This window comes from Oncorhynchus keta, chromosome 32 (assembly GCF_023373465.1).
Source record: "Oncorhynchus keta strain PuntledgeMale-10-30-2019 chromosome 32, Oket_V2, whole genome shotgun sequence".
Taxonomy (NCBI): domain Eukaryota; kingdom Metazoa; phylum Chordata; class Actinopteri; order Salmoniformes; family Salmonidae; genus Oncorhynchus; species Oncorhynchus keta.
The window spans coordinates 21577847-21649935 of record NC_068452.1 but is presented as its reverse complement, the minus strand read 5'-3'; the positions used below and the strand labels follow the sequence as shown (position 1 = coordinate 21649935).

The 72089-nt window shown below is 44.3% G+C and overlaps 1 protein-coding gene across 1 annotated transcript; it reads left to right on the top strand.

Annotated features, from left to right (window-relative positions):
• The first annotated feature begins 52891 nt into the window (after positions 1-52891).
• LOC118365270 (serine/threonine-protein kinase 17A-like) lies at positions 52892-69293 on the top strand. Its single transcript, XM_052490894.1, has 7 exons — positions 52892-53289; positions 58852-59064; positions 64424-64568; positions 65985-66111; positions 66230-66278; positions 66437-66616; positions 67320-69293. The coding sequence occupies exons 1-7, from the start codon at positions 53192-53194 to the stop codon at positions 67603-67605; spliced, it is 1098 nt and encodes a 365-aa protein (XP_052346854.1). The 5' UTR covers positions 52892-53191; the 3' UTR covers positions 67606-69293.
• Positions 69294-72089: the final 2796 nt, after the last annotated feature.

The following is a 72089-nucleotide window of genomic DNA, read 5'->3' as shown; positions in this document are numbered from 1 at the left end:
TAAGGATTTGTTTTCCATATAGTCAGAGTCAGATGATGCTGTTTGTACCGTGCAATGGGGTGCACCATTAGGCCTATGTGATTCCCGAAAAGTTTATGTATTAAAGATGTGCTTTGATATGGTAATAGTGACCACATACACCACTAGGTATTTTCCTATTTTTTCTTTACAAGGCTGTGCCCTCTCTTTCTTTCTCTACGGAGAGCTGAATTCCTCTTGACCAGCCCATGGTCCCTGGCTGCATGTTTATGCAATGGCCTGATTGTGATTGAGTACATAGCAACCCAAAAGTGATAGGGATTTTACTTGTTAGGATACAAATGTCTTGCTACTGGCGTAGGGGAAGTGACATTGACTGTGTACAGTGTGTTGTCTGTGGAACATGTTAGGGTGCATGTGATTTGACAGTAGCATTGGTGAATACAGCATCCCTTTACGTACCTCATGTCCTGATTTTGTGACCCTGAGAGAAACAGTGGGGGAACCTTCATCTGCTACCCTCATCACATCCCCTGGTGCCGGTGTCTGTGTTTTCTCACACACTTTCGGCCAATTAGCTTGTCCCCATGTGTTTCTCTCAGTAGAAATGTGAGCGAGTGAATTTGGAGGATGTTATGGAGATGTACAATAAATGTCTGTCTGGTACACTGAGGAAAGAGTCCCTCTCATTGGTCTATGAGCAGTATGGATATGGGGCTAAGCCACAGAGAGTTTGGCTAATCAAACGAAGCTAAACGCATTGAATGCATAGACTAAAGAGAAAGGTCGTGACAGCAGCACACATAGGATGTCCCATGGGAGAAAGATGAGCAGAAGTGAAACAACTGCAGATTTTTTTGTGGTGACTGAGCTTGAACTGAAATGTCAAGTTACCCATACCTTTATAGATAGCAGTGAGAGTCTGATTCTCATCTGCACTCTCACAGTGAGAGGTTCCTTAAGGTGAGCCTGAACATTCTTGCACTGTAACTAATTCGAAGTGTGAGGAAGTCCTCATGCTATATCGACTCTCATTGCATCATCTCTCATCCCAATCCTTTATATCTTTAAGGTCCACATACCTTCACAGTATAAGGCTTTACATGCTGCACTGTTATATCAATACGACTTTTATAACACTCTTATAACATACAGTCTTCCCTGCTAACTTTACCAACGGCCCAACCCTCTTGCTTACATGAGTAAAACCAAAACTGTCATCAACAGCATGTTCCTCATTTCTCAGCTCATTGTGGCTGTTTATCTTGTCTGGGATTGGCTGATAGGGGCCGTGCAGGTGGCTTTGTGTCACCTGGGTAGTGTGAGAGGAAGGAGATATGGGCTTGTTTAGTGAGGGTTTCACATGGAGATAATGCCTCTGCTTGATTCCACTGTGATCGTGTGATAGGATGATTATATCCACAACTGAATCTCTTTCCTAAACAATGAAGATGCTGGTGGCACCACTGACCACAAATTCAAGAACAACAACAATTTTTAAAAAGTGTTAAATTATTTTGGTACTGAAGCTAATTGTGTGATAGTAAAAAATAAACATGCACTGTATAGGTGCAGTGAAATGTGTTTTTTTTACATTACATTTACATTTAAGTCATTTAGCAGACGCTCTTATCCAGAGCGACTTATAAATTGGTGCATTCACCTTATGACATCCAGTGGAACAGCCACTTTACAATAGTGCATCTAAATCTTTTAGGGGGGTGAGAAGGATTACTTATCCTATCCTAGGTATTCCTTAAAGAGGTGGGGTTTCAGGTGTCTCCGGAAGGTGGTGATTGACTCCGCTGTCCTGGCGTCGTGGGGAGTTTGTTCCACCATTGGGGGCCAGAGCAGCGAACAGTTTTGACTGGGCTGAGCGGGAACTGTACTTCCTCAGTGGTAGGGAGGCGAGCAGGCCAGAGGTGGATGAATGCAGTGCCCTTGTTTGGGTGTAGGGCCTGATCAGAGCCTGGAGGTACTGAGGTGCCGTTCCCCTCACAGCTCCGTAGGCAAGCATAGGCCACCGCCTTGATGTTAGTTGAGAACGACAGGGTGTTGTCCAGGATCACGCCAAGGTTCTTAGCGCTCTGGGAGGAGGACACAATGGAGTTGTCAACCGTGATGGCGAGATCATGGAACGGGCAGTCCTTCCCCGGGAGGAAGAGCAGCTCCGTCTTGCCGAGGTTCAGCTTGAGGTGGTGATCCGTCATCCACACTGATATGTCTGCCAGACATGCAGAGATGCGATTCGCCACCTGGTCATCAGAAGGGGGAAAGCAGAAGATTAATTGTGTGTCGTCTGCATAGCAATGATAGGAGAGACCATGTGAGGTTATGACAGAGCCAAGTGACTTGGTGTATAGCGAGAATAGGAGAGGGCCTAGAACAGAGCCCTGGGGGACACCAGTGGTGAGAGCGCGTGGTGAGGAGACAGATTCTCGCCACGCCACCTGGTAGGAGCGACCTGTCAGGTAGGACGCAATCCAAGCGTGGGCCGCGCCGGAGATGCCCAACTCGGAGAGGGTGGAGAGGAGGATCTGATGGTTCACAGTATCGAAGGCAGCCGATAGGTCTAGAAGGATGAGAGCAGAGGAGAGAGAATTAGCTTTAGCAGTGCGGAGCGCCTCCGTGATGCAGAGAAGAGCAGTCTCAGTTGAATGACTAGTCTTGGAACCTGACTGATTTGGATCAAGAAGGTCATTCTGAGAGAGATAGCGGTAGAGCTGGCCAAGGACGGCACGTTCAAGAGTTTTGGAGAGAAAAGAAAGAAGGGATACTGGTCTGTAGTTGTTGACATCGGAGGGATCGAGTGTAGGTTTTTTCAGAAGGGGTGCAACTCTCGCTCTCTTGAAGACTGAAGGGACGTAGCCAGCGGTCAGGGATGAGTTGATGAGCGAGGTGAGGTAAGGGAGAAGGTCTCCCGGAAATGGTCTGGAGAAGAGAGGAGGGGATAGGGTCAAGCGGGCAGGTTGTTGGGCGGCCGGCCGTCACAAGACGCGAGATTTCATCTGGAGAGAGAGGGAGAAAGAGGTCAGAGCACAGGGTAGGGCAGTGTGAGCAGAACCAGCAGTGTCGTTTGACTTAGCAAACGAGGATCGGATGTCGTCGACCTTCTTTTCAAAATGGTTGACGAAGTCATCTGCAGAGAGGGAGGGGGAGGGGGAGGAGGATTCAGGAGGGAGGAGAAGGTGGCAAAGAGCTTCCTAGGGTTAGAGGCAGATGCTTGGAATTTAGAGTGGTAGAAAGTGGCTTTAGCAGCAGAGACAGAGGAGGAAAATGTAGAGAGGAGGGAGCGAAAGGATGCCAGGTCCGCAGGGAGGCGAGTTTTCCTCCATTTCCGCTCGGCTGCCCGGAGCCCTGTTCTGTGAGCTCGCAATGAGTCGTCGAGCCACGGAGCGGGAGGGGAGGACCGAGCCGGCCTGGAGGATAGGGGACATAGAGAGTCAAAGGATGCAGAAAGGGAGGAGAGGAGGGTTGAGGAGGCAGAATCAGGAGATAGGTTGGAGAAGGTTTGAGCAGAGGGAAGAGATGATAGGATGGAAGAGGAGAGAGTAGCGGGGGAGAGAGAGCGAAGGTTGGGACGGCGCGATACCATCCGAGTAGGGGCAGTGTGGGAAGTGTTGGATGAGAGCGAGAGGGAAAAGGATACAAGGTAGTGGTCGGAGACTTGGAGGGGAGTTGCAATGGGGTTAGTGGAAGAACAGCATCTAGTAAAGATGAGGTCGAGCGTATTGCCTGCCTTGTGAGTAGGGGGAAGGTGAGAGGGTGAGGTCAAAAAGGAGAGGAGTGGAAAGAAGGAGGCAGAGAGGAATGAGTCAAAGGTAGACGTGGGGAGGTTAAAGTCGCCCAGAACTGTGAGAGGTGAGCCGTCCTCAGGAAAGGAGCTTATCAAGGCATCAAGCTCATTGATGAACTCTCTGAGGGAACCTGGAGGGCGATAAATGATAAGGATGTTAAGCTTGAAAGGGCTGGTAACTGTGACAGCATGGAATTCAAAGGAGGCGATAGACAGATGGGTAAGGGGAGAAAGAGAGAATGACCACTTGGGAGAGATGAGGATCCCGGTGCCACCACCCCGCTGACCAGAAGCTCTCGGGGTGTGCGAGAACACGTGGGCGGACGAGGAGAGAGCAGTAGGAGTAGCAGTGTTATCTGTGGTGATCCATGTTTCCGTCAGTGCCAAGAAGTCGAGGGACTGGAGGGAGGCATAGGCTGAGATGAACTCTGCCTTGTTGGCCGCAGATCGGCAGTTCCAGAGGCTACCGGAGACCTGGAACTCCACGTGGGTCGTACGCGCTGGGACCACCAGATTAGGGTGGCCGCGGCCACGCGGTGTGGAGCGTTTGTATGGTCTGTGCAGAGAGGAGAGAACAGGGATAGACAGACACATAGTTGACAGGCTACAGAAGAGGCTACGCTAATGCAAGGAGATTGAATGACAAGTGGACTACACGTCTCGAATGTTCAGAAAGTTAAGCTTACGTAGCAAGAATCTTATTGACTAAAATGATTAAAATTATACAGTACTGCTGAAGTAGGCTAGCTGGCAGTGGCTGCGTTGTTGACACTACACTAATCAAGTCGTTCCGTTGAGTGTAATAGTTTCTACAGTGCAGCTATTCGGGGCTAGCTGGCTAGCTAGCAGTGTTGATTACGTTACGTTGCGTTAAAAGAACGACAATAGCTGGCTAGCTAACCTAGAAAATCGCTCTAGACTACACAATTATCTTTGATACAAGGACGGCTATGTAACTAGCTATGTAGCTACGATCAAGCAACGATCAAGCAAATCAAACCGTTGTGCTGTAATGAAATGAAATGAAAATGTGATACTACCTGTGGAGCGAAGCGGAATGCGACCGGGTTGTTGAGTGGGAAGTTAATTCGGTAGACGTTGGCTAGTTGTTAGCTGTTAGCTAGCTAGCAGTGTCTCCTACGTTAAGGACGACAAATAGCTGGCTAGCTAACCTCGGTAAATTAAGATAATCACTCTAAGACTACACACTCTAAACTACACAATTATCTTGGATACGAAGACAGCAAAGACAACTATGTAGCTAGCTAACACTACACTAATCAAGTCGTTCAGTTGAGTGTAATAGTTTCTACGGTGCTGCTATACGGTGGACGTTAGCTATGTGGCTAGCTGCTGGGCAGTAGACTACGTTAGGACGACGAAATACGATAATTACGCAATTATCTTTGATACAAAGACGGCTATGTAGCTAGCTAAGAAGAAATTGCTAAGATTAGACAAATCAAACCGTTGTACTATAATGAAATGTAATGAAAAGTAATGAAAAGTAATACTACCTGCGGACCGAAGTGTGAATGCGACCACGAATTTTTACAGGGTCAGCCATGGCAGTACAGCACCTCTGGAGTAAATTAGGGTTAAGTGCCTCACTTAAGGGTACATCGACAGATTTTTCACCTTGTCGCATTGAATATTAAAAACAGCGACCTTTCGGTTACTGGCCGAACATTCTAACTGACATTGATTTTCCTCAGATTGTGACAAGGTAATAGGCACAGTATGGCACAGTACAGACAATGAATGCAAGGTCCAGTCATTACTTCTTGAGTTTAGATAAACATATACAATCTATATCAGTGTGAAGATTTTAGAATTAAGAATTCATCCTGTGTGATGCGTTTTGCATCATGTGATGCTGCGTTTTGCATCATGTGATGCTGCGTTTTGCATCATATGGGTATGATTTCTGTATTTTGAAAATGACATATCTTGAAAACTTGATTGCTGACAAGCAAAACACACTGAGACAATGTCAACAATGGACTAATGAAACAAATATCAAAATACAGTTTTGGGGTGGACTTTTCCATTAACGTTTGCTAATTTTTGTAATAAGAAAATGACCTCAGGTTTGTCTCATCCGGTTGAGACGTTATCCTCTAGTGATGTTTACTGAAACTGACAGACAGAGGAGGGCATGCAGGTTACCTTTTGTCTCTGGTATCGTAAATAAAGTTATTTGACCATGCTGGACCAGCATACACACATAAAAAATGTGATGTTTGTGAAGACCCAACCTGTTCTTTCCCTCTCTACGATGTTTTCCTTTTATGGCATTAACTTCTTGCGACTAGCAATCCCGAATCTGGGAGCGTAATCATAGCCTCAAACAAATTAGCATAACGCAGCGGACATAAATACCCCTAGAAACATTTCCTATTCATGAAAATCGCAAATGAAATATATTCAAACACAAGCTTAGCCTTTTGTTAATCACACTGTCGTCTCAGATTTTCAAAATATGTGTTACAGCCAACGCTAGACAAGCATTTGCATAAGTTTATCATGGCATAATGCTATGCTAGGCTCTGCTGGCAGCAGTCAACATTTTCACGAAAATAAGAAAAGCAACCAAATTAAATCATTTACATTTGAAGAACTTCGGATGTTTTCACTCAGGAGACTCCCAGTTAGATAGCAAATTTTATTTTTTTTCCCAAAATATTATTTCTGTAGGCGAAATAGCTCCCGTTTGTTCATCATGCTTGGCTGAGAAATCGACCGGAAAATGCTACCACTACAATGCTAAACTTTTTTCAAAATTAGCTTCATAATATCTATATGCTACACTGTTAAAAAGTTACTGTAATTGAACAGCACACTACAGGCTACTGGTTGCAGTGAAAGTAAGGTAAACAACATGTTTAGAATGTATACAGCTGAATGAAGGTGTTATTGCTGTAAAAGGATAGTATTGACCAAATACTTATTTTCCACCATAATTTGCAAATACATTCATTAAAAATCCTACAATGTGATTTTCTGGATTTTTTTTTTTCATTTTGTCTGTCATAGTTGAAGTGTACCTATGATGAAAATTACAGGCCTCTCGCATCTTTTTAAGTGGGAGATCTTGCACAATTGGTGGCTGACTAAATACTTTTTTGCCCCACCGTGAACAGGATTAATAGTGACCATTAGCAGGATAAACAGATTAATACTAACGGAAATCAATAATCAATGGACAGCAGTGTACTGGAGTAATACATCTAATCAATAATACTTTAGCAGCAGTGTATGTTGTGTCTCAGTGGATGGTGCATTAATATTTCAGCAGTGCCACCAGGTACATTTTTATTACCAAGAACATATATCCACACACTCTCAAAATTAGGGTATGGTTAGGGTACAGTGTAGTTCCCTGGGGTACAAAAAGGTCAAATGGAAACAAAGTACCCTCAAAGGTACACATAGGAACTCACATGATACTGGTCGGTTCCTTTTAGGGTACATGTGTAGATAATCTAGTATAACGGTCAATTTTTCTCCCCAATATTTTGAATATAAGGTACAATCATCACTGTGATTTGAAATGTAGGTGGGGCCAATGTACTGGTTTGGTTCATTAGCATATTTGTGGGCATGGTTTAATATATCTGGATCTGTGCCAACCGTCAGTAGAAGTGTTATACCAGTTTAAGTGGTTGATGGTTATACTGTCAGAGGTTGAGCACCTTATTTGGTTGTTTTTTTTATTGACACTGGCTGTTCTGCAATTGTTGTAGGATCATGTGACATTAAAGAGCTGCACTGTTAAGTGGTTACTGTGCATTTCACAGTAACTTAATTAATGGAAGACAGTAGCCTGGAAGTTGGTATACATTTTGCATTACTGAACTGGCAACCAGCTATCAGTAAGTTATTATACAATAATTCACTGTAAATTAATAGCCAGTTACTGATATAAACTCACTGGCAACTAACTGCTGGTAACATACTAGCAGAGGTGGGACCAAGTCACTATTATTTGAGTCACAAGCAAGTTGTGAATCACAAAGTCCGAGTCTCAAGTCGACTCCCAAGTAGAATGAGTCGAGTCTCGAGTCAAGTCCAAGTCGTGCATTCTAAGAGCAAGTCGAGTCAAGTTTTTTCAAGTCATGTCTCAAGTCAAGTAAAATAAAAATGGATACATGCAAACAACTTGTTTGACTACAAAGCTGTGTTTATTTATTGAGAGACCTTGTAGAAGGCATAAGGGCATGAAATCAGCAGAAAGCATGGAAGGTTTACTGATGACCCAATGTTGAAAGTGTCATATCATAAAACATATACAAGTAGATTTAACAAATATACACCAATCGAATCTGCCAAACAGGAGCTCAAACAAGTACACACAGTATACGCACAATGTTGTGCAGAGCGTTCCATTTGGCTGCTGGGGGAAAGAAGACCTCCAGCGCCGATAAAACCATTGACAATATGTGCTGTTTTCAAAGGATTGTTAAGTAACTGTTATAGAAACGCTATTTGGTTTTAGAAGTTTTTTCAATATCTGTGTTTTTGCATGTATATTGATGGATATATTAATCAATTAATGTATCTTACGCTACACAAAGATAAATAACATTCGTTTTCCTAAACTAATCCAATCCCGTTACTGAAATGGTAGTTCCAGTTTAGATGGTTTAGCTACAGTAGTCTCATATCTTAAATTATTTTTAACCCTGGCAGTCATTCTGAATGCAGATTGTGGGAATACACTCTGGCTGGATTCCAATAGGCTTTAAACAGCACTTTGCAGGCCATCATAATGTGATTTGATGCTGGTTTTGCTTCAGTCTACACTGGTCACCAGTGTCCAAAACACAAAGTGAAAAACACAACACAGGCTGATCACCAGTGTATACACAATGAAAGCTGATCACCAGTGTATACACACCGAAGGCTGATCACTAGTGATCACCAGTGTATACACACCGAAGGCTGATCACTAGTGATCACCAGTGTATACACACCGAAGGCTGATCACTAGTGATCACCAGTGTATACACACCGAAGGCTGATCACTAGTGATCACCAGTGTATACACACCGAAGGCTGATCACTAGTGATCACCAGTGTATACACACCGAAGGCTGATCACTAGTGATCACCAGTGTATACACACCGAAGGCTGATCACGAGTGATCAGCAGTGAAAACACAATGAAAGCTGGTCACCAGTGAAAACACAATGAATACTGGTCACCAGTGAAAAACAACTAAAGCTGGTATGCCAGGATAACCAGACCAGCTTGACCAACCAGCACTGACCAGCTTGAAATCTATGCTGGTCTATGCTGTTTTCTTACACAGGGAATGTAACCACATCATAGAAATAAAAGTGTTTATTATTATAGAATAATGATATCCCTGATGACAACGAGGATGATTACTGGTAGGTGTTTCCCTTACAGTTTGTGAAGGAGGCTAGTGGCCTTCCCGTGTGACTGATAGAGAGTTGATAGAGAGCTGATGAGAGATACGATATGTGACTCATTTCAGGAAACTAGGCATATGTCGCATGTCACGACTTCACAGGATTTGAACGTAAACATACATTTTTCATCAAAATGCGTTTTTTTGGCAGAAATGCCTTTTGGAACATGTGCACTTTCATGTGCCTTAATAACAAACTTGTATTCCATCCATAAATACAAATACAATTGTTAAATTACGAGCCTAGTTGGTTATGCCACGGAAAAAGCCAGGAGCCTTCCCGCTAGGCATGATTGGCTGAGATAATGGATAGGCTGGACGTGCCGGGAGATAAGTTTGGATTGGTCTGCCATGTAGCATGCTTCTGTCTATAACATGTGTTGATAGACCTTTCTACCACGCCGTTTTTGAAAGATATAACGTTAGCCATTGAAAACTACAAAAGTTTTGCTACTTTCTCAACACGACCTTTTGCCACATTTCAGGCTTCAAACATAAAGATATAAATATATAAAGCTGTATTTTTTTTTGTGAAGAATCAACAAGTGGGACACAATCATGAAGTGGAACAACATTTATTGGATATTTCAAACTTTTTTAACAAATCAAAAACTGAAAAATTGGGTGTGCAAAATTATTCAGCCCCCTTAAGTTAATACTTTGTAGCGCCACCTTTTGCTGCGATTACAGCTGTAAGTCGCTTGGGGTATGTCTCTATCAGTTTTGCACATCAAGAGACTGAAATTTTTTCCCATTCCTCCTTGCAAAACAGCTCGAGCTCAGTGAGGTTGGATGGAGAGCATTTGTGAACAGCAGTTTTCAGTTCTTTCCACACACTGTATGATCTGTGTAATAATATAATTCGAATCAGAAGCCCATTTTGCATTGCTAGTTATAGCCTAATGTTAGCTAGCTAACATTGAACCTAGTTTGTTAGCTTAAGCTAGCTGCAGATTCATACTACAGCTATGACAATGTTTTGTATTGATAATAGTATAACTTGTGATTATGCCGGTTCATTGTTTAGCTAGCTAATCAACCAGATTATTACATAACCCATCAAATTAGCCAGGTGTGTCTGGGGGTGATTACGGCCATCTATTGTATTTCATGAGCATGTGTATATGTCTAGACAATAGTGACCCATCCACTTATCTAGATGTGGCTGGCTGGTGGTTATAGCATTTCCTTTACATGACCCATCAATTTAGACAAGTGTGTCGGGTAAGCGTCAGCTAATAATGATACAGAATGTATACAATATTTTATCTGGACACTTTCTCTTTTTGATATTGCCACTATGCATTTGTGAATCCTCACAGAGATGGGTGGGGCTAAGGCTTAAGAGGGTGTGAATGATGCTGAATGGGTGTAGATAAAGAAGAGCTCTGCAGGAGGTGTACCAAAATATTCAAGGGCCATTAACCGATCGCTGCAGCTGTACATAGTCTATAGGTAAATAGCCCACCCATTTTCACCTACCTCATTCCCATACTGTTTTTATACTGTTTTTTATTTATTTACTTTTCTACTCTTTTGCACACCAATATCTCTACCTGTACATGACCATCTGATCATTTATCACTCCAGTGTTAATCTGCAAAATTGTAATTATTCGCCTACCTCCTCATGCCTTTTGCACACATTGTATATAGACTGCCCATTTTTTTATACTGTGTTATTGACTTGTTAATTGTTTATTCCATGTGTAACTCAGTGTTGTCTGTTCACACTGCTATGCTTTATCTTGGCCAGGTCGCAGTTGCAAATGAGAACTTGTTCTCAACTAGCCTACCTGGTTAAATAAAGGTGAAATAAAAAAATAAAAAAATATACCAATTTCTAGTCTCTACTGTTATCCAATGTAAAAAACACAATTTCTAATTTTGCTACATAACACTGAATCGAGGCGGTCGGTCGCATACTGTAGATTTTGGTGGGATATATGGTAAAGATGAAAGGTATTTCTCCATTCTGTGGAACTCATCAGGTCTGCAGGGACAGTGGTGGGAGATTTAAACAATTCCCCCCTTTGAGAGAACTTTATCCAAAATGGTAAAAACCAAGGAGCTATAACTTTATATGCCTGCTTAGGGCTTCTAAACCACAAACAGATGGGAAACGTGGAGAGTAGGAATAGTTCCATTCTTGCTACCATGGAGTAGATGGCAGGTTTACAGAGGCAGAGAGAGAAGAGAGAGCCTGAGAAATGCACAGCACATTTTTCACAAGCTGGCACGGAGGGAGCAGCTTTCACTCCTCTCTGGTAAAGTCATCAAGGCCCAAACACAAGAGGAAGGGTGGAAAGAATGGATCGCTCTGAGCTAACAGACTCACTTCGAAGCACAATCAGCACTTTTATACCGTGCACTTTTCACATTAGATGAAATGGAATTAGTTCAGTTCACATATTTTCTAAATGACTCACTTGACAAAACAATAAAAATGGTTGGGGGAGCATGCCATACTGAGGTGATAACGCATGATAATAAATACTTCGTAATGAAATACGCTTTCAGAACATTGATAATCTTATCGGTATTTGAAGCCGTGCCGTGGCACCGCTAATATCAATAACCTGAGAACTGGACAGATAAATGATACATCGTACAGCTCATTGCAACAACATTCCCAGGAAAAACATATTCCACATCCAATGGCTCCAGCAATAGTCCCCAGGGAAGCCACAGCCCAATCATATGCCACAGGATAAAGTTAAAGGTCACTCAAATCCTGTCACGGCCATGGAGGGTCATATATGATGAATGTGTATTTTCCCAGGGAGCCTTTGGTGCAGGTCTGCAGAGTGATGTATGGGGCAATGGTGGGTATGGAAGTGTCCTTTACGGGACCAGAGTCTCAGTGCGTCAGTTTTAACCCTCAGGGCCACCACAGCACCCGGAAGTTTGGCATTCCACTAGTCCAGTTTCTGTTTTGAGTCCCAGCATTCCAGGACATGCCGGGAATTGTTTCGTGGGAAATTTCCCCCATCTACTTGAATAGACGGCCAGCCATTCTTTATTTTCAGTTATGTTGGGGACATCCTGTTCCCGGTTTCTCTTTTAGTCCGGCAGCTCTTGAGTTTGCTCTCGGCCCAGGGCAAGCCTGTTTTCAGCCCTGAGATCTTGGCAGTTGACTATAAGTCAAGGTCTGGGTCAGTGGATGACAGAGCTAGTGGGGATACGTGACCTGGCTATGCAGCTGAAGCATCATGGTGGCTTTTCTGACGAATGAGTCTGTCAGATTGACAGGCATAAAAAAATAAATGTCAACATTAACAGGGCTAATACGTATCTTCCCTGTTCATTCAGTACAGTGAGATCTGTCATGCTGGATGTTATACATAGGAACAACAAGCCATTTTTACTTTCGGCATAGATTCATCACAGGTCAGATCAAGTAAACCCCATACATTTAACATAACTTTACAAGTATGACATAATTGAAACCATTGTTGTTTGAGTGCATGAGACATGTATGTCAACCGTGAAAACAAGTTAGCAATAAGAGGACCCTGGCTCCATACTCAGAAGCTAATTGGAACATTTGTTGAACAGTATCAGAAATTCCAGTTAGTGTGCCAGTAAACTAAATTCCAGAGCGCTTTATCTTTTCCTCTCTGGCACAGTGTACCTAGCCCCAGGTGCTGCTGGGTGAGACTGCCAGGGAGCGCTTTGCCTGCTCACCTATGATGTGGGAAGCTATAGTGACAGGGGGAATGCAGGCACTGCAGGTGAGTCAACCATACAGATATGCACCTAATTGTTCCCTGCAGTTTAACCAGACACATTTCCACCCCACTGCCCAGCGCTCAGATAGGTTCACACGCTATACTCCCTCAACCAGTGCTTTCTCAACCTGCTACAGCCTCTTCCTGTCTCTACTCTCGTTCTCTCTCTTTATTTTCTTCTTTCTCTTCCTATAGTACTGTATATGTCCTTCTGGAAAATATTTTTGATCCTTCCTCCGTTTCCACTCTCGCTCCCACACACTCGCTATCGATCTCTCCATCTCTCACTCTGACACACTCCGTCTATCGATCCGCCCCCTCATGGTTTCAGTATAGCTGCCTGCTGCCTGGCGTGATTGTCTGTGCTCTCTCATCTATAGAAAGAGCTGATGAGCTGTGTGGACCCAAAGGCAGTGGTGTGCTCTCTCACCACCCTCCGTCCCTCTCTGTTTTCAGCTGACTCAGTGTGTTGGCATGGTGAAGTGGGTTGTGGAGGTGGTTGCAACTGTCTGAAGGACAACAGAGTGCCTGTAGAGGTAAAGGTAACATGGGCCCTGACACACACACACAAACACATTACTTTTGCACGTTTTAACAAAACGTGTTTCTGCCTTCTCTTGTCTGAGGCTTTTTCCTGTGTTCTCTCTCAGTGAGATGCAACATTTTGTGTGCTGGTTGCTAAGACCCACTTCCTCAGCCACTCTAAGACAGGACACAGAACAGAAAACAAACACCACATCAATCTACAATGAAATATGCTTGTGATTGGGCTTTGGCTCTGTACAATACTACAATACTACAATACTACAATTTTGTCAGGTTTGCCCACCATTGCTTTTTTTTAAAACAAGATCAGCTTCAAAACCATATCTCTCTGTTACTTTTGTCTTTCATGAGTTACAGACAGTTTTTTTTGCATCATCTCTTGCTTTGTTGCTTCTTTTTTAAATTTTTGTTAAAAGTATATATTATCTTTATTCCACATTTCAAAATATAATTTGTCTATTGGTCATATTGCGCTGAACACAACAGGTGTCGACTTTACGGTGAAATGCTTACTTACGAGCCTGTTCCCAACAATGCAGAGGTAAAAAGTTGACCTAAATACAGTTTTTTTTTCTGTTGCTTTGGTACTATTTTCACAAGTATGTGGTATAATTTCACAACCCTTAGTTCAAAACTCAAAACAGATCATCAAAAAGCCAGTTTTCCCAAAATATTAAGCACATTAATCATATAAAGTCATTGCCTTTCCCAATGCAATGCTCACAATACTTTTCATATGATTTTCTTCTCATTTAAATACATTTGACCATCACTTAATCACTTAACAGTTTGGTAAACCTATAGATTTAATGGGTCAATCACTTAACAGTTTGATAAACCTATAGATTTAATGGGTCAATCACTTAACAGTTTGGTAAACCTATAGATTTAATGGGTCAATCACTTAACAGTTTGATAAACCTATAGATTTAATTGGTTAATCACTGAACCATTTGATAAACCAGTAGATTTAATGGGTTAATCACGTAACAGTTTGATAAACCTATAGATATAATGGGTTGATCACTTATCTGTTAGGTAAACCTATAGATTTAATGGGTTAATCGCTTAACCGTTAGGTAAACCTAGAGATTATAAACCGGTTTGTCTACTTTATGTGGATTTTGAGAAGTACAGAACTAAAAATGTGTGTTTGAAAGTAGAAACATCTAAATGCCATGTGGTCAAAGAGGTGGCCAAGGGCCCTGTGAAAGAGGTGGCCAAGGGCCCTGTGAAAGAGGTGGACATCAGATAGAGGGAGGCAGACGGCAGGGAACTGTTGTGTCTAATGTAGTCCGGCCCATCATCGATCACCATGTGGTTACAGAGGCCTTACCATGACAGAGGCTTAAAGATTATTTTACCCCAATCTGAAAAAAATCAACTGTCAATTAGATCATGAGAACAGTTTGCCAATAAAACCGGTTAGCTCTTCAGGATATACAGTACACTGTTCTTTACCATTACATTTACAGTAAACGACATATTGTAATGCCAAACTTGTTACAGTATTCTTATAGTATGATCTATTGACAGTGTACTCTGTATTACCCTCAGAATTGACAGAAGACCCCATGGTGGTGGCCGTGTGCTGCCTGACCAGAAGGAGTGGGCAGTGGTGGAAATGGTGAGGGCCAGGATTGACATACGGCTGTCCGAAATAAAGCAGGCCATTGAGGAGAACGATGACATCTTTGCCAATGTAGCATCCTTCAGCCTACCTGACAATCACCCGCATATTTGATGAGGAACCAGGTATCTATGAAACACATTTACCTGGTAGAGATTGTGTCATCTGTGGATCTGTTGGGGCGGTATGCTACCATTAGAGTGGGTCCAGTGTTTCTGGGATGATGGTGTCCAGTGTTTCTGGGATGATGTGAGTCATGACCAGCCTTTCAAAGCATTTCATGGCTGCAGATGTGATTGCTACAGGGCGGGAGTCATTTAAACGGGTTCCCTTGGCATTCTTGGGCACAATCTGTCTGGCCCTGCGGAATTGTGAATGTTAATCTGTTTAAAGGTCTTACCCACATCGGCTACAGAGAGCATGATTATACAGTCATCCGGAACAGCTGGTGTTCTTCTATGCTCGCTTGACTCAAAGCGAGCATAGAAGGCATTTAGCTCGTCTGGTAGGTTTGCATCACTGGGCAGCTCTCGGCCGGGTTACCTTTTATAATCTGTGATAGTTTGCAAGCCCTGCCACGAGCATCAAAGCCGGTGTAGTAGGATTTGAACTTAGTCCTCTATTGACACTTTGCCTGTTTGATGGTTCATCATAGGGCGTGGCAGGGTTTCTTATAAGCGCATCTTAGTGTCCCTTTCCTTGAAAACTGCAGCTTTAGCCTTTAGTTCAATACGGATGTTGCCTAATCCAAGGCTTCTGGTTGGGATATGTACATATGGTAAATGTGGGGATATTGTCGTCGATACACTTATTATTGAAGCTGGTGACTGATGTGATAGACTCATCAATGCCATCGGATGAATCCCAGAACATATTCCAGTTTGTGCTAGAAAACAATCCTGTAGCTTAGCATATGCTTCATCAGACCACTTCCATATTGAGCGTGTCACTGGTATTTCCTGTTTACGTTTTTGCTTGTAAACAGGAATCAGGAGGATAACGTTATGGTCAGATTTGCCAAATGGAAAACAAGGGAGAGCTTTGTACGCGTCTCTGTGTGTGGAATAAAGATGATCTAGAGTTTTTTCCCACCTAGTTGCACAGGTTACATGCTGGTAGAAATGAGATTAAACACATTTTAGTTTTCCTGCATTAAAATCACTTGCCACTAGGAGCGCAGCCTCTGGATGAATATTTTCTTATTTGCTCATGATACTATGCAGCTCGTTGAGTGCGATCTTAGTGCCAGCATCGGTTTGAGGTGGTAAATAGACAGCTACGGAAAATACAGATGAAAACTCTCTCGGTAAATAGTATGGTCTACGGCATGTCATGAGGCATTCTAACTCAGGTGAGCAGAAACTTGAGACTTCCTTAATATTGGAGCTGTTGTAGAAAAAGACACACACCTCCCCCCGATCTTACTGGACTCTGCCGTTCTGTCCAGCCGATGCATAGAAAACCAGCTAGATGTACATTATCCATGTCCTTGTTCAGCCATGACTCATACCCAAGAGGACTCGAGGCTGTCATTGCTGCTGAAGGTGCTTCAACAAAGTACTGAATAAAGGGTCTGAATACTTATGTAAATGTACATTTCAGTATTTTTATTTTAGGGTTAGGGTTAGGGTTAGATCAATTTAAAAAACTGTTTTTGCTTTGTCATTAGGAGGGAAAAAAATATTCAATCAATTTTAGAATAAGACTGTAACAAAATGTGGAAGAAGTCAAGGGGTCTGAATACTTTTTGAAAGCCCTGTATATGTTTTTTTTTTGGGGGGGGTGGTTATATTTCGCTGGTTGTTTGGGATCAAAGAGAGGTGATTAATCCATGAGGGACTATACATTTGTTATCCTTTTTGTTCAGTCAGTAATTACTATGATTAAAAAGTACCCCAAAAGATTTTGAAAACTTAATGTGAAATGTCTGGAAAACAAAGATATGATAAATGAATTGAAGTTTGAAACACAGAAAATATGTGGAAATATTAACAAAAACTGACCTGTGGGAAATTATGAAGTCCAGAATATATATATATTTTTTAATCAAGTGCCAATATTTATATAAACCACAAAATAACAGATAGGCCTATATAAAGATATTTAAATCATATCTTAAATCTCTTGTCTTTGAATAGGGACATTGTCTGAAGTTTGTAGTAAATAAGCTTAACTTACTTGTTTTTCCTCCTTTTCTTATTTTCTCTTCCCTTCTCCAGAGAGACCCGCTGTCTTTTCAGACCGTCTGGGATGATGTGAGTGCTGCTGGTTGGGCCATCATTGGGAGGTAGGGGTTGAGGGGACGTGGGGAGGGAAACAGGGAGGGATGGGAAGAAGGATAGGGACTTTACTGGGTCCATTATTTTCTTCTTCTGCTGTCTTGGCTATCTCTCTCCTGGGCTCTGTCACCTGGACCAGCAGCTGTGACTGCACACACTGCCACAGCGTGAGCGGTAGTCTTGCTGACTGTCTGGGGTGGTGGGTCAGATGCTGCGGGCTCACTTTCTCTCTCTCCCTCCTAGTCAGGCCTGGGATTGGAGGCTGCATCTGTTCTTACCATGCCCGAGTAGGCCACTGGACATTGAAAGAAGCTTCTTCAGTACAGTATTTTGCTTTATGGCCCAGGCCAGCACATTGCCAACATTTAACATTATGACCATCTCTGACCTGGTGGTCCAGACTCTGACATTGCCAAATCTGGCATTTCAGGTATTTTTCTAGAGAGGGTGCTCCACCCAGAGCTTGTTATTGAAGGGAAGCTTTGCACTGATTGGTCTGCCAGCCACACTATAAGTATATTGTTACCTGAGAAACCTAACTACAATAACACACATATGAACACGTTATGTAAGGGCAGTGGTGGAAAAAGTATCGCATTTTCATGCTTGAGTAAAAGTAAAGATACATTAAAAGAAAATGACTCAAGTGAAAGTAAAAATCACCTAGTAAACACTACTTGAGCAAAAGTCTAAAAGTAGTTGGTTTTAAATGTACTTAAGTATCAAAAGTTAAAGTATAAATCATTTAAAATTCCTTATATTAAGCAAACCAGACGACACGATTTTCTTGTTTTTTGAATTACTTACGGAAAGCCCAGGGCACAGTTCAACACTCGGATATAATTTACAAACAAAGCATTTGTGTTTAGTGAGTCTACCAAATCAGAGGCAGTGAAGGGATGACCAGTTATTTACACCACTGTGTAAGGAAACATATTGAAGGGAACATAGGGCTGAGGGAACATAGGGCTGAAGGAACATAGAGTCCCGGGAACATAGGTTGAGGGTACCTAGGGCCAAGGGGACATAGGGCCCTGGGAACATAGGGCTGAGGGAACATAGGGCCCATGGAACATAGGACCCAGGGAACATAGGGTCCAGGGAACATAGGGTCCAGGGAACATGGGGTCTAGGAAACATGGGGTCCAGGGAAAATAGGATCCAGGGAACATAGGATCCAGGGAACATAGGGTCCAGGGAAAATAGGATCCAGGGAACATAGGATCCAGGGAACATAGGATCCAGGGAACATAGGATCCAGGGAACATAGGATCCAGGGAACATAGGACCCAGGGAACATAGGATCCAGGGAACATAGGGTCCAGGGAACATATGGTCCAGGGAACATAAGGTCCAGGGAACATATGGTCCAGGGAACATAGGGTCCAGGGAACATAGGATCCAGGGAACATAGGATCCAGGGAACATAGGGTCCAGGGAACATATGGTCCAGGGAACATAGGGTCAGGGAACATAGGATCCAGGGAACATAGGATCCAGGGAACATAGGGTCCAGGGAACATAGGGTCCAGGGAACATAGGGTCCAGGGAACATAGGATCCAGTGAACATAGGGTCCAGGGAACATAGGGTCCAGGAACATAGGGTCCAGGGAACATAGGATCCAGGGAACATAGGGTCCAGGAACATAGGGTCCAGGGAACATAGGTTGAGGGAACATAGGATCCAGGGAACATAGGATCCAGTGAACATAGGGTCCAGGGAACATAGGGTCCAGGGAACATAGGGTCCAGGGAACATAGGATACGGGGAACATAGGATCCGGGGAACATAGGGTCCAGGGAACATAGGGCCCAGGGAACATATGGTCCAGGGAACATGGGGTCCAGGGAACATAGGGCCCAGGGAACATATGGGAACGGCACCTCAGTACCTCCAGGCTCTGATCAGGCCCTACACCCAAACAAGGGCACTGCGTTCATCCACCTCTGGCCTGCTCGCCTCCCTACCACTGAGGAACAGTTCCCGCTCAGCCCAGTCAAAACTGTTCGCTGCTCTGGCCCCCAATGGTGGAACAAACTCCCTCACGACGCCAGGACAGCGGAGTCAATCACCACCTTTCGGAGACACCTGAAACCCCACCTCTTTAAGGAATACCTAGGATAGGATAAGTAATCCTTCTCACCCCCTAAAAGATTTAGATGCACTATTGTAAAGTGGCTGTTCCACTGAATGTCATAAGGTGAATGCACCAATTTGTAAGTCGCTCTGGATAAGAGCGTCTGCTAAATGACTTAAATGTAATGTAAATGTAAAATGTAAAACATAGGGTCCAGGGAACATAGGGTCCAGGGAACATAGGATCCAGGGAACATAGGGTCCTGGGAACATAGGGTCCAGGGAACATAGGATCCATGGAACATAGGGTCCAGGGAACATAGGGTCCAGGGAACATAGGGTCCAGGGAACATAGGATCCAGGGAACATAGGGTCCAGGGAACATAGGGTCCAGGGAACATAGGTTGAGGGAACATAGGATCCAGGGAACATAGGATCCAGTGAACATAGGGTCCAGGGAACATAGGGTCCAGGGAACATAGGGTCCAGGGAACATAGGATACGGGGAACATAGGATCCGGGGAACATAGGGTCCAGGGAACATAGGGCCCAGGGAACATATGGTCCAGGGAACATGGGGTCCAGGGAACATAGGGCCCAGGGAACATATGGGAACGGCACCTCAGTACCTCCAGGCTCTGATCAGGCCCTACACCCAAACAAGGGCACTGCGTTCATCCACCTCTGGCCTGCTCGCCTCCCTACCACTGAGGAAGTACAGTTCCCGCTCAGCCCAGTCAAAACTGTTCGCTGCTCTGGCCCCCCAATGGTGGAACAAACTCCCTCACGACGCCAGGACAGCGGAGTCAATCACCACCTTTCGGAGACACCTGAAACCCCACCTCTTTAAGGAATACCTAGGATAGGATAAGTAATCCTTCTCACCCCCCTAAAAGATTTAGATGCACTATTGTAAAGTGGCTGTTCCACTGGATGTCATAAGGTGAATGCACCAATTTGTAAGTCGCTCTGGATAAGAGCGTCTGCTAAATGACTTAAATGTAATGTAAATGTAAAATGTAAAACATAGGGTCCAGGGAACATAGGGTCCAGGGAACATAGGATCCAGGGAACATAGGGTCCTGGGAACATAGGGTCCAGGGAACATAGGATCCATGGAACATAGGGTCCAGGGAGCATAGGATCCAGGGAACATAGGATCCAGGGAACATAGGGTCCAGGGAACATAGGGTCCAGGGAACATAGGATCCAGGGAACATAGGGTCCAGGGAACATAGGGTCCAGGGAACATAGGATCCAGGGAACATAGGATCCAGGGAACATAGGGTCCAGGGAACATAGGGTCCAGGGAACATATGATCCAGGGAACATATGATCCAGGGAACATAGGATCCAGGGAAAATAGGATCCAGGGAACATAGGGTCCAGGGAAAATAGGATCCAGGGAACATAGGGTCCAGGGAACATATGGTCCAGGGAACATAGGACCCAGGGAACATAGGATCCAGGGAACATAGGGTCCAGGGAACATATGGTCCAGGGAACATATGGTCCAGGGAACATATGGTCCAGGGAACATAGGATCCAGGGAACATAGGATCCAGGGAACATAGGGTCCAGGGAACATATGGTCCAGGGAACATAGGGTCCAGGGAACATAGGATCCAGGGAACATAGGATCCAGGGAACATAGGGTCCAGGGAACATAGGGTCCAGGGAACATAGGATCCAGGGAACATAGGATCCAGTGAACATAGGGTCCAGGGAACATAGGGTCCAGGGAACATAGGGTCCAGGGAACATAGGATCCAGGGAACATAGGGTCCAGGGAACATAGGGTCCAGGGAACATAGGTTGAGGGAACATAGGATCCAGGGAACATAGGATCCAGTGAACATAGGGTCCAGGGAACATAGGGTCCAGGGAACATAGGGTCCAGGGAACATAGGATACGGGGAACATAGGATCCGGGGAACATAGGGTCCAGGGAACATAGGGCCCAGGGAACATATGGTCCAGGGAACATGGGGTCCAGGGAACATAGGGCCCAGGGAACATATGGGAACGGCACCTCAGTACCTCCAGGCTCTGATCAGGCCCTACACCCAAACAAGGGCACTGCGTTCATCCACCTCTGGCCTGCTCGCCTCCCTACCACTGAGGAAGTACAGTTCCCGCTCAGCCCAGTCAAAACTGTTCGCTGCTCTGGCCCCCAATGGTGGAACAAACTCCCTCACGACGCCAGGACAGCGGAGGCAATCACCACCTTTCGGAGACACCTGAAACCCCACCTCTTTAAGGAATACCTAGGATAGGATAAGTAATCCTTCTCACCCCCCTAAAAGATTTAGATGCACTATTGTAAAGTGGCTGTTCCACTGGATGTCATAAGGTGAATGCACCAATTTGTAAGTCGCTCTGGATAAGAGCGTCTGCTAAATGACTTAAATGTAATGTAAATGTAAAATGTAAAACATAGGGTCCAGGGAACATAGGGTCCAGGGAACATAGGATCCAGGGAACATAGGGTCCTGGGAACATAGGGTCCAGGGAACATAGGATCCATGGAACATAGGGTCCAGGGAACATAGGATCCAGGGAACATAGGATCCAGGGAACATAGGGTCCAGGGAACATAGGGTCCAGGGAACATAGGATCCAGGGAACATAGGGTCCAGGGAACATAGGGTCCAGGGAACATAGGATCCAGGGAACATAGGATCCAGGGAACATAGGGTCCAGGGAACATAGGGTCCAGGGAACATAGGTTGAGGGAACATAGGATCCAGGGAACATAGGACCCAGGGAACATAGGGTCCAGGGAACATGGGGTCTAGGGAACATAGGGTCCAGGGAACGTAGGGCCCAGGGAACATATGGTCCAGGGAACATAGGGTCCAGGGAACATAGGGTCCAGGGAACATAGGGTCCAGGGAACATAGGTTGAGAGAACATAGGATCCAGGGAACATGAGGTTCAGGGAACATGGGGTCTAGGGGACATAGGTTGAGGGAACATAGGGCCAAGGGAACATAGGACCCAGGGAACATAGGGTCCAGGGAACATGGGGTCTAGGGAACATAGGGTCCAGGGAACGTAGGGCCCAGGGAAGATATGGTCCAGGGAACATAGGGTCCAGGGAACATAGGGTCCAGGGAACATAGGGTGCAGGGAACATAGGATCCAGGGAACATGAGGTTCAGGGAACATGGGGTCTAGGGGACATAGGTTGAGGGAACATAGGGCCAAGGGAACACAATGTTATAATGTCATTGCAGTTTCACAACCCAGGTATGCAAACAACACTAGGGAGATCACCTGAAATGTTTTTCTTCACTGCTCTAATTCATGCTATTAGATGATTATATTTCCTGATAAGAATGTGTTTTCACCTAGCTAGCTACCTACTCCCTGTACTCGCCCAGTAGCCCAGCCTAGCTGCCTTGTTTTCACAGTGAAACTAATCCTCACAATTAAATCAACTGTTCCTCCTCTCTGAATAGGGCTGAGACCTCATAAGAAAGAAATGTCACCGGTCTTCATTTTGAGCATTCCTGTCATAGTGAGTCATTGCTCTGAGACCTTGTTGATTCTTATTGATTGTTTCGTCATTGTTCAGCAGTTTCTAGACATGTAGTATCTGGATGGGTGTGGTTTACCAGAACCATGCTTGTATGGCCTAGATCTGCCATACCATGAATCACCACAGATAGTTGTTTTAGGTTGGATGACTATATATAGGCATCGGTGGAGAGACAGGTGTGCATCGGCAACGCACATAGATGTTTATTTTCCTTTCCTTCTCACTGTTCTGTTCTTTCAGAATGTTCTTATAGACTTCAGATTGATCTTTGCGATTCTTCTAGTGGTGATATGAGCCTGTCTTCGATGGAGAGGCACTACGGCCATTTAATGGCTAAACTAAACCCTCTGAAATCTCACTGGGGGAAACCAGCTGGCTAGGTTCATTTGAAAGACAGGCCCAGCAGGAGCCTCACCCATTTTGACTGGTGTCCAGACCAGGGACCTTCTGGGGTTTTTGTTTCCACTGGGGGGAATAATGTGTCACCACCAAACTCAGATAGCCTGTCTACACAGGAGCCATTGCAAGTCTGCATATTATTCTGGTGCCTCACTTTGACATGGGGGAATAATTGAAAGACACTGCTCCCCTAAGTCTCTCCCAAGCTGGGGAAGTTTGGGGAAACAGAAGTACGAGTGAGAGAATGGTAAAGACATCCAGGTCAGACTGAGTTTGGTATTTTAAGGGCATTTAACTCTAAAATCCCATGATTCATTTCATGAACCAGGGCCAATAAAACGTACATTTAAATCAAAACTTAAGTAACAATCACAAAGCAAAACAAGGATAATATACCTCTCAAATTCACTCTCCAGACACATTGTTGGCTCCCTCAACATTAGGGAAGGATAGCAGCGAGTTGGGATGATTCATTATATCATGTCCATTTTCCAGAAATCCCATTAATCCCGTGAATGTATTTGTTCTATATAGACTGTTTGGGAGGCTGTGGATGCACATTCAGTGTACTCAGAAACATTCCACAGGCCCATCTGTCTCTTATCGTTTCACAGCATCACTTCCTTCTCATGAAAACCAGGGAGACCATGGAGAAATGGAGCCAAGTTCTGAATTGTGTGAGTGTTTTTAAAAGGCCGTACGTGCCTATCAGACATCGCCACTGCCCGTTTGTTTACCTTGTCCCAGGACCCCGGCCCTCACTTGACCTGTTCTATGCATCTGTCAGTTCATTGGCAGCAATGATACATTGCAACTTGCATTGTTAAGTGATATTTTAAGTGCATTGTTAATTAAGTGACATTATCTTGACAAATGAATGGGTCTATGCCATTTTGTCTGACCCAGTACATTGACCAGGTCTACTTACTGTCTTGGGGTGGATATGGGGTGATTCGGCCAAGGTCGATGACCGTCTCTCAGGAACATGATGTGCTGCACGTCTCCCCGGAAGTGTCTTCCTCCACCAACAACTGATTCCTCAGCTACACTTGACCCTGATTTGTTCTGTTCTCTGTTTGCCAGAAGTCGGTCATACTTACAGTGATTTTATAGTTATGTGTTTTAATAAACATGATTTATTGGTTTGGACAGTAAGTAACGTTGATTATGTAAGGACTGAACGAAAACAGCCTAAATAGCGTTCATAAGCAGCCTGGCCATGCAAAATCATGTCAAACCTGTCCTGTGGCAATTCAAGTTTAGCTCTGGGAGTATTTCCATTAGAGTATTCTATTGACGTTTGAGAGGAACGCCAACTCCACCCAGATTAAGACAGAGCAGAGTTTCCAATTCAAGTTAACTCTCCTTTACGAGTTCCAGTCATTCAGAAGGGTACTTACTATTCTCCTTTCTAGGTGTCATCCCCCATCCTGTGAACAGCACCCTGTGAACAGCACCCTGACCAGTACTCTAAGGCTTACCTAGAACGTAGTGTTAAACATGTAATCATAGAGGACACTTGTCATGACCGGAGTCCTCTGCTGAGCGGTCGGGTTGTATATTTCCGACCCAGGTCCGTCACGCTCTCATGCCTGACTGAGTGAGATCACGTGACTGTTGTTATGTGTCTGTCTCTTTGATCAGTGCCCAGGTGTTGTACACCACAGTGGACAGATATTGTGGTCGTCAGCAAGGTCACTCTGACCACAAGAAAGAGACCGCTTCAAAGGAACTGGGAAAACACTGAACTGACAATATAAGCCAGATCGGGCTTGAATTCGCGAGAACTTTGATAATGTGCAAAGCATGAGAAAGATTTTCAGACACATCACAGTAATGTCGTAGAATATGTCATCCACGGCATGTGGTATAAGTATTTTGATCATGTCATTGTCTATTGAGAGTAGAGGGAGTGATTCATGGCATGTGACAGTAGGGTTGGTGATGTGTGTGAAATGCTCTCTGACTGCCCCAGTGTTGATCTGCTCTCAGAGTTGGTCCACAGACAGTCTCAGGCCTGTCTCTGAGTTTAACACTGGAGTGGCAGCAGATTCTTGTTGCTCCAGCCTTGCGTCAGCAGGGGGATTCCTCTGGGCTCTTTGTCTGTGAGTTGCATTCCTCCCGGTCCCCACGTGTTGCCATCCCCACACTCACGCGCCAGCACAGTGGCCCCGCTGCACACAGTGACACAAGCAGGGCCTGTGCTGCAGCTGAGGAGAGGCAGGGGTGTGAGAAACATGCACACTGAGGTCAGAGTTATGGTCCGGGAGGCGAAAAGTGGCCCACACCCAAATAACCTCAGCCTACAGTGAAGAGCGCTCCCTCTTCATCAGCACCCCTCAACCCCCTAACAGCCCCTCCTCAGGCGAGGAGACGGGACAATGGTGCAATTCAACATTTCTCAACACAAGAGCCATCAAAATGCTCAATTCTGCTCTATGTATGAAAAGGAAGTGTGGTCAGCTTAAGTTACCCGACTTCAAAAACACAACAGCAGGACTTTGATCTCATCGGGATGGGAGAAAAAAAACATCTGGAGAATCTCCACCCACAAGCTCCACCACCACCACCAACACCATGTAGTAATCTCAGATCGTAACACACCACTGATATTGATTATGAAGAGGCTGTTTAAGCGAACAGATGGTGTGCTGCCCCCCTTCACCCCTCCCTCAATGGGCATTTTGGAGGAGGAGTGTCCCGTCCCCCCCGGACCCCTCCCACAACCAGAGGTGTATCCGTCTAGGGTGCAACAGTGGTGGGACATCTATTCTAGACAGGCCACTCCCTCTGGATGTCAGTACAAGGGACAGGGTGGCTGAATCACAGCCAGTGTGTTGTATGGCCACATTTACAACATTTACAACACGGAGAGGTCTTTGCAAGGTGCAACACACCAGACGAGTAAAAATCTGACACCCTCTGAGATCCTTATAGTATATTTTGGCGGAGGCCATATTTCACCAAACTTTCACCTTTTATCATCTTACACATTTGTACCTAATCCTCTGGAGTACTGTAAAACGTGAAGCCTGGCTTTGTCAATCTTTCTGGTGGAAAATCTGGTCATCTGAAACTTAGAAGGCAGTGTGTGAGGGAATTGGTGCTGAGCGTTGATGGTCCGGTTAAGGGAGTAACGTGTTGAAAAGCAGAGGGAGAATGGGGAGTTGTATGGTAGGTCGTTTTATCACCGGGTTCATGAGGGACACATGATTAACTGGCTGCTGACATGTGCTATAACTCATATATGTTGGGTCCTCAAGCTGGAGGAAACACTGACACTCTCAAGATGTGAGGTCGCCCTGAGGTGTCTGATAGGCCAAGGGGTGAAGGACTACTAAAAGAACCCAAAGAGTGGGTTTATGGGAGAGGAGAGAGCTACACCCTCATCTAGGGATCCTAAAAAATCTCTAACTTGGGATTTAGGATCTACAGGAAGTGATCTGTTCGTGTGGAAGTGAACAAAACACAGGAAGCACAAGCAGAGGCAGCTGGGCAAGCGCCAGTACTGCTCCTCACCATTTAATGGGGTGAATCTGAATGAGTTCACCAGACAGACGAGCAGGACTGTGCATGATCAGCTCACTCGGACAGAATCAAAGAACTAGAGCGTGGAGAGAGAGAAGTACCCCCCAGCCCGTCTTCCTTCTTTCGTCAGATTCTGCAATGGGCTGCTTGTGATGCCCCCTCCCTCAGAGTTTTCAAGGACCCATCAGCTCTGCCCTCCTGACCTCATCTCTTCATACACGCTACGACCCCTCACTGAAGCCAGCTGTGAGCTGGATCTGGTCTAACTCCCCCCTTTCATCCAGCCACTTTGAGGTACCGCAGGAAATCCAGGAAATTCCGAACGGATCTGTGGTCCAGTCCAGTGTTCCACAGGGGGAGGTTCAGGTTAGGAAACGCTCGCTGTCATCTAGTGTTTGTGGAACTGTAGCAACTATTGTGTAAGGATCATGTACACTCAGTGGTGATGAAGACGTTGCTCATGGCTTTGTTGTGGTGCTTGTATGATTATTCTGGCTGATGTTGAGTATGAGGTAGACTACATTCCAAGGCCCAAAATTAAGATTAAAATAATTGCCCCATGCAGAGGTAGTTTGGACTCCAGACGCCAATGGTCATACTTTTGCTGTAATGCCAGAGTATGAGTGAGCTATCAATATTGTAACTGTGGACATTATGTATAGCGTCTGGATTACTCATATTGAAGAAGTAAATCAGTGAAACAGGCCACTTTTTATATTTTCCATGTATTTGTAGGGGAGAGGGAGAGTCATAATTTCATGGAGTCTGTGAAGGAAGAAACCACATGGAAAAGGTGGTAAGCAAGTTGGGTCCACATGTATTTGGTTTCATGATGCTTGTATCGAAACCAAGGTAGATGTTTTAAGATTGTGTTATACATCATATACATGGAGTCTCTATGAGCTACAATATGAGCTCCTAAACCTAGCATGAAAGTGCATCCTTGTAGCTGTGTGGGTTAATATACTCAAAATGTTTGCCTTGGGTTAAGTTGAGCCAATAGCCACCATAACCCATACCAATTATAATTACATTTAGTCAGTTTTATACATAATATGCATAGTATTTTTGCAATGTGTCATGCTGTCATAGGGTTTACGCCATACCGGCAGTCACAAGTCATGAAGGCAGTCAAATTCTGCCTGACCGTTTAGTCACGGTAATTAGGGTTCTCCAAGCTCTCATGCTGCTTCTGGTCATTAGTAGCCTACAAAACTTGATAACTGCCTCGTACTCATTACTCTATTGTCCCTCTAATCACTCTGACATCAATGCAAATGTATTCGAAAATCTAATCAAACACTTCATGAGAGCCCATGAACTCATGTTGCGCAACATTTTTATAGGCTATCCAATTGCTGGAGAAAACAGTGATGACCTCTAATAAAAAGAGGAGGTTCAGCTTTCTATAGGCTAGGCCTACTATATTTATTTTTCAACTTTCCTAATATTAAGCACATTGCTTATATGTACAGAAGGAGTATAGCTACCTGGGTGGCATGAAAATAAACCATGGGGAAAAATGTCCTCCATTCGTTATTTAAGTGCATAGATTAAATATATTTTACAGCTGCCCCTGTTTCGATACAGGTGCATGATAATGGTCCATTCCAAATCAAAACAAACAAGATTAAATCAAGAATAGTCTGATGGGTGAAAATAACAGCCTATCACTTGTGAATGACGCCCAGCATCATTTTTGGGGGGAGCATTATGGCCACAAAGGGGATGAGGCTGTAAAATCTGAGGCACTATCACGTGCTTGTCAAATTGTGAATGAGACTGATGTAGTGTGTACAGCCTGCGCAAAAAAAAAAAAACAAAGCTCATGCCTTTCAAACATTTCCCCCTTCTGATGACCAGGTGGCGAATCGCATCTCTGCATGTCTGGCAGACATATCAGTGTGGATGACGGATCACCACCTCAAGCTGAACCTCGGCAAGACGGAGCTGCTCTTCCTCCCGGGGAAGGACTGCCCGTTCCATGATCTCGCCATCACGGTTGACAACTCCATTGTGTCCTCCTCCCAGAGCGCTAAGAACCTTGGCGTGATCCTGGACAACACCCTGTCGTTCTCAACTAACATCAAGGCGGTGGCCCGTTCCTGTAGGTTCATGCTCTACAACATCCGTAGAGTATGACCCTGCCTCACACAGGAAGCGGCGCAAGTCCTAATCCAGGCACTTGTCATCTCCCGTCTGGATTACTGCAACTCGCTGTTGGCTGGGCTCCCTGCCTGTGCCATTAAACCCCTACAACTCATCCAGAACGCCGCAGCCCGTCTGGTGTTCAACCTTCCCAAGTTCTCTCACGTCACCCCGCTCCTCCGCTCTCTCCACTGGCTTCCAGTTGAAGCTCGCATCCGCTACAAGACCATGGTGCTTGCCTACGGAGCTGTGAGGGGAACGGCACCTCAGTACCTCCAGGCTCTGATCAGGCCCTACACCCAAACAAGGGCACTGCGTTCATCCACCTCTGGCCTGCTCGCCTCCCTACCACTGAGGAAGTACAGTTCCCGCTCAGCCCAGTCAAAACTGTTCGCTGCTCTGGCCCCCAATGGTGGAACAAACTCCCTCACGACGCCAGGACAGCGGAGTCAATCACCACCTTCCGGAGACACCTGAAACCCCACCTCTTTAAGGAATACCTAGGATAGGATAAAGTAATCCTTCTCACCCCCCTTAAAAGATTTAGATGCACTATTTTAAAGTGGCTGTTCCACTGGATGTCATAAGATGAATGCACCAATTTGTAAGTCGCTCTGGATAAGAGCGTCTGCTAAATGACTTAAATGTAAATGTAAATGTAAAGCACAGGATATTGATTATTTTTAGAAGTAAGAACGCTTACTACTTACAATACCAATACCCTAAGATGTAAGAGTTGAGAGTATTGGGAAATGTGGGAAATGTGCCATCTGTCTAGTTTATGGAAGAAAAAGAAGAGGAGGTTGACAGTTGCAGAGAGAAAGAGGAAGTTTATCCACCTCCTCTGACCTGTGACCCCTACCTCAGCCCAAAAAGAGATTGTATTTGAAAACAACTATAATTTAATAGAATTTCACATGATCACATATGTATTTATTATTTATTTGTGGGAATACTTGGTGAACAGATGTCCTAAATGAAACCCATTGTTAGCTGAATTCCTGGTGATTTTCTTATTTTTGACCAAAGAAAATCATCTGCTGCTGACCCCTGATGTAGAACATAATGCTGAGTAAAAGGTATATAGAGTATGTCATTCAGAACTTGGGTATTAATCCGCCTGTGCTCTGAGTTACCCGTGAGACCCACGGTATGTGGACTACGCCTCACAAATTTTAACTGTTGTATATTTTATGAGGTAAATTATGATTTTTGACTCTACTTTCAATGCATTTGCTGTTGGGACATTCCCCCTGACCCAAACCACAAAACTCTCCCTGTCAGTCTGGCTCTGTGGTGCGATGGATACAAGGTCCATGGCAACCTCTTAAAGATCTTGTTGGCTGGCGTTTAAAGCAACTTCTTCCTCCCACACTCATTTATTCTCTGGGAAAAAACAGTGCTGGAGCTTTTTCAATTCCTCATTAGATTCTGTAACCAAGAAGGAGGTTGTTGAGGATTTTGATTTGTGTATCCTCTGATATATTTGTTTTTTGTACTTTTGTAGTAGTGCACACTGTCTGAACATGTTTCATGGTAAGTGTTGTTTACCAGAGTCCTGTGTCAGAGTGTTAGAGCTGATAATAACCCACGTTCCATCCAACAAATTGTGGACAGTGAGTATACAGAGGCCTTAATCCTTAAGAGTCTATAAACGCACCCGTGCTACAATCTAAGTTACATAATAAAAAATACCCATCAAAATCCGTCAGTTTATCGCATGGGCTGCAGCCCACCTATGTAGGTCTTCCACATCTGCGGTGGAAGGTGGCCGAGGTACAGCGGTGTTTGTCCGACCAGGAGACATCCCGGAAATCGTCCTTCTCACAGAAACGTCTGTAGCGTCTGAACGGTTTGGCCTACAAAACTAATATGACCCCTCTATGGAAAGATGAGACTCACGGGTGTCAGGGTCTCGTCTGAAAGTAACCCAAACAAATGAATGGAAGTATGGAGGTAGTTCTGTGGCAACAAAAATAAGGGGTTAAATATGTGTCCAAAAAAACACACAAATATTTTGTGAGCTTTCTTATATCTCCTAGATATAGGACAGACACTTTACAACCTTATTCCTAATGATTTATTTATTTTTGCCATTTATGAATGTTCTATTCCATGCTTTTCTATGAGATATAGTAGTAAAGGCCAAACTCAATAAATATTATTTTTTGATACGTAAAAGGTTTCTTAAAATGTCAAAATCAAATAGCTAAATGATCCATGGTACTTAGTACTTTTAGAGGCGTCTGCATGCTTCTCAGATGAAACAGTTTGGAAGAGTTTGTGGGTATAGAGTATGATAACATTTTGTGACATTTTTATTTATTTTTGGTCTTCATTAAGGTTTTTTTTCGACTGTTCGAGCACACCAAAAAAAAAATCTCAAGGCAAGCTCAAGTCAGTAGCCGAAGTCTACGCCCCTTCGTCGGTGAACAGAATGGATTCTTCAATAAAGTCTTTGTTGTCATTTAACGAGAGATAACTCATTTTCATGCACATTTTCTCATTGAGAAATACTGCATCAAACATCTTGGTAAGATGTAAAATTGTGAGACTAAGATCTCTCCTGCAAAAACGTCAAAATTAATGACAGATTTCTTGAGTTATCTTAGATTAATTCGGACTATTTTGGGAAAGTGTGTACTGCTTGGAAACGAGTTGGACTTCAGGAAAAGGAGGGCCGAGCAGGACTCCATTAACCTGTTACTTCTACCCCCTACTTTTTCGAACATTCTGTTAAAAATCGCGCAACATTTCAGCGCCCTGCTACTCATGCCAGGAATATAGTATATGCATATGATTAGTATGTGTGGATAGAAAACACTCAGACGTTTATAAAACTGGTTAAATCACGGCTGTGACTATAACAAAACGTGCGTTTCATCGAAAAGCGCAGGAAAATCTGATCACTGAAAATGGGAAAATATATCCATGCGCCACTAGAACCCATTGTTGAATGTGATCCACATTAAATGGGGCCGAGGTTGCAATACCGACAGCTTCCACACGATGTTAACAGTCTTGTCATTTGCCTACGATTTGTTTCTTGGTCAAACGGACACAAGGTAGCGCCTTTCTTCCGGTCTCCGACCGGATATTTTGGTTGAGATTTACCCGGACATTATTTCCAGACGTACAGCTATAGAATATAGAATCGCCTCGTGATCAATTTGATCGCTTATTAACGTTTACTAATACCTAAAGTTGCATTACAAAAGTATTTCAAAGTGTTTTGTGAAAGTTTATCGTCAACTTTTTTTATTTAAAAAAATGACATTACGTTATAAAATGCAATTTTTTTCCTTGATCACACAGTCTTCATAGATCGATATCTAGGCTATATATGGACCGATTTAATCGAAAAAAAATACCCAATAGTGATGTTTATGGGACATCTAGGAGTGCCAACAAAGAAGATGGTCAAAGGTAATGAATGTTTTATATTTTATTTGTGCGTTTTATGTAGCGCCGACTATGCTAATTATTTTGTTTACGTCCCCTGCGGGTCTTTTGGGGTGTTACATGCTATCAGATAATAGCTTCTCATGCTTTCACCGAAAAGCATTTTAAAAATCTGACTTGTTGCCTGGATTCACAACGAGTGTAGCTTTAATTCAGTACCCTGCATGTGTATTTTAATGAACGTTTGAGTTTTAACGAGTGCTATTAGCATTTAGCGTAGCGCATTTGCATTTCCAGATGTCTAGATGGGACGCCTGCGTGTCGGGTAGGAGCAAGAGGTTAACATAGGCAGAGTTGTAGTGGAGCGTGTCGAGAGTTTCAAGTTCCTTGGTGTCCACATCACCAACAGACTATCATGGTCCAAACACACCAAGACAGTCGTGAAGAGGGCACAACATCACCCTTTCCCCCTCAGAAGGCTGAAAAGATTTTGCATGGGTCCCCAGATCCTCAAAAAGTTTGACAGCTGCATCATCTAGAGCATACTGACCTGTTGCATCTCCGCCTGGTATGGCAACTGCTCGACGTCCGACCATAAGAGGGTAGTGCGCTACAGAGGGTAGTGCGCACAGCCCAATACATCACTGGGGCCAAGCTTCCTGCCATCCAGGACCTATATACTAGGCAGTGTCAGAGGAAGGCCCAACATTTTTTCAAAGACTCTAGTTACCCAGGTCATAGACTGTTCTCTCTGCTACCTCACAGCAAGCAGTACTAAGTCTAGGTCCAAAAGACTCCTTAACCGCTGCTATCCCCAAGCCATTAGACTGCTGAACAATTAATCAAATGGCCACCAGGACTATTTACATTGAACCCCCAACCCCTTTGTTTTTACACTGCTGCTACTCACTGTTTATTATCTATGCATAGTCACTTTACACCAACCTACACATACTATCTACCTTGACTAAACTGTACCCCCGCACATTGACTCGGTACTGGTAGCCACTGTATATAGCATCGTTATTGATATGTCATTTTATTGTGTAACTTTTTAAAACTTTTGTTTATTCAGTAAATATTTTGTTATACAGCATTGAACAGCATCGTTGGTTAAGGACTTGTACGAAAGTATTTCGCGGTAAAGTTGTTGTATTCCGCGCATGTGACAAATACAATTGGATTTGATTTGATTTGGCTATGGCATCTCAAAATGGACAAACAGTACTATTGCCACTTTCAAGGAAGGTCTTTTCAGGGAGTATGCAAAAACGCTTGTTTGGTTCGTCTAGCCGTTGCTAGGTGCCAGCCGAACTGAAGCCTACTGACGCCTTTAGTGGGTGCTGCAGTTGGCAGGGGGGAGGAGGGAAGAAGGGCATGTTGTTTGAGGTTAGGTGGTGTTGCTGGTAGAGCCTTTTCAGGACCGTCTCTCTGTTTTCCATTTTGAAGTAGAGACGTTACCATATTATTCTAGGACCTTTTGTTTTTGTTTTCTGGAAGTGTGTTTGTTACGTCTGACTGCACAAGGCGACAGCAGTGAAGTGACTTTTGTTTCTCCCTCATTAAACATTAAAATGATTTCTTAATTGGTGGAAGACACAACCAAAAGCCTCTAAAATGAAGGCAAATTAATGTATCATAATATCTGTTATTCTCAGACGACGGTCTGTGACTGTGTGTGCAGTGTATTGGTATAAGTTTACAATGCTCTGTTTTGGAATCTAGTGTCTTACACGGGTTTTTTGTTTTGAAGCGGTGGGAGTGAGTGTTGTGTCGTGTCTCCAGCTGCTCCATGGTATTTCCGCCTGCCAGACTAGTGTTCTCTATCTCTCTCTCTGCACACCACTAAAGCCAAATCAAACATATTTGGCCATCTTTGGACCTTGAGTCAGGTGTTCTAACTTGACTCCTATCTCTCCATCTCCTCCTTTCCGCTCTCCATCTTCCTCCCTTCTTCCGCCACCTCTTCCACATCCTCCGTCCTTGTGTTTTTAATATTCGTCCTCATGCAGCTTCTTTCCTCCTTCTTCACTTCCTTTCTTCCTCTATAGTCTTTCCCTCTGTGTTTGATTTGGTCGTAACTGTCTAGGCCAAGCCTTGTGCTATAGCCGTCTCCTATTACTTTCCCCCCCATTTATCCACCAGTCATACAGAAGCCCATACATAGGAAGCGTAGGCATACGGCTCAGCAGCTGAACCCTTCCCATTGAGAAAGGCTCCTCTCCCACGGTTTAGCAGGATGTTATGCTGGCCATCTAGAGATGATGGAGACAAATACCAGGGCTTGTATGTTTGTTTTGGGAGATCATCTGTTTCTCTTGCTTTCTCTCTGCAATTATTCGTTCTATTTTTTCCACATCATCAGACAGCCAGAAAGAGACAATAGTAGCTTGTTTTGGTTACAACTAAACCCTGACACAGGCATGCTGTTGATGGATGGCCACGGGTGCAACATAGCGGTTGCCCAACACAATCCTCTCGTCTGGGCCTGCAACAGGCCTACAGTTTCAGCGATCTTATTGCATCTTGTTTGATCACATCTGACATCTAAACTTCAGGATGAGGTATAGCCAACGGTATGTACAGTAAATCTGGCCCGTGTCATTTCTAGGTCTCGTGTTGCCTTGTATTGGATTAGGGAGACAATGTGCCGGCTATGAAGGGGATGGAGTCTGGAGACACTTGGCTGCCTAAAGGAACAGCTGAGAAAGCTCTGTCTGTGTGTCTTCCTGTCTATCTGGGGCAGGGCAAGGCTGCATCTGCTACAGCCATGCAGACCCTAGATGTCTTTATGGTGGTGTAATAGCTGCATGTAGTTTGTGACCACTGAAACTGATCTGGGCAAACTGTAACATGCTTTTGAAAGCCTCTGCTCATGTGACCATTTGTGGCATTAGCTTGACAAAGCTGAAACTATTGTATGCTTGTCTGGTTTAGCTAGCAGTACTGTTTATGGTTTTCAGTAACTCACAGGTTTGGCTTCTCCTTTTTGCAGAGACGTTCCCTGAATCTCAGTGTAGCCCAACCAATATATTTCAATAGCATGGAATCAAGGTTGCTCGTACTGTATCTCTACCCTAATCTGATTTTTTTGTCACATTTTACAAGTAATATCAGTCCATACATGTATATATTGCCTATTTCAACCTATCTGCTATAGACACACCTCAACACATGAAGACACGTGCAGTGTGTGTCTGATAACCATGTGCAGTGTGTGTCTGATAACCATGTGCAGTGTGAGTCTGATAACCATGTGCAGTGTGAGTCTGATAACCATGTGCAGTGTGTGTCTGATAACCATGTGCAGTGTGAGTCTGATAACCATGTGCAGTGTGTCTGATAACCATGTGCAGTGTGAGTCTGATAACCATGTGCAGTGTGAGTCTGATAACCATGTGCAGTGTGTCTGATAACCATGTGCAGTGTGAGTCTGATAACCATGTGCAGTGTGAGTCTGATAACCATGTGCAGTGTGAGTCTGATAACCATGTGCAGTGTGAGTCTGATAACCATGTGCAGTGTGTCTGATAACCATGTGCAGTGTGAGTCTGATAACCATGTGCAGTGTGAGTCTGATAACCATGTGCAGTGTGAGTCTGATAACCATGTGCAGTGTGAGTCTGATAACCATGTGCAGTGTGAGTCTGATAACCATGTGCAGTGTGAGTCTGATAACCATGTGCAGTGTGTGTCTGATAACCATGTGCAGTGTGAGTCTGATAACCATGTGCAGTGTGAGTCTGATAACCATGTGCAGTGTGAGTCTGATAACCATGTGCAGTGTGAGTCTGATAACCATGTGCAGTGTGTGTCTGATAACCATGTGCAGTGTGTGTCTGATAACCATGTGCAGTGTGTGTCTGATAACCATGTGCAGTGTGAGTCTGATAACCATGTGCAGTGTGTGTCTGATAACCATGTGCAGTGTGTGTCTGATAACCATGTGCAGTGTGTGTCTGATAACCATGTGCAGTGCAGTAGAGTTATCGTTTTCATCTTCCTCCAGTCAGCGAGGTCACACGGAGCGATGGAGCATGGCAGGATGTGGCTGAACATCTCTGCTGTCTTTACCCGAGAACGGCTTTCGTCTTCGCTTTTTTACTCTTTCCCTCCTCACTTTCTTTCTCTCTCTTCTTGTGTCTGCTTTGCAACAACCCACGCAGCTTGAGCTCAGAGAGAGAAAACATCATGTCCTCTGGAAAAATGTAAGTCTGTTGAAAAGATGATTGAAACATCAGCACTGGTCATCCTGCCGTGCATCTACAGAGCTACTGTAGCCCACCGTGTGTACATTCTGGTGAGCGATAGGTCTATCTCTGTCTTCCCAACCGATTCAGACCTGTTTCAGTGATAAACACATTCTGCTGCCAGAACACTGTAATGTACTGTTGATGAAGCAGTGTGTGTGGGAGAGACAGGCCGCTGAGCTTCATACTCCTAGCGTGCCTCAATCTGTCCCTCATCATTGACTCACCTCTCTCTCTCGCTCTCTCTCTCTCTCTCTCTCTGTCCCATCATTCCTTCCATATTAGACAGTGTTCAAGATAGGAGAGCTGAACTGGGACCAGCCAACCAGCCAAGCAGTGTGTGTGGGAGAGACAGGCCGCTGAGCTTCATACTCCTAGCGTGCCTCAATCTGTCTCTCATCATTGACTCACCTGGGACCAGCCATTCTAGTTTGATTACAGTTTTTCTCAATTGCTAAAACACAATATCTGAAACCTTGCTCCGATTCCTGAAAACATTAAACACAAAACCTCATCTTCAAGCACTATTTACATAACCTCTGACTCCTCTCGCAAAATGAAACATTCGCCTCAAAACAGTTTTACCTGTGTTCAAAATCAAACACTACTCTCAAATCATAAACAAAGTAATCGAAATGATATACATTCTCAAGCAGTCAGTTAACAATACACCGAAAAATAGAAAACACATTGTTCAAAACATACAATTCTCAGGGAGAAGTACATTTTTAATCTAAAAAAATATTCATATTTTTCCGTCATTGTCTTTTGATGAACGAAAACATGTTCTATCATAGTAGCTCAAAATTGATCAGAAATTACTACTCTGCTTTGCTCTTTGCAATGTTGTTTTTTGTTCTTCCCCCTCCTTGTACCCCTATTTTTACAGTACTGTACCCTGCATCTTACAAACGTGTCCTTTGTCTCTGTGATACTGTCATTCTTGTTCTTTGATGATATGAACCTGCAACCAGTCAAAATCTATTGATCAGTCAGTACTGTTAATAAATGGAAAGCACAATGTTCAGGGCCATACAATTTGTTCATTGTACAGTATACAGCCTACAATGCACTGTACTACAGTATACAATACTAAAAGGGACAAAAATCAAAGGAGTGCTTCTTCTTGTCTTTGGGTGGGTCAGGCCAGAGCACTTCATCGACATCACAAGCAATATTGTCCCTCCTGGGGCAACGGAGGAAGAAGCCTCTTGTGTGCCGTATCCAGCCCTGACATGATTCCTCACCTACTGTATATCACCACAGGCTAAATCCATGGCTTGCAGCAGATTTACTCTGGTGTAGTGTTGTCTATCATACACTTTCCATCTCCCAAGAGGAGAAAAACTCCTCAATCGGATTCAGGAAAGGCAAGTATGGAGGGAGGTACAAGTTCATAAACTGCCCATTGATGTTAAACCATTCCCTTACCCGAGCAGCTCGGTGGAAACTGACATTGTCCCACACTATCACATAGGTAGGAATGGGATTCTCATTTAGCTCATGACCCTGCTGCTCTTGAACCTGCTTCTCAAATAAAATATCTCTTAGATTGGCAATACATCTTAGAAGGTGCTGGGTGTTAAATGGCCCGAGTGTAACATGGTGATGTAGAACACCATGGTTGCTGATAGCAGCAAAGATTGTGACATTGCCACCTCGTTGACCAGGGACTTCAACAATGGCCCGCAGTCCAATCATGTTTCGGCCTCTCCTTCTCCTCTTTGTTAGATTGAAGCCTGCTGCATTGACAAAGATGAACTCATGGGTTCTGTCCAAGGAATCCAAGTCAAATATTGTCTGTGTAGAAATACAATATACTGTATGTTGGATTTTGTAAGTCGTACAGAGACAGTGCTATACTGTAGAGTACAATTAGGCTTCTGTTTCACATACATTGTATGTACTGAAGAGTAGTGTCATTCACATAGTATGTGTTAGTACTGTAGACAATCTGGATTACAGTAAATGTTTACAGTGAATGTACACTTACTTGCACATACTGAGCTCGCAGTTCTTTCACCCTTGGTGAGTTGCGCTCAACAGGTACTCTGTATACTTGTTTCATTCGCATCCTGTTACGATGGAGGACACGGTCAATTGTGGAAATGCTCACACTGTCGATTCCCTGGAAGTGTGTGTTGTCTTGTATCACTCGTTCCTGGATCTCCCTGAGTCGTATTGCATTATCTTGAAGGACCATGCCAACTATAACGGCCTCTTGCTCCCGAGTGAATATAGCTGTCTTCCCACCTGCATGTGGCAGCCTTGCAATTCTACAAAAAGTAGTTGTGCAGTTACAAAACACATTCATGCAGTACAATACATACAGTGATTAACTTTACAAATGTCTATTGAAACAGCTACATATAGTGTAGTACAGTAAATTTGCAATTACAAAAATACTGTAGTAAACTGTACCTGTTCTCTTCTCTGAATGTCCTTACTATGGTGGACACAGAAAATCGTCTCACATTGGGTTGCACTCTAAATCCTGCTTCCCTCATTGTCAGTCCATGGACAAGAACATGGTCTATAACTGTTGCTCGAATTTCATCAGATATTTACACTCTTTGTCTTCCCATACTAAAACAAAGACATAATAAAAGAACTAAGGTCAGAATGTGACACATACGCACTCGTCCTCGTCCTCTCACATTGTTACTTCTATCCATTCTCAGACTTTCTCCTTCCCACCTTCAACAACCTGTTTGCTCTCTGAACTGGCTTATATTGGTTGTGTCGCATCATTTGAAACAGGTTACATCCATTTTGAGTGGTTGTGTTCAATCAATGACATATGTTCTCTATTTGTATTTGATTGTTGCCACTTGTGTTTACCAGTATGGATGACATGTGCATTAGTGAGACCTGCAAATTGTGTTTTACCATGTGAAATGGTTTAAGGTATTGACAAAAGACTGCATAATTAGCTAAATGAGTCCAGGCAACTGAGAACTTTGTTCAGCCAATGGGTTTTAGTGTTTTAGCAATTGAGAAAAACTGTAACAGTGATGATCCATCGAGTCGGCCTGTTTCTCCTGTTGGTATACTATTGTAGGTGTGAAGAAATGACTAACATTATTCACGCTTATGGATGCCACTCCCAGGCTGGCAAACAGGGGGTGTTAGCTTTGGCTGGGGTTCAACTCGGAGAGATGCTAGCAATTAAGAGTGTATATACGCCCTGGGGAAAAGGCTTGATAGATGAGGCTATTTGGGTCTGCCGGAGGAAAATAAATAGTTTCACCCCATTTAGACAGAGGGGTGTGGGGTTTGCACTAATTCAACCCAAACAGTAGTCTACCATGATAGCTGAAGGAGTTCCCCCTTTTTGGTCACCAAGGAAAAGTGAATTAGAGTGGAACAAAGAGAGTACTTTTAGCAGTTAATGACCAAAGTAATTCATTAAACATATTTTACCTTGAAGCAAAACAGGAACTCTCCAGGCCTAAGGTTAGATGCCAATCAAAAACAAGTTGGTATCTATGTGTAAGCTCAGTGCATAAATATTATAAAGTACCTATGTATATTTGTAAGTTTGTGAGGCAGTTGGAACGCATGTGAGTTTTTCCATGAAAACATTACATTATCAGCTGGTGATTTCAAAAAAATGAAGTGATACTGAAGTGATACAAAACAGAAACCAAACCCAGTTCAATTTGGAAGTTGTAAATATGTCACATCCATCAGATTGCATTTTGAATGTGTCAGCTCTCACCTAGCATTAGAATCTAAATGGGAACACACATAAATGCAAACAAGTCCCTCCCTTGCCCTCCATTTGGCAAATCAGACCATAACTCCATCCTCCTGCTTCCTACTTACGAGCAAAAACTGAAACAGGAAGTACCTGTGACACACTCAATATGGAAGTGGTATGATGAAGTAGATGCTAAGCTACAGGACTGTTTTGCTAGCACAGACTGGAATATGTTCCGGGATTCATCTGATAACATTGAGGAGTTTACCACATCAGTCACCGGCTTCATTAATAAGTGCTGTGGCAGAACAGGTGTGACGGTTGTCGTTAGTGGAAGAAGGTGAGGACCAAAGTGCAGCGTGGTAAGTGTTCATGATTATTTAATAGAACAGAACACTGAATGACAAAATAACAAGAGACCAAAATTAAACCGAAACAGTTCTGTCTGGTGCAGACACAAAACAGAAAACAAACACCCACAACCAAAATGGGGAAAACAGGCTACCTAATTATGATTCTCAATCAGAGACAACGAACGACACCTGCCTCTGATTGAGAACCATACTCTGCCAAACACATAGAAATATACCAACATAGAAAAAGGACATAGACTACCCACCCCAACACACTGACCCTGACCAACCTAACACAAAGACATAAAAAAAGGAACTAAGGTCAGAATGTGACAACAGGAGGTTTGATCAAAATGTTTACACTGATCAGACATGGACACAAGTGTGATAGCTCAGTTTCAAGGGTGTTTTTTAAATCAATAAAGAAAAGAAAATAATAGCTCTTCTCCAGGAGACCTCCTCCGGGTTACTGTCTTCTGGGCTCTGGTGTATTTCTGTCTCCTTTGGGGGGAGAAATGGATCCTCCTTGGTTCTAGCAGACGACTATATGGGAGCAACCTCTCTCCCCGACAAACCTCTTCTGGCAGCTTCATGGGACTAGCTCCCAGGTGATTCCCTTGCAGACCGCCTCCCGTAGGGAAATGGCCTCGGGATATCGGGTGGCATAATCTACTTTTACCAGGATGTACTGGAGATTAAAGGGCCATTTTTACAATTTGTTTATTTTTTACCCCACTATGTCCATGGCAAAGTGTTCAAATTGCACCAGATAATTGGTACGGGGACCAGCGGGTTTCGGAAGTGTGCTTTTGGGACAGGGATTTGACACTCCGGGCAGCTATGGCAATAGTCTTCCACGACCCACCTCATCCCAGGCCAGTGGAACCAATTCTTTCCCGGGTCTTCTCTATTCCCAGGTGTGCCACCAACAGATGGGTGTGGGCCAGCTGGAAAACAGTTCCCACGAATCGTTGGGGCAACAACAGCACCTCTCAAAGTTCCCCATGTTAGTGTGACACCTGATACAAAAGGTTATTCTTAATTTTGAAATGGTATGATATGATATCGCCAGTCACTCACCCCCGGAAGTAGCTGGCCATCCATCACTATCACATGGCCCCTGGCGGCTTTCAAGTTCGGGTACTCCCACTGGGTGGTTCCGAACTGTCCCCTCAGTTGGCCCATGGCAGGTATCTCGGCTGGTCCCTCGAAATTGATGAGGGTGAGAATGAGCTCCTCTTCTGGTTGTTCACTGGGGGAGATTGGTTCCAGTACCCCCTCGGACTTGGACTAAAGACCCGTAGATGCGGGTTTGACAACCGCTTGGTTCCGGGCCACGCAGGCGACGGACTATCCCCGCTCTTGTCTCCTGCCGGCTCGTACCTTTTTTCCCAGTTTGTGCCTCCGCAGTGCCGCGAACAGAGGAAAATCTCATCCCACAAGGAGGGGTCCCGGCAATTCAGGTACGACACCCACCATCATCCAGCAGTTCCCTTGTGCCGTCACAATGTTGGCCTGCACGGTCAGATAACACTTGGTGTCGCCGTGGACACAAGAGATGGACATCTCCTCGCTACGTTCGGTCTACTTGGCCAGCAAGTGTGTGTTTCCGAGCGTAACCATACTCCCGGAGTCCAACAGAGCTCGGGTGTCGTGTCCGTCGACTTTCACTGGGACCATGGGTGCCGGTGGTTTGCGGTGGGCCCAACATGAGGTGACGTAGTTTACTACGTGGCCTGTCTCATCTCCGGGGCTTGCTGATGGCACCGACTCCTCTCAACCCGGGCAATTCCATGCGAGGTATCCAGGGCGCCACACTCAAAATGCCTCCTTTGGTTTCCATCCACCAGGAGGTCCTCCAAGGTCTGGGATGTGCGTAGACTCATCTCCCTCTTCATGTCATGGGGTAGCACCCATAAGAAGTGATCCATGACCACTTTGTCTATGATGGAGAGGGTGAATACGTTGGTTAGGAGCCATGCCCTAGTGATGCATAGTAGGTTGCTCATTTGGGCTCGGGGGCGTTGGCCATGAACCTTCAGTCGTGGACCAGTTGGGCCCGATGAGCCAGGCTGTACGCGTGGCTGCTGAGTATCTTCCATTTGAGACCATAGCAGGCTAGCCCACCTTGCATTTGGCCACGGAAATGCTGTCCGTTCATACGTGCAGAGGTAGGTTTTGATGTCGCCAGCCTCCACTAACTTTATTAAAGACTGGTTTGGATGCGATTTGGTAGGCGTTCCTCCCCGTAGCTTATTGATTTCCTCAACCAGGCGGACATTGTGTAGGCGCTGTTCATTCCTGAACCGCCTGTTGCGCTTGTTGGGCCCGAAATAAACTGAGCTATCAACTCGTTCATGCGGATGCTGAGTAAACGTCAACCTTGATCCGACCACGTTGTCAAATGCCCGCATTCTCCACCACCTGTGGTAGACCAGGGGGTTTGATCAAAACGTTTACACAGATCAGACACAGACACAAGTATGATAGCACAAGTAAGGTATTTAATAAAACAATAAATAAAAAGAAAAGAATAGGAGACCTTCTCCGGGTAACCTTCTTCTAAGCTCCGGGGTATTGCAGTCTCCTTTGGGGGGAAAAACAGAGCCCCCTCATTTCTAACACTGTTAGGACGACTATAAGGGAGCAACATCTCTCCCCAAAAAAACCCTGTGTGATGCCCTTCTGGCAGCTTTATGGGACTCGTATGGTTGGTGAGCAATCAACCCCTTGATTAAGCACCAGCCTCAATCAGCCCCAATTAGTCCTGGCTGGAGGGCCCGTCGAGACCTGGCACGTCCTGCAGAGGGTAAGAGGGTCCAGCAGAGGCTTAAACAGGTTAACACTCACAAGCGTGTGGGGCCAGGCGTAATACCAGGACACGAACACAGGGCATATGCTGAATATCTGGCATGTCTTCACCAGGGGTTGGAACCAAAATTATTTTCCAATTGTTTCTTTCTGAACAGAACCACCATTTTTTCGGTTACATTGTACCGACCAGCAAAATAAAGTTCTGAACAAGTTTGAACCAACAACAAAAAAGTTATGGTTTATATAGTTCCTTTTCTGAATTTTTTTAACCAGTGAAATAATGTTTTTTTAAACATTTAGCTCATTAAATTACTTCACCAATCAGTGCGGTCGGAGCAGGCAAGCTAGTTGTTTACATGCACGCTGGACAGACAAGTGTTGCCTCCCCTTATGGGTGGGGAGAGAGCAAGAGAGGATTGAGGAGCAGGTTTGAACCCCTAGGCATCTTGTTATGACATGCATTATCTGAATTAGGTCCACAGAATTATACCTAGGAGGAGTGGCTTCTATGAAGGAACTTTGAATGCCCTTTGTGCTAGCTAGCTAGCTTGCTCTAGCAAGATAACAGGCTTGTGTGTGCAGAGCGGCACCAGAATAAAAAATACGTCTTACGTTTTTGTAGTTAATAAATCCAACATGAAACGTGATAACTAGGCCTATAGTCTCCTTAAATTGCATTGAAAAAGTTAATCCAGTCTTCTACACAGCTCAACATTCAACACCATAGACCCCTTCAAGCTCATCACCAAGCTCAGGACCCTGGGATTGAAAACTTCCCTCTGCAACTGTATCCTGGACTTCCTGAAGGGCCATCCCCAGGCGTTGAGGGTAGGCAACAAAACATCCCCGACGCTGACCATCAACAAGGGGGTCCTCAGAGCCGTGTGCTTAGTCCCCTCGTCTACTCCATGTTCACCCACGACTGCGTGGATGCTCACAATTCCATCACCATCATCATGAAGTTTGCTTAAGATACAATGCTGGAAGGGCTGATCACCGATAACAATGAATCAGCCTATAAGTAGGAGGTCAGAGACCTGGCAGTGTGGTGCCTGAATACAACCTCTCCCTCAACGTCAGCAAGACAAAGGATCTGATCGTGGACTACAGGAAGCAGAAGGGAGAGCACGCTGCATCCACGTTGATGGGGCTATAGTGGAGTGGGTCGAGAGCTTCAAGTTCCTTGGTGTTCACATCACTAAGGAATTAACATGGTCCACACACACCCACACACTTGTGAAGAGAGCATGACAGCACCTCTTCCCCCTCAGGAGGCTGGGTCCTTAGATCCTCAAAAAGTTATACGGCTGCACCATTGAGAGCATCTTGACTGGCTGCATCCCCGCTTGGCAAGGCAACTGCAAAGGCACCCGGCCGCAAGGAGCTACAGAGGGCGGTGAGCTCCCTGCCATTCAAGAACTATGCAACAGGCGGTGTCAGGGGAAGGCCCAAAAAATTGGCAAAGACTCCAGCCACCCAAGCCATAGACTGTCTCTGCTACCACACGGCAAGCGGTCCCAGTGCACCAAGTCTGGGACCAATATGACCCTGAACAGTTTCTACCCACAAGCTATACTACTGCTAACAAGACTGCTAAATAGCTAATCAAATGGCTACCCGGACTACCTGCATTAACCCATTTTTGCACTAACTCTCTTGCAGTGACTCTATGCACAAACACCGGACACTACCCACACACTAACACATACTTATAACACCCAACACACACATACACACTATATACGCCCACACACATGCATACTGATGCCACTCTCTCTCTCTCTCTCTCTCTCTCTCACACACACACATACGCACGCACACACACGCACGCATGCATGCACGCACACACACACACAAAAACGTTCGCACTCACCACATAAGCTGTTATTGTCTATTATCTATCCTGCTGCCTAGTCACTTTACCCATACTATATGTACATAGCTACTTTAACTACCTCGTGTCCCTGCACGTCAACTCAGTATTGGTACTCCCTGTCTATAGCCATGTGATTTTGACTCGTTATTGTTATTTGTTATTCACTGTGTATTTATTCCTTGCGTCACTATTTTCTATTTTTATTTAGCATCTTCTCTTTAACTCCGCCTTGTTGGAAAAAGACCTGTAAGTAAAAGCCTTTCACTGTTAGTCTACACCTGTTGTTTACGAAGCATGTGAGCAATCTTATGGGAACTCACTGATCAAAATGCAACAACAATGGTTTGACTGTTATCGTCCACAACACGATGGTTGGGCATGGAAGCAGTTTTAGGATAAAGTTGATGGTCTGCATGTCAAGAGTCATTTGCTGTTCAACAGGCTAAGTCAATATTTCTCAGTATCAGTCACCTCCTCAGATAGTGGTGAATAATCCTATCAGGGATCTCACTTTGACAGCTTTATCTAAATCTTAATTTAGCAACCCTACCCTTTTGTCATCACCAATTCTAAGTTCCTATAGCTTATACTGTATGTTTGTCTCCATGAAGAGATGACTTCAAAGCCACTCTAACTAACATGAGTAAATACCAGTGGGGGCTGGTGGGAGCTGTAGGAGGACAGGCTCATTGTAATGGCTGGAATGGTGTAATGGAACGGTATCAAACAGATCAAACATACGGAAACCACATGTTTGACTCCGTTCCATTGAATCAATCCCAGCCATTACACTGAGCCCATCCTCCTATAGCTCCTCCCACCAGCCTCTTCTGGTAAATACACATTGATGAAACCCCACTACTTTTGGACCTGACTGCTCTTTGTTCCTCCGATTACCAATGAGTGAATGATATCACTTTGACATTCACCTCCTTAATTTGCTCCTTCCCTTTGTTGTTTTATTCTCTACCCTCGGCTGCCAACGGTATTTGGAGTCCGTCTTTTTGTGCCTTTTCTATCACTTGAACGTCACCACGGTACGTCAGCAAGCTCTGTTGTGGCGAGTGACGCACAGCACCATTGTGTGACCGGCGAGTGATCGGGACAGTAGAACGGCTCCCAGCCAGCCCGATGGAGGGGACATTTGTTCCTTTTGTTAGCCACAATAGATGTGCCACAAATACCACCAGTTGGACAAAGAGGGGCTCGGGGGTACGACATGAGAGGTGTGTGTGTGGTAAGGATCTAAATCAACCCTATGTGGTTTTATGTGGTGTGAGACCTTCCTGCTCCTTCAAGGCATCTTCACACTGAGGTCAGAACAAACACAGAGGAGATAGCAACAGTGTGTGACCTGGGCCCACCCTCATTACCTCATCGCTCCAGTGTCACAGAAGTGTCACCATAGTGACTCTGGAATGACATCATCCAAGATGACCTACTGTCAACTGGCCCAATCATTCTGCACTTGTACTGGGCTTTGGGTACCAAACCTACAAACCTTGCAAGGCTAACAACATTTAGATATTGTTTCTAGTCCCATCTGCCAAGGGTTTCAAGCACCCCTGGACGACAGATGGCTTTGGCTCACAAATACTGAGAGGCCAGAAGGACATACAATGCCTTCAGAAAGTATTCACACCCCTTGACTTTTTCCACATTTTGTTGTGTTCCAAATGTTCCAAATGGATTAAATTGAGACTCAATTTACACTCACTCTGTGTGCAATAATGGTGTTTAACATGATTTTTTTTTATTTTTTATAAATACCTCAGCTCTGTAAGGTCCCTCGGTCAAGCAGTGGATTTCAAGCACAGATTCAACCACAAAGACCAGGGAGGCTTTCCAATGGTTTGCAAAGAAGGGCACCTATGGTATTGGTAGTTGGGTAAAGAAAATGACATTGAATATCCCTTTGAGCATGGTGCAGTTATTAATTAGACTTTGGATGGTGTATCAATACATTTAGTCACTACAAAAATAAGGTTGACTGAAAGGAAGGAAACCGCTCAGGGATTTTACCATGAGGCCAATGGTGATTTTAAAACCATTACAGAGTTTAATGGCTGTGATAAGAGATAACTGAGGATGGATCAACAACATTATCCTGACCACAAAGTGTTATGCTTGGGACAAATCTAACACAACACATCATTGAGTACCACTCTTCATATTTTCAACCATAGTGGTGGCTGCATCATGTTATGGGTATGCTTGTCATTGACAAGGATTAGGGAGTTTTTAGGATAAAAAGAAACGGAATAGAGCTAAGCACAGGCAAAATCCTAGAGGATAGCTTGGTTCAGTCTGCTTCAAAAGACACTTGGAGACAAATTCATCTTTCAGCAGGAAAATGATCTAAAACACAAGGCCAAATATACACTGGAGTTGCTTACCAAGATAACATTGAATTTTTCAGAGTGGCCTAGTTATAATTTTGACTTAAATAATCTTGAAAATCTATGGCAAGACTTGAAAAAGGCTGTCTAGCAATGATCAACAACCAACTCGACAGAGTTTGAAGAATTCAAAAATGAATAATGGGCAAATATTGTATAATCCAGGTGTGGAAAGCTCTTAAAGACTTACCCAGAAAGACTCACAGCTGTAATTGCCGCCAATCAAGATATTAGTGTTTTCAATTTATATTAAGTACAAAAAAATATGTAATTATTCTTCCACTTTAACATTACAGTGTTTTGTGTAGATGACAATTAAATCAATTTGAATCACACTGTAACACAACAAAATGTGGAGAAAGTCAAGGGGTGTTAATACATTCTGAAAGCACGGAATGTGCAGGTATGGTATTCTACTGTAAACAAGCAATGACAGGCAATGCAGCTCATTCATCCAAGATGGATTTAGGCAGAGATTAACTAAAGTAACCTTTCAGGGCATCACCCCTTCATTACTCAAGATCCCATAGTGCGTAAGCAACAGTTTATATCTAAGAACCATAAACACAGCAGGTAGACAACCAGCAATCATCCTCCATGGGGATTGAACATGGTGTAAGTCTGCAACTGAAGTCGTTCACCCCTTTCAACATGGCACATTTCTTCATAGGGGTAAATCAAGGACTCTGTCTTTGTGAACATTATATTAATTCTATAACTAGTCAAGAAAGCCCCCCATGTTCATTTCAAACAACAGCCCTGTGGTTGGTTGCATCAAGTCATCACTAGCTCAATGTCTTCTGTCTGTAACCACTGAAAAAGATACTTACAAACTAAAGACATAAGTCTAAAGACATGTGTGCCAGAAACTCCATCGTCACTCTGTCAATTCGACACTTTTAGATACAAAGGTGCTATCAGGAACCTACATGGGTTTTTCAGCTGTCCCCATAGCAGAACCCTTTGAATAACCCTTTTTTTTTGTTCCAGGAAGAACCCTTTTGGTTCCAGGTAAAAACCCTTTTAGGATCCACAGATGGTTCTAACTGGAACACAAAGGGGTTCTACCTGGAAGCAAAAAGGGCTCTAATTGGAAACAAAAAGGGCTCTATCCTGTGGGGACACCTGAAGAACTCTTTTGGAACCTGTTTTCTTCTTCTAAGAGTGTAGAGACATGTTCAGTGTGTGTCAGATAGGGCTTTGAAATGCGATGCCTCTCATCGTTGATACCACACATGGCGTGTGTGGAGACGGCACACCCTCCTCAGACCGCTTGCCTGCCTGCCTGCTGGTGCCTGTCCAGGACATGCTGCCTCAGCCACCCTAACGCCCTCGCTGTCAAAAAACAACCAAAACAGAGAGAAAAGGTCATGGTGTTCCTTCCCTCAGACAGAAAATGAAAGTCACAGTAGTTTATCAAAGCAGAAGATCTCCACTTAACTACTCCACGAAGGTTTCTGAGGAGCCTCATAAAGGAATAGCATCAGATGTCTATCTACCACCATGTGACAGGGTCTAGGCCTATGGAGAAAAACACTTCTATAACAAATATCCCCATTAACAGACCCTAGTGGCTATAAAAAAAAGAGAAAAGTAGAGAAATACTCATATTGATTACTTGGACAAAAGATCTGTTTCACTAACTTAAAGGCAGTTGTAACTAAGGGTGCTTGGCAGCGCACATTCCTCTTGATCTTTAAGTTCCCAATTCCCCCGGTGCATTACACTCATCCCTTTCTCCCTCCACACGGATGATGGCAGACACCTCGCGTGAGGAAGGATTGTGTGTCACATGATCTCAGTCTTGTGAGGAAAGATTCACTTAGAGGGCCCTTTGCCTTGACATGTTTTTCTGTGACTCCAGCTGGTCTCTCAGTGCTATTGGATGTCATTGGATTTGCAATGTTGTGACTGAGACAACTTGCCCAGCCACACCTCTGTGCTTGCTTGTTTCTTTTTCACTTGCGCTTGTGTATGGTCATGTAAGACTTGCACACAAGTTTATGCTACTCTTTTACTGAATGGAACCATTTAGCTTAGGTACATAGCTAAGAGTTCAGGTTTTCCCCTGATATACAGAACCATTCAAATGCCCATTGAAGAACATCGGGTACATAACTTTTACACTTTATCTGTCAGCTCCGATCCAAATCTTACACATAAACTGGGTTTTTGTTAAAGAAAAAGGTTTTCTTTTTTTAAACCGACAGCAGTCCAGACCGAATGGTTCCAGTCCCTCTGAAAGTACTCACGGTCCTCAGGTCACAGCTGAACATCTCGTATGTATGTGAGTTGAACTGCAGACTGGTAGGCTAATTCAATGGTATGTTTTCATTAGGTCTCAGGGGCCGAGTAGAGCCCACTCACTAACGTTGCCTGTCTGGACTCTGACCCCAGTTTAGCGACGAGGGTCAAGGTTTTGGAACGCACCCAGCCCAGACTTAAGGTAACAATTTGAGGAGGCAGGCAGCAACATTACAGGGTTATGTAACCCATAGTCGCCGGTCCTTAATGACTTCACAGGCCCTTTGGAATGTCCAATTCTCAAAAAGTCTCTCTTTTCACAGCTCTATTTGTGGCAACACAAATTAGGTTTGGTATTGTAACCTTAAACAAATCCTTTGTCTGTGCTGTGCTGTGCTGTGCTGTGCTGTGCTGTGCTGTGCTGTGCAGTGGTGGAAGAAGTACTAAATTGTCATACTTGAGTTAAAGTAAAGATAACCTTAATAGAAAATGACTCAAGTAAAAGTGAAAGTCACCCAGTAAAACACTACTTGAGTAAAAGTCTAAAAGTATATGGTTTAAAATGTACTTGAATACAGTGGTGGAAAAAGTACTGAACTAGTAAAAGTAAAAAGTAGAGTAAATACTATTTTGTTTACTTAAATACTGTGCACCAGACCAGTGGCGATTTTCCACCTGACAACCATAACTAGACAGCTATATTTTAGATTTGGGTTATTTCCATTTGTCTTTTGTTGTTTCATTATTTATGCATTCCTGTTATTTCCCTCTTAGCTGCTCACATATCTCTCTCCTTCAGTATAAACACAGAGAATGAGGATTGGGCTATCATGTCCAAAAACAAAGCCTCACCCAGTTTCAAGATAATTACGTTTCCTACTATTATGACACCATTGATTGATATTCAACATCAGCAGCAGCAGTACATTTGCATCCTGCTACAGCAATACCCACTAAGCTGACTGGTCCTGTGAATGAATGGCTTGATAAAGATCAACATTGCACCTTGCCACATGTGGTCTTCCCACTCTACACCGTTTGTAAAGTGAGGTCATAACCTCAACCCCCCCCACTCCTTTATTGTCTGGGATGTGTCTCAGCTGTGTAAGAAAACTATCCCCATGCAGAATGACCAGCTCTGCTTGTCCATGGGGCAATCCACCCCAACACAGGGGCCTTCAGCCCTATAACATTGAACATCCTCGGCCCAGGCCAGCCGTGACGTCAGCAAGCCTCTGGCGCTGAGGTGACAAATTTCCTAGGGGACGGAGCCTTGCCCAGGTCTGGTGCTGCTGCATCGTGGGCCAACTCACTCTGCTCTGCTCTACTGCCAGTTGTAAACAGCAATTACTTAATGAGGATGCTTGAATTCCTGCCATGCATGTTGCCCAATTTTCTGGGACTCCATTGTGGCTGCCCAATATACTGGGTCTCCACTGTGGCTGCCCAATTGACTGGGTCTCCACTGTGGCTGCCCAATATACTGGGTCTCCACTGTGGCTGCCCAATTGACTGGGTCTCCACTGTGGCTGCCCAATATACTGGGTCTCCACTGTGGCTGCCCAATATACTGGGTCTCCACTGTGGCTGCCCAATTTACTGGGTCTCCACTGTGGCTGCCTAATATACTGGGTCTCCACTGTAGCTGGCAATATACTGGGTCTCCACTGTGGCTGCCCAATATACTGGGTCTCCACTGTGGCTGCCCAATATACTGGGTCTCCACTGTGGCTGCCCAATTTACTGTGTCTCCACTGTGGCTGCCTAATATACTGGGTCTCCACTGTGGCTGCCTAATATACTGGGTCTCCACTGTGGCTGCCTAATATACTGGGTCTCCACTGTGGCTGGCAATATACTGGGTCTCCACTGTGGCTGCCCAATATACTGGGTCTCCACTGTGGCTGCCCAATTTACTGGGTCTCCACTGTGGCTGCCCAATATACTGGGTCTCCACTGAGCCCAGGGAGGGAGGGATGCTTTCTTCTTATTTTGGGTCCTGATTAAATTATGTAATTATAAGATAAAGTGAAAACTGTGATCCTTGACGACTGCCCTACTTTTCAAGTTATTTTGGACTTTAACATTGTTACGGGCCATGATATTTCAGGCCATGGTAGTTTCTACTTTGTGTGTTCTTTGTCTGCATCTGTCTTCCATGAATAAGCTGCCAATGGATGGGGGGGGGACCTGTTGTGCATTCTTGCCAGATACAGGCAGCAGGGCAGGGGCACTGACATAAAATGTGCCACTCCCAGTGCAGAGGTGAAGGACACATGTTCAGGATGAGAGAAGAGCAGTTCCTAGCATCATGCCCCATGGTCAGTCTGACTGACTGCCATGATTGCAGTATATGTGGGAGAGATGCATGCCTTGATTGGTAAAATCTTTCCCAAAGTAATGATTGACACATTTGATTGCTCACTTGCCTACAACTTGTTTCTGTTACATCAAACTATTATTGTTTTTAGGTGTGTGTGTGTTGCAAAATCTAAGCAGTAGGAACTAAAGTTTGGTTACTTACTAACTGCATTAGAGGTGTAGCTGTGTCCATTTATTTTAAAGACATCTACTGAGGCAGTAAGAGTAGGCAATCTGTTGAATGCCACCCCAAGTAGGCTAGTGCCTGTCTATCAGCGGTGTCGTAGTATGCGCACTGACTTGAACCCTCCCCTTAACAAAGCCAAATTACGATTGGCTTTCGTGGCACAGCGTCACTGAGAAAGGCTGGCTCTGCGATAGAGCTAATTTTTGGGACTGTCTATCTTCACGCAAACTAACATACAGCCCTTGATTACAGCTGCGGTGTATTAGTAGTTCCTTCATACTTTAATGATTCATCTGTCTATTTCTGACGGTCACAGAATTAACCTGGGGATTGTTTTGGTGCTGAGAAGTTTGCTGTTCTGAAGTTTCATTACAACTTATTTTCCTGTTTATTTAGCTTTCTCTATATCTTTGTTTTTGCCATGAAATTAACTTGAACTTATTGAACAGCTAATATAACTTCTGTCAAGGAAATATATTTTCTCTCTCCAATCGGACTGCAATAACAATGATGAACAAGAACGGGATGGTGACGAAGATTCACACGAGAATTAGGACCGATCCTTTCACGAGCAATTATGAGTTGCTTGGCAGAGAATTGGGCAGGTAAGTCGGGTGAAATGTTTAATAAATGACCCTGTCCAGATCATGAAATGATGAGATAGAATAGATGCCAATGCGTGCTGCAGTGCGAAATAAACACGGGGGAGGCCGGGGTAAACGCACTGTTAATTATTTCAAGTGAGGAATTACACATTTGAAATGTTTGTCATTTTCTCTCTGCACGTGCAAACGGGAGTAAGTGAACATTTCACATTGTCGGCCCAATCCGGATGAGTGGAGCTGGCACTGCCATGGAGAACTCTCGATCTGCGCCCAGTGAATTGTTTTGTGTGGTTGGCATTTTTTGTTGTAAGGGAAATCTGTGGGATGTGTTCTTTGTGTGAGCCCTGATATTTCTAAGTATAACCAGCCTGGTCTCAAAGACTAGACGTAACATAGTACACGTAATTCTGAGACACTTAAATTAGTATGATATGTTACTTTTGGTATGGTTACTTATGGCAACAAAAAAAGGTTGGTTGGCCAGGCGTATAACGTGAACGTCTAGCATGCGTGTTGGATTGTCATCACAAACTAACATTTTAGCTACTTTGCAAAGACCTAGCATGTTAGCCAATCCTTCCTCTAACCTTAACCCTTTAACTTAACTCCAAACAGTGGTGTAAAGTACTTAAGTAACTACATTCCCATAGAAAATAATGTACTTTTTACTCCATACATTTCCCCTGATACACAAGTAGTCATTACATTTGAATGCTTAGCAGGACAGGAAAATGGTCCAATTAACACACTTATCAAGAGGTCCTCCCTACTGCCTCTGATCTGGTGGACTCACTAACACACATGCTTCATTTATAGAGTGCTAGAGTGTACCCTGGCTATCTACTAATGCCAAATGTAATTATGCCATCTGGGTTGCTTAATAGAAGGAATTTTAAATGATTTATTTTACCTTTTTTGTTACTTTAGTACATTTAAAACTAAATACTTTTACTCAAGTAGTATTTTATTGGGTGACTATCACTTGAGTTTCATATTAAGTTAGTTTTACTTTTACTCAGGTATGACAAGTGAGTACTTTTCCACCATTGACTCATAACCCTAACTCCTAGCCTAGTGAACATTAGCAGCTAGCTAACGTTAGCAACAACAACAAATTGGAATTCATAAAATATCAAACTTTTTGCAAATTTGTAACATATTGTATGAATTGCAGTTCGTAACATATCATACTAAATGGATGGACAGCCACAAATGAATACATACCATATGAATCGTATCATACTAAATGGAGTGGTAGGATTTGCGTACATAATAATGCGAAATTGGTATAAAAAAAAGTTGGTATTACGAGCTCTGTTGAATTATGATAACAGCTAATGCACAATTGCATGGGTAGATCATTCTGAAAGGTGGTCATGACAAAGATGGTGGATAAATTATGATAATTCACTCACACGTTTATCATTGACAAAAAATGGTCAGTTCGGTCTACTTAACTGGGTATGTCTCCCATAGAGACACACATGCACTAGCAGCTGGGTCTGGTCTACTTAGTTGCTCATTTACTTTCATTGAACCAGAAAATAACAGCGAGTTGGGTGTCTCACTCCCTCTTCTCTCTGTTCATGATCTTGTAGGTGTTCTTGGGAGTCCACCTAACAACTGCGCAGTCACATATTTTCAGTCACAATAAAGAGCATCATAATTATGCCCCTTGTGGTCTGAGAACTGGTTTTGGTTTGTAGGCTACTTTTTTTCATGGCTGAGTAAGGAGTTGATAAATGCGATGCTAATTTAACCTTGCTAATTTAACCTTGTTTTTCTATGTGGTGATTTGTTTTGGGGCAGATGGTATGTTGAATGTTACTTAATTCTAAAACAGGACCATCTTTCTGCTCATGATACACATACAGTATCAACACTAGCACAACAAAAATGTCCTTCATTTGGAATTCATCCCAGCCTCGAGCAATCGCATGTCAAATCAAATCCAATTTTATTTGTCACATAACACATGGTTAGCAGATGTTAATGCGAGTGTAGCGAAATGCTTGATTCTCCTTCAATTGTGGCACTTTCTGTCCCCTATAAACTGAATTGAGATGTCAGAGGAGAACTTTACCCTAAATCCTTATATCTCCCCTCTTTAACTGCTACTGCTGTGGGGGCCGTCGGTAGAACGGTGAATATGCGATGCATTTTACCAGCCCCAGAATTATTAGCATGAAATATGGTCTGACCTACATGTGCCATCCATGGACTCAGTAGCTCCCGATCTCTACCTCCACCAAGGAATCTCTGGCACACACAAGTTAACACAGGAAGAGATGTTTGCTATTATTCTTATTAATTTTTTTCCAGGATCCAGACCATGTCTACAGCCTCACCCATGGCTGTTTGTTTGGGTCTGTTACAGTGGACTATGTCCCTGCCAATCAGCCCTGTTTTGTCCTGGGGGTCAGGGTGCGGGATAACGTGTAATCACCATCACCGCCCTGCTCCGGCCCCCTGTTGTTCGCCACAGATCAGTGAGTGTGACGTACCATGCATTTGAACCCAGACACTTAACATGTGTGCATTCCAAGGGAGTTGAATGGGGAGGTCTGAGATGTTTAAACTCCCCAGGTCCAATACACATGGAGAATGTTTTATCTGGAACCTGTTGACTGGGGTTATTGTATCATCTGGACTTGGGTCATCACATTGGTTCTGTCTCGGGTGATATTGTACCAATACCCCATGCAACCGTCCTTTATAACTTCATAGGGAGATGGGGAGGTATTTAATTTCTCTCTTTTCTTGATAGTATGCAGTCGGGTGCTAAATAAAGACTCATTCACTTTGCCAGTTGGTAGCAGCCAGATTTCCCTGTCAGACACCATGGGACATCCTGGGCCAGCAGCCAGGACCTGGGGGGGCTGTTTGAGCTCTGAGAGAGCCCAGCGTCCTCCTGGCACTCCTTCTACCCCCATCTCTCTCTCCTCCTCCTCATCCTCCTCCCATTACTTCCTCGCCCCCACAACATCCTGATCTGGCCTCATAAATCCCATTAAGTGCAGGAATGTGAGCTGTGTTGGATGCCAGGAGAGCAACTTGTCAAGATTAGATGGCCAGTAGAAGAGGAGGCATGGATCCACCCCCCCTCTCCACTATGTGTGAGACATTGTGGCCCCTGCTGGAGCGGATTTCCGCAATAACACCTTTGATGGCTTCTGATATCTGCCCCTGATTGCTTCCCTTCAATGACCCCCCCCTGTAAATATGTTCACACAAATCAGGCATTTTGATAAAGTAGAAGAGTTTTGACTTTGAGGTCAAGTTAACATGAAAGGTATTGACTTTGAACTGGTTGGAACAGGTCCCTGTTTCTAGGTCAAATAGTTGTCCTCTGATATTTAGTGAAAATCTAGGCTATCTTCACTATGATTTAGAAGGATGGCAAAGGGGTTGTCATTAACAACAATGTGTGGGTTCTTGTGTTTGAGGGGAGTTTGTGTGAGCCAGGCAGCTGAAGGCGATCAGCTGTCTGTGCTCTCCAGACATGAGTCACTCCCCTTTTGAGAAACAGACCCCGGGGGGGAAACAAGTTTCTCAGTTAGATTAGTGCCATCACCACCACAAGTTTCTGGGTTGGTGTCTATGCGTACTGAATGAACGTCCTTTTATGGTCCCCTGTTGATTTTGAAGATTGACACACCACATACATGCAGACATGCTGACGTGAAGCTTTGGGATTGACACAGAATGTTAAAGACAACCTTCAAGCGGCAGACGTGGTTTCTGTCCGAGTGTCTTTTGGAAGCAGCTTCCTGCTCGAGGAGAAGGCTGGCAGTAATGTCCTCTGATGGGTCAGACATTGAAGCATGTTGAATTGTATGTCTGTATCCACCCATAACCCCTGTGCTCTTGTCTCTGGTGTGTTACTACAGACAGTGTGAAAACAGCACGGTAATGATGGCCTAGTTTAGCAACCTTTGACCTGTTGTCACCATCTTAAAAGGCCTCCTGTTGCTTCTCCGCATCGCCTGGGATTTCTTTTAATTTCATCGGCAGTTCCCAGCACAGAGGTAGCTGCTCTGAACTTGGGGAATTGGCTAATTAAAGGACAAAGGCTTTGAATGGTTTGGTTCTTTTGATTTGGAACAATGTGCCCTAGCAATCCTCACTAGGGCTGGGAAACCAGTGAGAGTGATGAAAGGGGAAGGAGGAACAGCCCACAGGGAATGGCCTTGTGCCAGCTAACATATCCAGGAGGAGTAGCAGGCGTTGGTTTACAGCACCGCCAGCCTGGAGGAAAGATGTTAGAAAATGACCGGCACCAAGCTGACATTCCCTCTCCATACAGGCACGGCTTTTAATAGCAGAACCGTATGTCTACCTGTGCAGTTTCTATGAATGGTTACCTTTCACTGCCAGGCTCAGTCTGGCTGACACATCTGACTCCAAAGCAGTGTTTGTCAAGTAACATGGCAGAAATAGTTGTCAGTTGAATCAGGAAAGTGAGGGAAGGCCGAAATTTGCCAAATGATTTGCTAAGTGACGTTGCGGCGGCCTTTAAATTTAAAATCTTTTTAAAAAATCGAGGGGTTGGGTGGACTCCACTGTGGCCTCCTGGAGACCCCATCTCCCATAGTCCAGCCCCAGGGAAGTGGGTGGTCCTAGTGCAGGGGCTGCCGTGTTTGCTGGTCATCTTGCACAGGCCTTTGTGGCTGTCCGAGGAGATGCAGGGTCTGGGTGGAGGCGTTTGGGAATTGCGTTTGTCCCCTGCCGCTGTAAGAATGGGAAGTGTACAAGGCTCCTTTATCGTCCTGGGATGGTGTTTTGTAGAAGGCTGGACACAGTGGGGTGATTCTACACATCGGATTTCCTGCCCACACCCGCAGCCTGGCCCGAAACGCCTCTGCTGAATCCATCAATGTAATGCAGCAGCAAATGGAATGCTCAGATGGTATTCTAGAATTGTGATTGTACATTCCTCTTTTTTCTTTTCTCTGGGCGTGGGGCTTGTGGACAGACAAGCCCAGCTGTTGCGCTCCTTTCTTTATGTTGACCTTTTAAAGAGTGCTATTAATCTTATCACCCCCCCCCCGCCGCCTGTCCATACAGCCACTCAGGCCCACCGTCGCCCCTATCTCCTGCCTGTCACTGTGGAAGAGGAGAGAGGGATATCTTACTACACTGATGAGGGAGCCTATCACTTGGTGTTCATCATCAGTCCTATATTGCATAACAATGGTAGATGACTCCATGTGTATCCCTCTGTTTTGTAATACCACTCAGTCCACCTCTTCATTTTCCTTGGTCGTCTTTCAGTGGCCTGTGCATCCTACCTATTGTAATCTGTTTCGCTGCACTGCAAAACAAAAACAAATTGGTTTTGCTTTATTGGTGTCATAATTGTTTGGAACACTCAGTGCTGCAATTGCTGTTTCTCACCCATGATTACTCCCTGCAGGTTCATGGCCAGAGTCAAATCAGATTTACCGATAAGACATTGAGGACAACTAAATCAAACGTGTAAAGCCTCCTGTAAATGAAACTGTTAATTGTGTTTCTGATTATTCAACATATCCCTTTCCCCCACTATTTTTCTCTTCCCAGGGGAAAGTTTGCTGTGGTGAAAAAGTGCATTGAAAAGGCGACAGGGAAGGAGCACGCTGCCAAGTTCTTGAGGAAGCGTCGGAAGGGCGAGGACTGCCGCATGGACATCCTCAACGAGATCGCTGTTCTGGAGTCAGCCAAGGCTAACCCTTATGTGGTGGCGCTGCATGAGGTCTACGAGACCAACTCTGAGATCATCCTCATCCTCGAGTGGTGAGTGAGCTCGTAATGCATCAAAACGCAAAGACCATGGGGAAAAAGGTGGTGTGTACAGTATGTGCGTGTGTGTTTGGATCTCTGCAACGCCCTTAGTTCATGTCGCCAGTGATGGGAGAAAATGCTGGTGATGGTAATCTAGAAGACCTTTTAAACTCCCTACATGTTGATTCTCCACCACAATGCAGCACTGCCAGGAAAAAAATGGGATGAAATGATAAGGTTTCTAATGAGGGGGGAAATGAGAAACCATTATGCGCCATTTGCTGAAAGAACTTTCCGTCTCTGCAGGTTTTTCTATTTCTGCGTAGTTTCGAGGGGTTTTGATTTGATGTGGTCGCCTGAGTCAAAATGTATTCTGCTTATATAAAACATGGGATTTTTTTTTTTTACGTGATTTTTTTAAAAAACATTTTTTCAAAACCGCATAAGATCTTGCGTAGACAGGATGTTGAGTGACGTGAATGTCAGAGCGTTGGGTTTCTTGAGAAATGGTAGATTACATCTCTCCAGTCTAACCCTCACACGCCGACTTCCTGTGTTTTTGCTGTCTTTCTTCTGAGGATGCAGCTGCGTGTCACTCAAGAGTTTGTCACCTTTAAAAACAGCTGGGTGTGCACGCACACCAAACACGCGCAGGCCTGCTTGAACCTTGTAACCTTATAAGGAAATGACAACTCCCCTGTGGTTGGTCGCTGCGCTCATAGCCACATTTCTGATTCTCGTTACCCTTTTGTCTGACTGATTGTGTCAGTGTTCCTGTAAACAGATGGACGAAGATGGGCCAAAGGACTCGGATCTAGAAGATTCTTGAGAATAAGTATTTGTCACGTGATACATGTTTTAAGGAAAGCTAGCATCAGTCAAATTATTTCGTCATGCTTTTTACCAGCCCCAAATAGTGGCTCTGCTTCCTCTTTTCACACTGGGGGGGGGGGGGGTGTATGTTCTTGGACCCCAGTGTGAAAAGAGGAAGCAGAGCCACTAATTCATGCCTTCAGTGGGTCAGCTCTGCAGGGGCAGGCACTGGTCCATAGCCCTGCACCGGCTGCCAGATAACTTTGCGCTTCCTTGTGCTGTCGTCCTTTGTCTATCTGAAAGTTTGAGAGATTCTTCTAGGCCTATGTTCATCCAGATCCCTATGTAGGTTATGGTTCCTAGTGAAATCCCCTACTAACTTGGCAATCTGCAGCCATTGAGATGCTGTTGCAGCCTGTATGACTGAACTCTTTGCCTGTTAAAGGGCTCTCTGACCTCAGCGTGGGCTAGCTTTGCTGCAAACCAGAGAATAATGTTCCATTTCCTGTGGGTTTACATAGAAGCCGTTAGTGACGCTCCCAAAACTAGCACACACACAAAGTAGCATACTCATACTCACACATTGGCACACATTGGTCTGCACATAGCCACAACCACATCCCCACGCAACTTATGAGCAATGGAAACGACAAAACTACATTTTTCTCATCGGTAAGTTTTTAAAACCAGTCTACGCGAGCACCACAAACGCCACACATAACGACTAGTCTCAACGAAAATGCCACTTTTAATGAGAAATGAACCTGTGTCATCTCTGCTTAGAACGCATTCTGATGGTTTAAACATAATGGTTTTCTGGACTCGAGGCATAGTCCATGGCCTGCTTCTGATGGTGGTGAATAGTTGCACGAAATACATTTCTTCCACGGTTCTCAACCTTCGCTTGTCATCTGTGTGTTCCCAACTCTCTACATGTCTTGTCAAGGAAAACCCATGGTGTTACCAGAGATCAAACCAACCCTCTAGGATGAGACCAAACCTCTTATATTTTGGTCATATTGACAAATACAGTATTGTGCGGGCCTCCCGGGTGGCGCAGTGGTCTAGGCCACTGCATCGCTGTGCCACCAGAGACTCTGGGTTCGCGCCCAGGCTCTGTCGCAGCCGGCTGCGACCAGGAGGTCCATGGGTTGACGTACAATTGGCCTAGCGTCGTCCGGGTTAGGGAGGGTTTGGCCGGTAGGGAAATCCTTGTCTCATCGCGCACTAGCGACTCCTGTGGCGGGCCGCACGCTAACCAGGTGCATGGTGTTTCCTCCGACACATTGGTGTGGCTGGCTTCCGGGTTGGATGGGCGCTGTGTTAATAAGCAGTGCGTCTTGGTTGTGTTACGGAGGATGCATGGCTTTTCGACCTTCGTCTCTTCCGAGCCTGTACGGGAGTTGTGACGATGAAACAAGATGGTAACTATTGGATACCACAAAGTCGGTAAACATTATTTTAATTTTTTTAAATACAATATTGTGCAGGTGCATTTCTAGAGGTCTACATTATATGTGGGAAAATTAGCTGTGCGTACCCTGTGACCTTGAATAACTATGGTTTGGTCCAACCCTCAGTCACTACATATTTGTTTATCATCTGGCAAACAATACAAGATACAAGTGTTGTGAATACTGTACTCAGCTGTTTCACCTCAGAGGCCTTGAACTCATGACACTGTTGTAAACTGAGGTAACTTCAGATAAGAGGAACTCAAAATCCTAACCAATTACAGGCAATCGGATAGTCTTGGGAATGGCAGTCCGGTCCACAGATTGCCCGGCCAATCATAACCCTAGAGCAGCTTTAAAGCTTTACACGGGTATGTTTATGAAAATGTATCACTTTGATTCACTCGAGCTTGATCTTTCAGCGCTGATGGAATCATTCCTGAGGTAATTCTTTTCTACAACAGTTTTTCAGCCCCTCTAATTGGGAAAGAGGGTGGTGTTTTCTTCTCCCCCCTGTCCTCTTAATTCTGCTTTCATCCTGAAGTGTAATGGTATCTGTTTTTACGTGGGTATTGAAACCCTCCCCTCCAGTCCATGTCAGCCATTTTATTTTTAAATTTTTTTTAAATTTTACCTTTATTTAACTAGGCAAGTCAGTTAAGAACAAATTCTTATTTTCAATGACGGCCTAGGAACAGTGGGTTAACTGCCTGTTCAGACAGATTTGTACCTTGTCAGCTCGTGGATTTGAACTTGCAACCTTCCAGTTACTAGTCCAACGCTTTAACCACTAGGCTACCCTGCCGCCCCTTTGTCACTTCAAATGTATGCAGTCAATGGATTATGTAAGAGTCTTTGTTACACATCTCCACTGTCTGGCATGGGATGGCTTTCATTTAAAACTGCAATAACGTCTTCAGAAGATCTTTTGTGGAACTATAGTAAAAGTGTTTTTGAGGATGAGGGCGGTCTAATGAATTGTATTCCAATTTTCGAAATTCTCTTCATTCTAGTAAGGTTTGACACATCAAGTCTCCTGTAACGGAGGATGAGTTGTCACAGCATAATCCCATCTAAATGATGACAACTCTGAAACCAGAGTCTATGTACTGTACCGAGAACACAATGCAGTCAACACACAGGCCTTGTGAGAAGTGATCAGTAGTAGGCTTTGAGCTTCTCTCTGTTTGGTAGCTGGCCAGCAAGAGCATAATGCCTATTCCTGGAGATCTTAAGTGCAGACTAACCAATATCGTTCTCCTCTCATTGAGAACTCATGGCTCATCTGTCTTCAGCTCGTTCTCAAGTAGCTCTTTGCCTGCCCTCTGCCCAATCCTGAGGTTCTCCGGGTGACTGCTACTGTGAGTCTCTTTGATGGGACTCTGCGCTGTTCTTCTGTCTTAAGTGGATGGGAAACCATTCCATGTCGCCTGCCTGCTGACTGACAGTGGGGAGACTGGTCCACTGAGGCATAGAGGGAGAAATGAGACCATACATCTCCTGCCATCATGTTTGTATGTCCTCAGTCCATGTCATTTCTACAGGATGGCTTTTGTTCGTACCTAAAGCCTTGTCTCCTCCTAGATGAGTTTATTGAAGTATTTTGGAGGGTACCTTTGTTTCCGCCTATTGGTAATTAGTTCAAACGGGGAAAAGAAGGGGTGGGATAATTAGACCTATTTGAGTCAATTGTATTAAATTGAGACTCAGCACATGGAACAGATGAACAATGAGTGGCATGATCCGTTAGCTTAAAAAAAAAAATTATCATGCAGTTGTCAGCAAGCATAAATCAAAGCCATGCTTCCAACGACACACTGATGTCTCTCATTTCCTCTCTACCCCCCCAAAACTGGTAAACTAGGCCTGCTATGCACATTTGGTATACATGGGTACTGTAGGATCTTGGGGGGGGTGTCAGAAGAGACTGCCAGCAATAAATGTGTGGAGCCCCAAACGAAAGGGGATTTATATGGCCCAATGATGGATATCCAGACAAACAGAACCTGATATTTTCGCAGCTGAGGACGGTAAAGGTGAAGGTGCGAGGCTACCCAGGGATTAGATGGTATGGTTATGTAAAAGTTATGCCCGGGCCATGGTCGCAGATTTCCTCTCCAGATAAAAACCATGTGTGCTGACTAAATCCCCCACACGCGGCTGTGCTATTTGGCAAGCGTCCTCTCTCTAGGCTTTTCATCTGCTTTGGAGAAGCATCCAACACAAATGTGCCGTGTCCCAGACGGCACTGCTTACCACTGTTACACAAGGACTGACAAACCAGGATTTTGCCTTAACAAAACTGAGAAGTCGCCATTTTAGTTTGGTAATTAGCCTTTCTATTTTCTAAGTGGATCCAAAAAAAATAGGACACCCCCCCCCCCTTCCAATTTTGGGTAGTGACACAGCAGTGTGGTGGTAATCCCTGCAATTTAGTGTCCTATCCACCACTTTAAAACTATGGGTTCGTTTCAGTGTGCTGTCACGGTCTTAAGTCTTAGGTAACTCTTTCTTATACGACAGGAATCTCGAGTTTGATAGTTGAAATTCTTTCCCCTTGGTTTTTTGTTTGTGATTTAACTGATCTGGAATTTGTGTGTAACTCTGGAAAGCCTTATCCGGGGCTGGCACTGACTGATATGGGTCGTCGTATCTCGAGTCAGCTGAGGTCAGGGAGGCACCATTTTTCTTCTGATTTCCGTGCGGGAACGTCAGTGCCACAGACGGGGGTCACATGCTTTGTGTGTGGATGTGGAGCACTGACCCTGTTCCCAAGCCCAAAGTACAAGAACCACCGGGCCGGTGGCGTAACTTTAAAAATAAAAAAAATCACGGGCTAGGGCTCGCCACAGTTCACTGTGATATAACGGGACAGGGGTGTGGCTGGCATTGTCGTCATGTTTGATTTGATAGTGGTACAAATGCAGTGATTTACAACGTATACAGTTCATACTATTCATGAGTGTAAATGCTTTACAATGCATCATCGGCAATCAATTACGGCAGCCCATGTAACAAAGTACAGATATAATTAGCATGTACTGTTTGTTCGTCTCATCACCATGGGTCTATTTTGATCCTCCATTTGCCTCTGTGTTTTCCAGTGCTGCCGGTGGAGAGATCTTCAACCAGTGTGTTGCGGAGAACGACGAGGCCTTCACAGAGAAGGATGTGATCCGGTTGGCCAGACAGATCCTCACCGGCGTGGCCTGTCTGCACCGCAACAACGTGGTCCACTTGGACCTGAAGGTCAGTAGAAAGCTCATCTCGTCACCCAGAACCAAATCGGCTACTAGTAACGGCTGTCAATGCGAGAGACTTTTTTTTTATTTTTATTTTTTTTAAACACACAACAAAAAAAACCAGGGCACCCCTGGAATGGTCGACTGTTTCTCAACTGCCATATTGCTCCCCTTAAGCAATGAGAACCCCTTAATGTGGCAGAGCAATAACTCACCCTGTACATGGGACTTGTCTTGCAAATCAAGACGCCCATCTGAGTTACTCTGTTAGCTTTTAACGAGTGACAACTGTTTTTATGTGAATGCTGCATAGTTTTCGTCCCCGGAGTTCCCGCTCTTACAAATGAACCCTGTCAGGGTCTGGTTTCTCTCTCTCTCTCTCTGTAGAACTTATTTTGTAAAATACTGCAGGGTTGTGACACAGAACAAAAGCTGTACGTCTTTATAGGTTTGTTTTGTCTGCCCAGTGATGTCAAAAACATTTGTTGTTGATAATGACAAAAAAAAACACTGTTTTGGAGCGTGTTAGAACTTGGCAGGCAGGTTTTTTATATACATATATATGTATATATATATATATGAAGAAACCCTCCTCTGTTCCAGAGGGGTTTATGAGCAGGATTTTTGAGTGAGGGGGACTGAACTGACTCTGTCCCCAGACTAGGTTTTATTGGCTCCCCATTTTCTTTTTCTCCTCCCCCAGTGATAGACAGTATTAAATCTATTCTTGGTGAAATGTCGCTGGCTGTCTCAGGCTCTGGTCTGTCTCTTGCTCCTTCATTTATCCTAGCTTTTTAAAATGTATTTGACCTTTTTATTTAACTATGCAAGTCGGTTAAGAACAAGTTATTTACAATGACGGCTACCCCACCAAATCCTCCCCTTACCCGGACAACGCTGGGCCAATTGTGCGCCACCCTATGGGACTCCCGATCATAGCTGGTTGTGATACAGCCCAGGATCGAACCTGGGTCTGTAGTGATGGCTCTAGCACTGCCTTGCAGTGCCTTAGACCACTGCACCACTTGGTCCTCCAAGATGTCCTGACCAGAGGCCCCAGGCCAGGAATCTAGCCAGTATGATCCAGAGGTTAAGCATCATACATTATATAGGAGCCATCTAATCTGATAGGCCCTCTAAGACATCCCACCTTTCCTTGGAATAATCTAATAGGCTAAGGGGGTGAACCTGGTTTAGTGATATTGATGTCACCAAATTGAATCCCTCTGGGGCTGTACACTCTGTGGGTTTGGCTTATTCGTGTAGAGGTAGATTAAACTCTTTATAGTGGGAGGCCTTGAGTCTCGATGACTACTCTACTGATTCCCAATCTTTCAAGCATGGTATGTGACCTCTGTCAAATCACTTACCACGCACTCTTTGGATTTGGTCTCATCTGTCTTCTCTCGGTCTCTCCCCTCAGCCCCAGAACATCCTGCTGACCAGTGCCATCCCACTGGGTGATATCCGCATCGTGGACTTTGGCCTGTCCAGACGCATGGACAATGTGACAGAAGTCCGAGAGATCCTGGGCACCCCGGAGTATGTGGGTGAGTCCTGGCTTCTGCAGTCGGTCTATATCAATAAGGAAGATGGATAAGCAATTCTTAACTTCAGTACTGTACAAATGTTTATCAGGACTAATTGGCGTTGTCTATGCTATTCCAGCTCCAGAGATCCTGAACTATGAACCCATCAGCATAGCGACAGACATGTGGTGAGTATGAGCCAAATGGACTGCGTCAAGCAGATATCAGCTAGTGTCCATAAAATATTGTTATCACCAGCCAGCTCCACAGTGGAAATCTGAGAAAAAATACTCATGTCTTGTAGTCTGACACCTTTCCCTCCTCCTCCTCCTCCTCCTCCTCTCAGGTCCATAGGGGTCCTGACCTACGTCATGCTGACGGGCGAGTCTCCGTTCCTGGGGGACAACAAGCAGGAGACCTTCCTGAACATCTCCCAGATCAACGTGGACTACTCCCAGGATGCCTTCGAGGGCGTCTCCTCCCTCGCCATTGACTTCATCAAGACCCTGCTGCTCAAAAACCCCAGGTGAGGAACAGGATAGGTTCAAGAATCAACACTCAATTAGTTGAGTGCCACAGCCCGACAGATGGATGTTCTCCCACATGTCCCATATTGAGTTCAACGCTAATTAACACGTGAGCGATGTCATTCATACTGCTGCTTGCAGCACAGCCTCGTATATGAACCATTTTAATATAAGGATACTGGTCCTTGTTACGTTTCGTCTATTAACACGTTCTGTGTCACCACTGTCACTATTTGGCCAAGTGGTCCAGCACAGATGGGCTACATACTGTATGTCACCATCATGTCTCAATGAAAAACAGCAGTAGTCTATCGCTGTGATCCAGGGCCGTAATCTTCACTCAATATAATTTAATTGCTGTAGATTATCGGCGGTATTACATTTTTTTTTTTTTAAGTGGAAAAGATTCCTGTGTGTGAGTAATCCCAAAGAGGGGAAAAGGCTGGGATGAAAGTGGGCTTTGGTGGTTTTTCAAACAGACTGTCAGGGAAAGAAGAGTGTCTGGGGGAAGGGGAGGGACAGGAAGTTGTAAAACTGCATATTTGTCACCTTTTTCCCATTGGCTTTCCTTTACATATATTCACCTTTAGCTATTTCAGTTTTACTTTCAAAACGGATGAACGGAAGCTTTAATTAAAGTCCTTGCTGCCTAGACATTGATTGATTTGAGTTCTGACACGCATCCTCTCTCTGTGTCCACAGGAAGAGAGCCACTGCAGCAGAGTGCCTTAACCACCCCTGGCTGAATGGACCAGCTGACCTTTACACCCAGCTCCATGCCAGCTCTCTACCCTCATTGGACGAGCCTGAGACCAGCCAATCAGAGTCTGAGCCTGAGAGCCCGGCACCCTCCCCAGAGCTGGAGAGCATGGGTTCGTACCTGATGTGCCCCGGTCAGGTAGACCTGAAGACGGGCCGCAATGCCTTTTCCTTCACTTCTGAGCCCTTCCCCGCACTGCCAGAGATCCAACAGGAGCTCATCTGCTGAGGAAGGGCTCCACTAGACACTGTGTGTAGTGACTGACTGGACTGCTGTCACAGAATGGACACTGTCTGGAAGCCAGTGAGACCTGGTCTGGTCCTACGCAGGGCCTCCAGCTCTGTTTTGACTCTGTATGTGTGCTGCTGCTACTGCTGCGATGGATGTGTGATATCTGTCTGAGCTCAGCTGACCGTGTGCAGTAAATCCATGCGTGTTTGATGCATGTTACCCTGTGCTGATTAGTGTGCTGATGCGTGGTGTCTGGTAATGAGCCACACTGACACACTTTTAATGCATGTGTAGCGAGGGTACTGTAACTGTGTATGAGTGCTGTGAATGGAAGGAGTGGGCCAGTTCTTTGTGCTCGGCTATGAAGACTAGAACAATAGGACTGACTTCATCCATCACTTGGTCTGGTCTGCACTCTGTGAGTCCTACTTTGTCCCAGGCTGGGTTGATCCCACGTTGGCCCTCAACCTGGCTCTCACCTTAGCTGCCCTTCACGTTCCACTCCCTAACTGACCTTTTTGAACCTGTACTTCTCCTCTCCTTTGTGAGGATGTAACTGCTCACCCTGAGAGGAAATGACGTTGGCCAACAGGAAGTTGGAACCACTTTGCTTTTTGTTGAGGTCTGAGCCTTAAATGCCTTTCATGATGATGTTGATTATGAAGGATGCCTATGTGGTTAGACAGATGTCCCTAGATGAGGTGCTGCCTACGCAGCAAAGGAAACCTAACTGACAGACTGTGTTCGGGGAGTGCCCTCACAGAAACCAGTCAGAAGGGTTAAATAGTCTGATTTTGTTTGTTCATATGACTACTTCAGGCCCCCTAAACATGGAAAGCCATCTCAATCACCAATCTAATTAAATCACATCCTTTGTTTAGTGGTAAGGACAATCTTGATGTCAATTTAAAGCACTTTTTTTTTAATTGTAAGAATGAACTACACACATGGTCAGAAAGTAATAACCAAAGTCTTGATGAAATGGCTCAAAAAGCACAGTTTAGTTGAATGATTAATTAAGACACAAATGTACATGGCCACTTCCTACCATCTATTGTTAATATATTTGCATCACTCGTTTCCACCAAGTGCCATATAGTTCACCTGTTGTGTTTCTGTTTATTCTTGTGAGAATTTTTTTTTTTGCTATTGTTGCACAATTTCCATGTACTCATGTTTGAAATATCAGTTTGCCATGTTGGATATGTCACAATATATTTCCCTTTCTTCAGGCTTTGTGAACCCAATGTCTTTTTTTTTGAAGAGGAAGTGACTAGGATTCAATGATTTGCAACCAATTGAAAGGCTTTGAAGAAAGCTCCTTTTGGATATGTGGCGTTTGAGTGAAGATCACTTCCTCTTGAGGGCTTCTCAAAAAGTACTGAAGTGTATATTGTTTGATAGTGTAAGAATAATCTGTAAAATATTTTAATATCCATAATGTATGAACATTTTAATAATTATTGTATGCCTCGTATGCCTTTTTGTTTATTTTTTTTTATCTTGACTCTGTACTTATGACTTTCATTCCTGGTTACTGCTCATGGAATTTCAGGCAGGTTTGCACTTGTGTCCAGGTGGACGTTACATTGAAATGAATAAATGTTGATGGCATGCCTCGCAAAAATTTATCGAAGAACAATAAATGTACATTTTGTATTAAACTATTCATCTTGATGAATTTACTTCATTGTGTCGTCTGTTTTAAGGCATGGAACAACCCCTGCTTGTCTTGTTCCCTCAAACCACAAAGTTTTAGTCTGGGCAGAATGTAGTTCCTTGTACAAAGGACCCGGGGAACTATTGTGACCCAATTGAACATTTTATTCTCCTCTTGTGTGCTGAAATATTATGGTCTCTTCACTTGGAAAGACATTCCTCCACACTACAGTATCTTTAGTTTACACTTAAGACCATTTCCCAAGTGTCTGTCTTTCCTGTTTTTGGTACTTTGGGGGAAACAAGTTAAATGTAGCAAGAAGAACTGATGGATTTCCAGAAATATCTAGCCACACTTCACAGGAAATACCAGTCACTTGAAAAGGGACATGCTGTGATGCTTTCTTCACTGGTGTGTACACACACACACTCGTTCTCCCTTGTTTACTTGCAGCAGGTTGAACAATGTCCCTGCGTGCCAATGTTCTGGATTCTTGCTTTAATGTGCTCTTCCGCTGCGGGTCGGCACTGGGCCCAGTCCAGCTAGCTCCACTCAGGCTATGTTGAGCTCTGGACAGACGGGCCCTGCCTGGAGTGACTGTTTCCCTTGAATATCCTGCTCCTTTGACCTTCGGAATGGAAGAAATGTTAGTAACTTTCCCTCTCCCTTTAATATAGCCTTTTGTTTTCTCAGAAGTGGCTCTGTTTTGCACCATGGCTATATTTTCACACCTACCAACCCCATACACACATTCACACCCTTGGCACGCACACATTATGCAAAACATGATAGAGATGATCGGCTATGACTATGTGGCTGCGTTTCTCACAGTTGCAGGAACATTTTGTCCCGATATCTGGAAGACAGCCATTGTGAGGAATTTTAAAAATGAATTCAGGTGTAGTTCTATCAAGACCAAAGCCTTCATGGAAGAACTACAGCTCAAAACCACAGGACCAATACAAATGGAAAGAACAAAGAGAAGCTTCCATAGACACCAAGATAACCTGCTCTCTGGAGAAGATGCAAAGGCTTTCCTTTGGTTTATCAGTCCTGGCCATATCAAATTGATTTAATGATCTGTTACAGCATCTAACTCCTCTCCATTGACCTTCGCCCTCACATCTCCAGCCATGATGTTAGCGGTACTCTGTGTGAACTGTGTTGCTGATGTACAAAACAAAATGTGGCCGTTCTGTTTGAAAATGTCAGACATCTGGATTCTAAATCGTTCCTGCTTAAAGCAGCCGGCGAGCTTTTTGTTCCCTGGTAACCAAGTGTCCTAAAAGAGCGGAAGTTGTCACAACATTGATCCCCGTGTTGAAAATGTAACAGGGAATCAGAAAAACAGAACGTGGGGAAGAGGAGTCTTGTCCTCCCATATAGACTCCATTGACTGAACTCAACATCCCGTTACAAAACCAAGATTGACCATGTTTGAATATGGATCATTGCATCGGTGTTAATTTGAATTGTTTGAGCATAGGGCAAATACTATGCAAATAGAATGTTGGACTTTGTTTCCATAAGATCATATTGATATGAAGTCATGAGAGATCTTCCTTATGAGATTACTGTGAAGGCTGTTTGTATGAAAGACCAAGCCAACACACGGCAGTTACCATGCTCTATTTCAATACTTACGGACATTTAGCAGCTGACACCAGGGACGTTTCTTTTATACCCCTGCCTGCTTATTTTTTTCTTATTTTTTCTTTTTTTCTTTTGTCTTTATCCGTCACGTTTCTCTGGTGCTCTTTCATTCGCCACGTTCTCTTCGACCTCTAGATCTCAGTCAGTCCTTCATCTCTCATTCGCCCTGTTCTCTTCAATCTCTAGATCTCTGTCAGTCTTTCATCTTTCATTCGCCCCGTTCTCTTCAATCTCTAGATCTCTCAGTCAGTCTTTCATCTTTCATTCACCCCGTTCTCTTCAATCTCTAGATCTCTCAGTCAGTCTTTCATCTTTCATTCGCCCCGTTCTCTTCAATCTCTAGATCTCTCAGTCAGTCTTTCATCTTTCATTCGCCCCCTTCTCTTCAATCTCTAGATCTCTGTCAGTCTTTCATCTTTCATTCGCCCCGTTCTCTTCAATCTCTAGATCTCTCAGTCAGTCTTTCATCTTTCATTTGCCCCGTTCTCTTCCATCTCTAGATCTCTGTCAGTCTTTCATCTTTCATTTGCCCCGTTCTCTTCCATCTCTAGATCTCTCAGTCAGTCTTTCATCTTTCATTCGCCCCGTTCTCTTCAATCTCTAGATCTCTGTCAGTCTTTCATCTTTCATTCGCCCCGTTCTCTTCCATCTCTAGATCTCTCAGTCAGTCTTTCATCTTTCATTCGCCCCATTCTCTTCAATCTCTAGATCTCTGTCAGTCTTTCATCTTTTATTCGCCCCGTTCTCTTCCATCTCTAGATCTCTCAGTCAGTCTTTCATCTTTCATTCGGCCCGTTCTCTTCAATCTCTAGATCTCTCAGTCAGTCTTTCATCTTTCATTCGCCCTGTTCTCTTCAATCTCTAGATCTCTCAGTCAGTCTCATCTTTCATTCGCCCCGTTCTCTTCCATCTCTAGATCTCTCAGCTCAGTTTTCATCTTTCATTCGCCCCATTCTCTTCAATCTCTAGATCTCTATCACATGACTGTTCATCTTTTATCGCGTCTGCTAAATGGCATATATTCCATCTCTAGATCTCTCAGTCAGTCTTTCATCTTTCATTCGGCCCGTTCTCTTCAATCTCTAGATCTCTCAGTCAGTCTTTCATCTTTCATTCGCCCTGTTCTCTTCAATCTCTAGATCTCTCAGTCAGTCTCATCTTTCAATCG

Excerpts from the sequence above, each read along its gene's own strand:
- LOC118365270 (XM_052490894.1), top strand. The coding sequence starts at position 53,192 with ATGATGAACAAGAACGGGATGGTGACGAAGATTCACACGAGAATTAGG. Across the intron at positions 53,290-58,851 it reads CTTGGCAGAGAATTGGGCAG|GGGAAAGTTTGCTGTGGTGA; the intron begins GTAAGTCGGGTG and ends TTCTCTTCCCAG. Across the intron at positions 66,617-67,319 it reads CTGCTGCTCAAAAACCCCAG|GAAGAGAGCCACTGCAGCAG; the intron begins GTGAGGAACAGG and ends CTGTGTCCACAG.